Source organism: Lampetra planeri, chromosome 56 (genome assembly GCF_965212315.1).
Source record: "Lampetra planeri chromosome 56, kcLamPlan1.2.h2, whole genome shotgun sequence".
Classification (NCBI taxonomy): domain Eukaryota; kingdom Metazoa; phylum Chordata; class Hyperoartia; order Petromyzontiformes; family Petromyzontidae; genus Lampetra; species Lampetra planeri.
In genome coordinates, this window is record NC_136162.1 from 4,100,162 (window position 1) to 4,152,724 (window position 52,563).

General features: G+C 48.8%; 1 protein-coding gene across 1 annotated transcript; it reads right to left on the reverse strand.

Moving 5' to 3' along the window:
* Nucleotides 1-9,832: 9,832 nt before the first annotated feature.
* On the reverse strand, nt 9,833-47,478 carry LOC144735654 (G-protein coupled receptor 83-like). Its single transcript, XM_078618105.1, is given in 6 exon segments — nt 9,833-9,940; nt 15,189-15,383; nt 15,386-15,848; nt 36,192-36,325; nt 38,197-38,322; nt 47,061-47,478. Coding segments are annotated over 6 exon segments (1,428 nt in total). The 5' UTR covers nt 47,463-47,478.
* Between the last annotated feature and the right edge of the window lie 5,085 nt (nt 47,479-52,563).

Genomic DNA, 52,563 nt, shown 5'->3' on the forward strand with positions numbered 1-52,563 from the left:
ACACCGGGTGGGCTGAAAAAGTTACTAATTGTCGTTTTGTCAACGTGACACATTTTTTTACTGATTGGCCGTGTTGGGTGGTGGAGGATTGCGACACATTTATAAGTAACGTGATCTAACCCTAAAACCTTTCTCGTGGGATTGTTGCAAATTCTCAGAAGTGTAAAAAAAGAAAATGTAACCACCCTGTATAGTTATAGCTTACATAGTTCTAGATTTGCAGTTTTCGTGACTGCAAGAATCCATACTCTTTGGGTTTTTTCGGTAAAGTCACGTGGGTGAAAACAAAATAAAATAAAAATACAAATATTTTATTTTAGTTTTCACCTACGTGACTTTACCGAAAAAACCAAAGAGCTTACATAGTATTGTGTATACGCGGTTAGAAACGAAACATCTGTAGCTCATCCAGTTAAAGTGAGTGGGGAGAAAGGAGGGGGGGAGGGCACAGTCGGGTCTTGCATAGCCTCCCCCCCCCCCGTTGCCTGGGCGTGCATGGCAATGGACAATGTCCCAGGGGGGTACACTAGGCAATTCATAAATTGTGTGAAATTACATCGTGCGTGAGAGTCATCGGTGAATAATCACGCTGTATGATTCTGCCAATATGCAAATGACTGCGATAAAAATGTAGAGAGAAAAGTCCACACGCTAACCCGTGGACGATTTAAAATACCTTTCTAAACTCATTGGTCGCTGACAATACGAACGCGAACCACTTACATCAACGCATGCGGAGCGTCCTTTGAAAATGTTTTTTCTTTATTCGCTTGCAATTCACTAGCAGCCACTTTAGGTATAACCCACAAAATGTACAATTAGGTTAAGGTATCGATATTCACTGTTCGTACATTTATTTATTAGAACCATGTTGGGTCAGGCCAGTAACGGGTTATCGTAGTAGCAACAGTAGCTACATGTGTAGTAGCTACTACCACATGTGTAGTAGCTACTACCACATGTGTAGTAGCTACTACCACATGTGTAGTAGCTACTACCACATGTGTAGTAGCTACTACCACATGTGTAGTAGCTACTACCACATGTGTAGTAGCTACTACCACATGTGTAGTAGCTACTACCACATGTGTAGTAGCTACTACCACATGTGTAGTAGCTACTACCACATGTGTAGTAGCTACTACCACATGTGTAGTAGCTACTACCACATGTGTAGTAGCTACTACCACATGTGTAGTAGCTACTACCACATGTGTAGTAGCTACTACCACATGTGTAGTAGCTACTACCACATGTGTAGTAGCTACTACCACATGTGTAGTAGCTACTACTACATGTGGTCGCGGGTTCGATCCTTACCCTGACGCCTGCTGCTGTATATTTGGAGTTTGCGTGTCTCTATCTCTCTCATTATCATCACGGTGACTAGGAGATGTTAACTACCTTGCCTGGTATGCAGGAGGTTGTGGGTTCTATCCTGACCCTGACGCCTGCTGTATATTTGGAGTTTGCGTGTATCTCTCTCATTATCATCACGGTGGCTAAAAAATGTTCACTCCCTTGCCTGGTATGCAAGAGGTCGCGGGTTCGATCCTTACCCTGACGCCTGCTGCTGTATATTGGGAGTTTGCGTGTCTCTCTCTCATCATCATCATCACGGTGGCTAGGAGATGTTAACTACATCGCCTGGTGTGCAGGAGGTCGTGGGTTCGATCCTTACCCTGACGCTTGCTGCTGTATATTTGGAGTTTGCGTGTCTCTCTCTCATCATCATCATCACGGTGGCTAGGAGATGTTAACTACCTCGCCTGGTGTGCAGGAGGTCGTGGGTTCGATCCTTACCCTGACGCTTGCTGCTGGATATTTGGAGTTTGCGTGTCTCTCTCTCATCATCATCACGGTGGCTAGGAAATGTTAACTATCTCGCCTGGTATGCAGGAGGTCGTGGGTTCGATCCTTACCCTGATGCCTGCTGCTGTGTATTTGGAGTTTGCGTGTCTCTCTCTCTCTTCCTCTCCACGTGGTCGCGTGTGTTTTTTTCTCCGGGTCCTCCGCGGTTTCCCTCCACACTTAGAATCAACATTCACGCGTTCAGACTATTTGGCTGCTGTGCATTTCCACGCGACAAGCCACTCTGTTGAGCTGTCACTTGGGGCTAACTCGCTTCTGAACAAGAAGCTTCTAGCTCAGCGGGCTATACCTGGTAAAAGAAAAAAGTGGATTTTAAATTGTGTTAGTGATTTTATTACCGGGCACTCCTATCGTGTTTTCGTCATCGCTTTCTGACTCCTTGCCCCCCCTACTTGGGTATCACGGCGATTCACTCCCCCGCTGCTACCTGACACGGTTGTCTGAGCTTGACCACCTGGACGTGCAATTGTAGTCCCGTTGCTCTGCAACTACATCAGCCGCGACACGACAAGAAGACTTGGACTGGGCGACTCTGGGAAAGAGCTTCAGAGCTCATCGGATTTGTCCAGCCAGTATAAATGGACGTATTGGAGGTAGACCGGAGGCAGCACTACACACCGGCTCCTCTGAAAACAGTCATATCATCACAATTTGAACTGATATTCGTCTTCCGACTGCGAAACATTTTTATTTTATTTTTACAGACCGCGCATCGCCTGTGTACCCACACTCATCCCCGTCTCGACTCACTAGCTTGTCTCCGTGCTCTCAACTGCCTCTGCTACAATGCCTTCATATCCGCCTGCCCGCCGTACCTTTCTTCATTACTGACAACTTGCAGCTCAGCACACGCCAGATGCCTGCGCAGCGCGACTCACGACATCCTCTTGATACCAAGATCCAGGATGGTCATCGTGTCTATGCGCCGCTTCTCGGTGGCAGCCCCAACAGTCTGGAACGATATCCCTCTGCACATTCGCAGCATCACCTCAATCGCTTCCTTCAAGAGAGACTTACAAACTCACCTCTACAGCCACGTGCTTTCGAGCGACTCTGAGCTTGGCTCCGCGCCTCTGAGTTGCGGCCACTACGTCTGCAAATTTGCGCGCGTTACAAATTGAACTATTATTAATATTACCGCCAATACGTTCAAATAAAGATTCCAATTCCGCTCTCGCGAGCTTTTTGTTCATTTAAATAAACAGAAGCGCTCCCATTCGTCATTGTGTTTATATATAACTTTATTTTAAGACAATGTTTAAGAGCACACAACTATTGTACGCATGACTCATGTGGCTCCCTTGTTATTAAAAACAGGATATATTTAATATATAAATACGACGGGAGTTTATTTTTTTCCCCACTTGAAAAAACACAACGTCAAAGTCTCTGACAGCATTGTAAATCATATTCTGCATATAATCTACAAACATTAATAATGTCTCAAAAGCATGACCTTTCCATCTCTGGGAGAAATGAAAATGCTTAGAACGTACTGCGCTGTACATCACTGCAAAGGTAATATTGTACGTAATTCAAATCCAACATTTTCCGTCAATTCTGAGAAAATCCATCATCGCATGCGTTGCAGGCTGGAAAAACAAATAGGTTCGATGCCAGCCATAACGTGTTGCCGTTCACACACAGCTGGGAGACACCACTCAAATCCGCACGCTTTGCACGCTCGTCACGTGACCACCGCACTGTATGTACAGTAGCTCTCAGCCTTGTCGAGTCCACCAACTCAACAGCTCTTCGTGAACTGGTGGCCTCAACGACAGACACCCGGCCGCGCGTTCAGCTCTATCGAGTTGGTGGTCTCGACAAGGCTGGCACGCACGTGATGCGTGACGGGGAGGCGTGTGCTACTCCTCCTGATCGCGAGCACGGCTCTGAACGCCGCTCAATCAACACCCTAACACCGGACTACGGGAACGCACCAGCGCGGCTTGCGTGATTCAGGGTGATTAATGTCACCAGCGTATGACAATCAGAAGTCGTGAGCGTGGCCTCGTTCACTGGGCGGCGTCCAAATTGTTTGGACAAGGGGGGAGGGGAGAGACGCGTGAGTGACTGTAATATTGCTTTGCCATCACAGAGTCTAGTCCAGCAGTGGAGCGAGAGAGAATGTCGGAGATCGTGTTCCTTCCATTCCAGCGACGCGTCACCACCAGGATGGCCGGGGCACGCTGTGGAGCTTTCGACCCGGAGAGTTTCGCCGGTTCGATTCCGATCTCCTGGCGCGGCAGTTGACAACGCGTTTGGTGGGGGCATCATGGACCCCTCCCCCCTCCACTTCAGAGAGAGGCGACGACTCCTTTCCCGACAGGCAGTGGACACGCGCAGATTGGGGGGGGGGGCTCCACTTATTTAAAATATATATATTTATTTTATTATTTTTTTCTCTTCCCCCCACACACACACCCCCCCCCATTAGTTTCTCTTCCCACTACGAGGCTCATTTGAGGCGCAGCTTGGACCGCCCCCCCCCCCAACGCCCACCAGCACCTGGGGCAGGCACACTGAGAAAAATAAATTGGCAGGTTCATTGCGGCAGGCAATCCGACCGCAGGGTCACAAAATTGAAGGCAGAGGGTGCGGTGCGGTGCTGCTAAATCGGCGCGCGGTGCCGTGCAACGATCTGCCCCGCCCTCCCCCCCACCAAAGGCAAAGATGCCCCGTGTAGCCTTGCACAGACTGTCGGGGCAGGTGCAGCACCGGCGAAGGCTCGCAACGGCACGCGAGGGGGTGGGTGGCCAGCAACCACGTCCGGAGGATGTTGACACACCACACCTAGATACTCATTTGAGGCTGAGTCAACCTAGGGAAGGCCCAGGAACCGATCTGACAGCCACCAACACCACCGCCACAACAATAGGATATCTGACCATGGATGAGCTGGCAGCAGAGAGGGATCGTTTGGGGAGACGATCGATCGATCACACTTTATTTTAAGTGTCAACACAGCCCTCTATAAAGCAGGATCTGGCATCCCGCGCGCACACAACGCACACACAACGTCCGCTCCGGTGCGGTTGACTGCGGTGGGTGGGTGGGTGGATGGGTGGGTGGGTCGGTGGGTTGGTGGGTGGGTGGGTCGGTGGGTTGGTGGGGGCGTTGGTCGGTGGGTGGGTGGGTCGGTGGGTTGGTGGGTGGGTCGGTGGGTGGGTCGGTGGGTGGGTTGTTGGGTGGGTGGGTGGGTCGGTGGGTGAGTGGGTCGGTGGGGGAGTTGGACGGTGGGTCGGTGGGTGGGTGAGTGGGTCGGTGGGTCGTTGGGTCATTGGGTGGGTGGGTGGGTCAGTGGGTGGGTGGGTCGGTGGGTCGTTGGGTGGGTGGGTGGGTCGGTTGGTCGGTGGGTGGGTCGGTTGGTCGGTAGGTGGGTCGGTTGGTCGGTTTGGTTCGTTCGGTGGGTCGGTGGGTGGGTTGGTGGGTGGGTTAGTGGGTGGACATGCCGGCGTTCGTTCGCTCGCAGAACCTCCCGCTCGATGCGAAGGATCTTGGAGGGCATCATCGTGGCGGACCGCGGGGGGGATTGTTTATTTATTTATTTATATTTCTCGGTCGCATTTTCACCGCGCTCGCCAGCGTGGGTCGGGGGAAGGCGGGGGGAGCATAGATGTGAGAGTGCAGGAGTACAGTACAGTAATACCCCGATTTACGTTTCCCCACGTTTACGTCGTTCCGCAAACGACGTCGTCTCTTTGTTGTTGTCCCCACGCTCACGTCGCTGACGTCATCGTCCCTCCTTTCTCGTTATATGTCGCGTCTCAGCCTTCGCCTCCACCACCACCTACGACGACTACGACTACTGCTACCCTGTAAATCGCTTCGATGTAATACGTCGTTTCGATATTCGCCACCGCAACATTTCAGGAAAGCATTCCCTCACTTGATACAGCTATCGTGCTGTGACGGTTCCACCTGAAGACGGAAGCTTGTGTTGCCCCCGAAACGTCGTGATTTTTATTTTATTTTTATTTTACTTTTATTAATTTTAATTTTTTGCCTACGTGAGTTGACCGAAAAAACCCAAGAATATTCTCCCACGTATTACGGTACAATGGATATTGTTTTTTTTATTCTCTGGAGCGCCACGCAGCAGCCTGCAATGGAACGGTGTTATCATACGTGGTGATGTTCACCCCAAGCCAAGAGCCAGACAGCCTCAAAATCTTGCTTTGGGCTTCTTAGATCAGACGCCGATATTGGGCACATTCCGGCCCATTTGCTGGTAGGCACGTAGCAGATTCGAACATGAAAAAAACATCTATAGAGAGACTTGCAAACAAAATATTACACGGTTCAATTTGTGGAATTGTAAAATTGTCACCGAGAGATGAATTCAGATGGGATTTTACATAAGTCCATTGTTGGATTTGTGCGATGGTTTTTTTCACACCTCTTTTTCAAACCCTTGTGACCATCTCTGAAAATGCATTTATTATATTTATGTAAATAATATCCACTCTGGTTTCTTTTTATTCCAGTCCAAGCCGAAAAATCCAAGCATCCCCTGGAGTGCCGTGCATTAAAGTGAAAAACATATATAATCCAACATACATTTCAGATGATAGAAGCAGCAGCAGTTTCAATTTAAATATTGTGAGTTTATATCACAGCTGGAATTATCTCAGCCCCATCATCAACATCAGTAATCCATCATTGTCAATCATTGTTACCATCATCCATCAATGTTCCATCCATCAAATATAATTCACGCATCCATCACCCGTAATCCATCAGTCACCCATCAATCATCCCTCCACCATCCATTGATCAGTAGTAAAGATCCATCCATCAATGTAACACGTGGGCTTCGCGACCAATATCATCCACAATACAGGTTTTTGGGTTAGATCGACCACAATATCAATTTGTCGTGAAGCCCGTTTACTCTCCAACACGCCGTTGTGTGCTGAGCTAGTAACTAGTTGGCGCGTTCTGTTTACGCTGCAAACCTGACTAATTGGCTGTGTCGGGTGGTGGCGGGTTTAACGACACACATTTTAACTTACGCGACCTAACCTCGAAAAACCTATATTATGGCTCAATCCATCGGTCAAACATCGGAGCTGTAAGCATGACGCGTGGAAGTGGCACCACAAAGTGTTTGCCACACGGTGAGATTCACTGCCTGCCACAGGCCCCCTCGGAGATGACTCCGAAAGTGGCGGTGGAAACTCAGCGCTGCCCGGACATATTCGGGCATTGGGGATCTTTAACGCAGGAGTTCCTGCACGGTCCACCTCGTCACTGCATTAGAAGCAGGGCGACAAGCAAAATCCACGACACCTCTTGCCGACGGCGGTGACAACTCGTCATGTGCCCACTGCAAGTCTCAAGTCTACCAGTGACCCGGGGAAATATTTGGCGAGATATTAATCCCTGACTCGGCAACTGAATTAATGCCGTGTCACGTTAACGCAGAAGATAATACGTCAGGAGTTGTACACTCCAGTAATTGCTTAAAGAAGCGGTTAATGACTTTAACAATGATTATAATGCCCTTTAATCCAGCAAAAGCCTCGCCGAGTCTCGAGACTCGTTTTCAAGACAGCCCTGCCACGGGATTTGTTTGGCAAATACCGCGAACGAGCGATCGTCACGTGCCGGGAGACCAGAGGTCGCAAACGGGTTTTGATTCCTTACCCGTACCAGTACCCGGCCGCACCAGGGTCGCAAATGGGTACCCGTACCCGGCCGGGTACGGGTACCCGTACGCTACCCGTACCCGTACCCTACCCGAAATGAGTGACAAACGGTTACTCACCGGTGACTCACGGCCTACCCGTACCCGTACCCGGCCGCACCAGGGTCGCAAACGGGTACCCGTACCCTACCCGATACCCGGCTACCCGTACCCGGCCGGGTATCGGGTACCCGATTGCGACCTCTGGTCGTCCACTGCCGCCTCCAGGCCACCACCACCGCAGGCACCATCCATCACCAAGCAGCCAGCACCCCTCGCGACATCTCCCGAGTGCCCCAGGGCGATGCCCATCCAAGCGCGCGAACCGGCCGCAAACCCGCCTCGGATTCTGCCATCCGACGAGATGGGCGCACGCTCGGGCTAAAGGAAACATTTCACGCCGTGCGCGCGTCAACGATGGGCTGAATGTTCCCTTGGCGATTAAAAGGCGTAACACGGTTGTGTCATTATTTATTTCCTTACTTTAGAAGTGCACGAATTATTCCACACTCCCCCTCCCTCCTCCCCCGTGAGAGAAAATAAAAACCCCGTGTCATTTTGCGGCCCTTTGTCGATCCGCTGCTGGATGAAGGCCTCCTCCATCACATTGCCGCGTGGGTCACTGCGCTCGTTAGAACCTCGACCACGGCAAGGTCACGTGGGTGAACGGTGGAAAGCTCCCCCCCACCCCCCCCCCCCCCCACGGCGTTCGGCAAATCGTAGCGCCCTCGGCCTGGCGGCGGCGTGGCACGCGCGACCCTGTCGCAGAGGGTCGCGGTTGGAACCCACGGGGCCGCCCCGGTCAACGCTGCGCTGCAAACGCGTGTGTGTGTGTGTAACGGCGTACGGTGTTTTTTTCTGCAATATTTTGCTGTCTTTTCTTGGATTTTCTGTTTGCACTTAGTCACATATTCACTTTAAGATGTTTTTTGTTCAAGTTTTAGTTTTTTGTTTGTTGCGGTTGCACCCGATTCAAGAGCCGAATGGCTCACAGGGCTCTATACCTAAAAAATGAACTTGAACTTGAACGGCGACGCGACCGCGCCGTCCGCTTCGAAGTGGACGTCAACGGCGCTGGCGAGAGAGACTCGGTTGGTGGGTGGGGCCATTGAGCAGATTTGCCCAACTCGCAAAAAAAAAACTCTGCGAGCCGCAAACTCTCTTCGATTGCGACGGAACGCAACGGCAGCCATCGCATCGCCCGTCGTACCGGCCGGCAGGCAGGCGAGCAGACTGACGACCCAGGCCACCCTGGCAAACGAGAGCCCCGCGCGTGTCTGGCGAGTTGTTCACCTCGACGCCAGTGTTGTCCACCCTCAGGGAATTGAATCAATCGCTGCGTCATCTCTGCAACCACCCCCCCCTCCTCCACCACTTCCGCTACCCATTCACCACCACCAGCGAAATTTCCCGATTCTGTGTGGGTGAACTCACGTTTTTCCGACTCAAAACTGTCGTGACTGCAAGGAATTCATATTCTGCAGGAATTCATATTCTTTGATTTTGCCGAAAGAACCAAAGAATACTCATTTTTGTCGTGCGTTTAGTTTCGTTTCCTTTCCCCACGCACCTCCCGTCAGCACGGCTGGCAATGAACGCTGCGAAAATAAGTTCGATGTACACACGTACGCACGCTCGTTAATATTTATATATATATATACACACACACGAACGCACTTATCTAAGCGACAGTGACCTGCACACACGTATGCTTGCTCGCTAGCGCGTGCCCAATGTCGAGTCCGTGCAAGCGTTTCCGCGACGAGCGGAGGCAGCGGCGTTGCTGCCGGCTGCGTGTGCAGGCGGTGCAACTGCACCGGGGACTGCAGCTGGGCCCAGCGCTACGAGGAAGAGCGGCGCACGACGAAGCGTTTGTAGTCACAGGACGCCCGCCGGTACGCCTCGCAGGCCACAACGCGCCTTGAAGCATCGCAGCAACAACAGCAGCAGCAGCGACATCGTCATCGTCATCATCATCTCAGACGTTCCAGTGCCCTGCTGCAGTCTGAGCCAAGGCAGACCTCCCCCAGGGAGTCTGAGCCAAGGGGACCCCCTCCCCAGGGAATCTTAGCCAAGGGGACCCCCTCCCCAGGGAAGTCTTAGCCAAGGGGGATCCCCCCCCAGGGAGTCTGAGCCAAGGGACAACCCCCCCCCCTCCCCCAGGCAGTTAGACCATGGTGAACGCAGCTGCCCTCCAGGGGGCATTTGTCTGCCAGTAGGGGGTCGGTGGTGTCCGGGAGAGCAAGACGAGGGGGGGGGGGGGCGGCTCCTTCACAGCGTCATGAGGTCCTCTTCCACCTTGACGGCCTCGCCCTCCTTCTGGAAGTGCACGGGGTGGAGCATGTCCCGGGCTCTCCTCAGGATGTTCCTGCTCTGCCTCTACAGCGGCGAGGGGGCACGGGGAGAGAGGGGGGAGGGGGGAGGAGAGAGGAGTCGGCACGAGGTGCGAAGGGATCACGACGACAGACCGCGATGGTCGATCCGGCCAGGTGGCTCCGCAAGCTCCGTTTAGCGCGGTGGGCGACGTGCGGTGCGAAAGAAGTTCAACGTGCATACTCACACAGAGAACCATAGACTCACACAGTGACACATAGAGACCCATAGACTCACACAGAGAACCATAGACTCACACAGTGACACATAGAGACCCATAGACTCACACAGAGAACCATAGACTCACACAGAGAACCATAGACTCACACAGTGACACATAGAGACCCATAGACTCACACAGAGAACCATAGACTCACACAGAGAACCATAGACTCACACAGTGACACATAGAGACCCATAGACTCACACAGAGAACCATAGACTCACACAGAGACCCATAGACTCACACAGAGAACAATAGACTCACACAGAGAACCATAGACTCACACAGAGAACCATAGACTCACACAGAGAACCATAGACTCACACAGAGAACAATAGACTCACACAGAGACCCATGGACTCACACAGAGAACCATAGACTCACACAGAGAACCATAGACTCACACAGAGAACAATAGACTCACACAGAGAACCATAGACTCACGCAGAGAACCATAGACTCACACAGAGACCCATGGACTCACACAGAGAACCATAGACTCACACAGAGAACCATAGACTCACACAGAGAACAATAGACTCACACAGAGAACCATAGACTCACACAGAGAACCATAGACTCACACAGAGAACCATAGACTCACACAGTGACACATAGAGACCCATAGACTCACACAGATAACCATAGACTCACACAGAGAACCATAGACTCACACAGAGAACCATAGACTCACATTAACACCCGTAGACTCACATTAACACCCGTAGACTCACACAGAGACCCATAGACTCACACAGAGACCCATAGACTCACATAGACACCCGTAGACTCACACAGAGACTCACACAGAGACCCATAGTTTGTCGACCTTTCCACGCACCTCCGATTAGCACGGTTGTCCACGTGCAATGTCCAAGAAGTTCAACATACAAACATACAAACATACAAACATACAAACATACATATGTACACACATACAAACATACAAACATACAAACATACAAACATACAAACATACATATGTACACACATACAAACATACAAACATACAAACATACAAACGTACACACATACAAACATACAAACATACATATGTACACACATACAAACATACAAACGTACACACATACAAACATACAAACATACAAACGTACACACATACAAACATACAAACATACATATGTACACACATACAAACATACAAACATACATATGTACACACATACAAACATACATACAAACATACAAACGTACACACATACAAACATACAAACATACAAACGTACACACATACAAACATACAAACATACATATGTACACACATACAAACATACAAACATACAAACGTACACACATACAAACATACAAACATACAAACGTACACACATACAAACATACAAACATACAAACGTACACACATACACACAAGGTTGCAAATTCGAATCCTGGTTGGTGGTGTTTGACTCTGGCCACCATCGGCTCTGCGGCTATTAAATGAGAACCACTTCGAGGGGGACGTCAACAGCGGTCGTCTCGTAGACTGACTCGGCCACGCACCATAGAAAGGTGGAATTTTCACCGCTGGCGTCAGGGATGTAGGTGGGAGATTTTTTGTGAATGCCTCAAAGCTCATCTGAGCAACACATCACGCTAAAAAATAAATCATGGTCCAATACTGGCGCCGTGGTGGCTAGGGAATGTTCGATCCCGACCCTGACGCCTGCTGCTGTATATTTGGAGTTTGCGTGTCTCTCTCATCATCATCACCGTGGCTATGAGATGTTATCTTCCTCACTTGACATACAGGAGGTCGTGGGTTCGACGCCTGCTGTATATTTGGAGTATGCGTGTCTCTCTCTCATCATGATCACGGTGGCTAAGAGATGTTAACTCCCTCGCCTGACATACAGGAGATCGTGGGTTCGATCCCGACCCTGACGCCTGCTGCTGCTGTATATTTGGAGTCTGCGTGTCTCTCTCTTTCCCCTTGGTCGCGTGGATTTTTTTCTCCGGGCCCTCCGGTTTCTCCCTCCACATTTAGAATCAACATCACGGATTTAGAGCATTTGGCTGCTATAATTCCCCACGTGATGATGATAAGCCACTTTCGTTGCGCTGTCATTTGCGATAGCCAGGTGGCTTCTGAAAAAGAGCTACACAGCTCAGTGGGGGCCTTATCTGTTCAAAATGATAATTAGTTTAGCAGTCGTATTGCTCGTGAAAGCCTACGGGGGGTTAAATGCGATCGCTGGTCCGACTGTGTGCGTTTCCGCGGTGTCAAGATCGGCCTCTGTGGTAGGAGGCTCGTGAAGGACGCTACTGGGAAGTTGGAGGCAGTCGCCCTCCAACAACAACGGACGGCGGAGGAGCGACGCTCACAACAACGAGCGGTGCGCCGGGTGGCTAAAGCACAGCAAGTTGGTACAGTAGGGGGCACAGGTGGTGCATCAGCCAGTCATCTCGGTCATCTCGGTCAGTCGACCCGTGGCACCTGGGTCTGCCCCGTGACCTCCTGCCAGCGGGCGTTCGACACTTCACGTGGCCTCAAGGTGCACTTGGCCTGGCACAAGCGTCGTGGTGACGTCACCGCCACTTAGTGGCGAATGGCGGTTGTTGTTGTTGTTTCCGTGGCGGCGCTGCACGGCTCGGTGATTTTCGGGTCGTACCGCGGCGTTGCTTGGGCATGATGTCCGACGTTTCGGACCGTGCACTCCAAGCCTCTCGAGGCACCAGCGACGTTTAGATTCACCTTTTTTTCGACGCAAAAAAACTAACCCGCAGGCTTCAGACTGACGACGCCTCCGAAGAGAAATTATAGCAACTCTTATATTCTTGGTTCTTTCGGTAAAGTCACATAGAAGAGAAAAAAAAGATATATATATAAAACAATAAAATAACATTTTCTTGCTGTGGATTTCACACCTGATGAGGATTGCTTGTGTTGCAGTCAACACGTCGTGAGAATTTAATTGTTTAATATATATTTTATTATTATTATTTTATTATTTCCCTTCTACGTGACTTGACCGACAGAACCAAGAATATGAATCCCTGCAGTCACGAAAGCTTCAAATCAAAATGTATAACAACTCTTGTTATTCTTTTGTTGGAATGAAATATATATACTCCAAAAAATATATTTTTTTGTTCAACCAATGCGTGCAGGCGAAGGTCCCTCTCCGGAGTTCATCATTAACATTCTCGCTGCGATGCTGTGTGATCTCTCATCACAGATTAAGGACATTGGCAGCTCCCTCCGCTGATGTGTTTTTGATTTGCCCCCCCCCCAAATCGCACAAGAAAATAATAATTCACACGCGTGCCTTTGTAAAAAAAAAACCCTTTAACCCTGAGGGGGCGGGGGGTGGGGGGCATCGATATAATGAGAAAGGGTTCTCATTACTGCTCGTAATTAACTGATTGCAATCGCGGCGATAACGGTGACGGTTAAGAGATGAAAAATAACAGCGGTTTATGGGCGACATTTTTTTCATAATTTCATGTTTTTTATCTTTTACGACCGCGTAGGTTGTCTTTATGTTTTCCGATCGGCACGATGTTCGACGTTTTGCTCCAAGTGCTCGCTGGGGGGGGGGGGGGGGGGGAGCTTCTTCAGGGTCCGAATACAGCTTTATTTAACATCTCAATAGCCGGTGGATTCCGTCAACGGGTGTCTGTTCCCTGTCCAAGCGACTGCTGGAAGTGGAGTAGAAATTACCAACAAAATTCAGTTCCTGAAGACGTAGCTCCCAGTGCGATGGAGCGGAACGTCGGACATCGCGCGGACCAACTGACAGCGGCACCGCCCGAAAACAACAACAACAACAATAAGAACAACACATCTCGCGGGAGTAGGTGTGGAGTTTCATCTATTTTTTTTGAAAGAGAGGGACGATAATGTATTCGTTGGACATCGATGACAACTCGACGTCAGAAAATATACTCGGCTTGATTAGTTTCCCGATGTGATCACAGCTCTTCAGTCCTCGATGTTTACAGGTGTTATCGGCCAATCCTTTCCCGTTCCGATGACGTACAAGTACGTCATCAGCAGTTCTTCTCATTCCATTTTGATGACGTACGTACGTGGCAAAAATAGCAAGAGTACGTAGGTGTACGTCAAAGGAACGGAATCGAAAAGTTAAATGGCCGTGCGGGAGTGTGTGTGGCACAGTTTTTGCGCCAGCTATCAGAGCGTGTTCGCGTCACTACGGTTCCTTGCGGTGAGTAAGAGTGTCTTTAAAAACAACGCCTCGACTTACGCCTCTCTGAGTAAAATAACCGCTGAAACGCCTGCGCGTGCCGAGATTCAGCGGTGAATAGAACAGCATACTTCTTGGTTCTTTCGGTAAAGTCACGTAGAAGGGAAATAATAAAATAATAAAAATAAAACATAATAAAATACAATTCTCACGACGTTTCGGCCACAACGCAAGTAGCCGTCCTTAGGTGAAGAACAGGTCTGTCGGAAAAACAGTGTCTGAATGAGCACCACCAATCTTGGCAGCGTATATTTAAGCTGGGTTAGAGGGGGAAGGACGCCTTGACAAAGGAATTTGCATATCGCTGCCAAGCTTGGTGGTGCTCATTCAGACGCTTTCTTTCCGACAGACCTGTTCTTCACCTGAGGACGGCTGCTTGCGTTGTGGCCGAAACGTCGTGAGAATTGTATTTTATTATGTTTATTTTTATTATTTTATTATTTCCCTTCTACGTGACTTTACCGAAAGAACCAAGAAGATGAATCCCTGCAGTCACGAAAGTTTTAAATCGAAATTTTTTTACTTGCTTTTACTTTTATAGTGTTTTTTTTATATGCCTTCGCTAGCTAATTTATTATAATGCGATTTTGTTTTGTATGGCAATTGCTTTGATTGTTCTTGCGATGTAGTATTTTAACAATGTTTGGTTTTCCCTGTAAAGCATTTAGAATTGCATCTTTTGCACGAAATAGTGCTTTCGAAAAACAATGACTTGATCGGCTGATACGAACAAATCACATTTCCCAAAAATGTCCACGTTACAAAACGATCACCATCGCCATGTCGGGATGCCACCTCTCCCACTCACCGTGTCCACCAGATCGGACGATGCCTCCTTCGTCTTCTCCTCCCCCTCGCCCCCCTCCGGTGCCACCACCGCCGGGTTGGACGTCAGCCGGCTCTCCACCATGCGCGCCCCACGGCGGTAGCTCCTACGCTCGGCCCACGCCTGGCGCGACGCGCGGGGGATCACGCCCAGCGGGTTACCGCCGGCCTCCCCCCCCCGCCGCCCCCCCCCCGCGGGGTGCAGATGGTCACGAGGGCCTTGAGCTCGGAGCGGAAGCTCTCGTTGAGCCAGCAGTAGATGAAGGGGTTGTAGCAGGTGCTGCTCATGGCCAGCCAGTGGAAGGCGAAGTAGATGCCGTTGTTGGTCTGGATGGCCTGGCTGGAGAGCAGCACCACGTAGCAGTTGAGCGGGAACCAGCAGACGGCGAAGACCACCACCACGAGCATGAGCATCTTGATGGTCTTCTTCTTCTTGCGCCGGTGGGCCACGTACTGCTCGGTGGTGACGTCGCCGATGGCGTTGCGCAGCCACAGCTTCTTGGCGACGGTCACGTAGGCCACGGAGACGATGAGCAGCGGCAGCACGTAGAGCAGTACGAAGGTCGCCTGGTCCAGGGCCTTCCACACCACGTCGGCCGGCTCCGGGAACGACAGCACGCAGAGGCTCCTGAAGTTGCCCTTGCTGGGAGAGAACGCGCGCACGCTCGGTTTGTCACTCGTTCGCTCGCTCGCTCAATTTCGTTGCGAACTCGTTCGCTCGTCCGCCTGTTTGGCGAGCGGCCAGTCGAATTTTGGGGTCGCCGCCAGGTTCGGAGCGCGGGCCGCTAACCCGCCGGGCTACCGCTCCGTCCGCTGCGGCTTATTGTACACAACAACAACAACAGCCGCAATTCGCAACCACGGTGCCTGTGCCAGGCCAGGTGCACGTTGAGGCTACCACGTGAAGTGTCGAAGGCTCGCTGGCAAGAGGTCACGGGGCAGACCCAGCAGGTGCCACGGGTTTGCAATAAAGCTCGTTGAGACGACTTCTGGAATCCGTCTTTTATTCAACTTGTTTACAGCTTTTCCTTCACGCTGCTGACAGGCAGCGTGAGAGGGACAGATAGCGAGAGAGACACACTGCCACGTGGCAACCCGGAACCCCGCTCCCGCGTGGCCCCTTTCCTCTGTTCGTTCCCGTTCTGACCACGTGTCATTCGTCTCCACCCCTATTTATTACCCGGGTCACGTGGTACGTTTCCCCCAATCCTGGCTAGCCTCCATGGAATATTCTAGGCCCCCTCGTAAGCTGCCGGGACCACGCCCCTGACTCATCTCCCCATTGGCTGTGGCCAAAGCCAGCAGAACCAATCCCCTACTTCCAGCTGTCACCTTTCCATTACGTCAGGGCCACGCCCCTAGGCTTCCCCCCATTGGCTATAGACCAGGACCGGCAGAGCCAATCATCATGACAAGTTGTGATACGTCATTGAGCCTGATATATCCACACATTACAGGTTGACTGACTGAGATGGCTGGCAGATGCACCAGCTGTGCCCTACACAGGTATAGGCAAACATCAACCCCATATAGCAGTAACAGACTGTTGGGGCAAGTGGCGATGATTAACATCGCACCAGGTACTCATTTAAGGCTGAGTTGACCTAGCGTGGGCCCAGTTCTGGTTCGGTATGTCACTGGTGCTGGTGGCTGTGAGCGGCTTCCGAGCTTGGTGCATGAACTGCTACACTCCCGATCCCCATTATTATTATAATACACAACACACAGCGTTGCACAAACAGATACATAATTCATCACATCGCCATGTATTTTCTTTAAGTGTATATTGAAGGCGATTGAGTATTAGAGAGAGAAAGCAAAACACAATTTCTTGCCTTTTAAAAGGAAAAAAAACGAACATCAATAAGCAGCCGCTATCGAGGAATAAAAAAAATAAATTGCTCTTTCCATTTCATGAAAATGATATGACAATGAAAAAAAAACGTTAATCTCACGCACAGCGCTGAGGCGAAAGGCAAAAAAGTTTCCCTGCGTTTCTCTGAAATCCGCTGAGAGTCAATCGGTCCCCAAGGCGAAAGTCTACGCCGCGATTCACGAAGCTGCCAGACCCGAGATCGATTCCCCCGCACGCGACCAATAACAGGGGGCGATATATTGGAACTGATCTTGCGCCTCCCCTAGATCGACTCAGCCTTAAATCAGTACCGCACCTGGAGCGGTGTGTTGGGGGAGACAAAGCCGGCCGGGCGTGGTGTTGGGTCACCCACCCGCTCATTTTGCTGTCGGCCTTCGTAGGTGCTACTTGCTACCAGCACTTGCCCCAACGGTCGGGTAAAGTCTACACGGGGAATTTGTACCTTTGCTATATACGTACAGCAATACCCCAATTGACGTCTCCGCCTTTGACGTCGTTTCTCAAACTACGTCGTCGCTTTAATGATGAACACCGCCGCTGCACGACTCGCTCTCACGTCGCTCACAGCCTCGTCCCCTTCTTCCTCGTTATCCATCGCCTCTCAGCCTCCACCACCACCCAGAGGTCGCAAACGGGTTTTGATTCCTTACCCGTACCCGGCCGCACCAGGGTCGCAAACGGGTACCCGTACCCGGCCGGGTACGGGTACCCGTACGCTACCCGTACCCTACCCGAAATGAGTGACAAACGGTTACCCACCGGTGACTCACGGCCTACCCGTACCCGTACCCGGCCGCACCAGGGTCGCAAACGGGTACCCGTATTGAAGGCGATTGGGGTATCGGGTAGGGTACGGGTATCGGGTACCCGGTTGCGACCTCTGCCACCACCACCACCTCGACCGCTACCCTGAAAATCGCTTCGATTCACTTCGTTTCGATTATTCGTCGTAACGCCTTCCAGGAACGCATCCCTCGACGTAAACCGGGGAGAGGAGGGGCATTGCCGTTTATGCAGTTGTCAGGATGTGTAAATATAAGTGTTCGAATTTCTGTGCTTGAACAGAGAAGGGGTTATCCATAATATAGTTTTTTTGGGTTAGATCGTGTAAATATAAACGTGTCGTTAAACCCCTCCACCACCCGACACAGCCGAGTAGTAAGGGTTGACACGTAAACAGAACGTGGCCAATTCGTCACTAGTACAGCACTAACCGGTGTGTTGGAGAGCAAATCCACAACATTTACCGTTGTGCTGTACGAGTAACGAGTTGCCACGTTCTGTTTACGTGACAGACCTTAATAATTGGCTGTGTCGGGTGGTGGCGGGTTAAACGACACATTTATATATTTACGCGATCTAACCCAAAGACCTCTATTATGGATAATATTTAGTCGCGAAAGTTTGCTACTCCCTGTTAAACAGAAGGGGTTTATGTTGTTTTTTAGTTTTTTGAGCCGCCTCTCTCGAGCAATCGAGTTGGATATTTTATTTAGCCCTCGTTGAGGCAGCCCTTTCATTGCGAGGTCAACCCACTCAGCGTGTTCATGCAAAATCAGCGCTTGCGGAATTGCAGCCCCCTCCGACAAAGAGCGGCCACTTAAGAAAACACGAGTCACACAGAACGTGGAAGGATACACACCACGTGGGCACTACTGCGGAAAGACCAAAGTATAGTTCTAGATTTGAAGCTTTCGTGACTGCAAGGATTCATAATCTTAGGTTTTTTCGGTAAAGTCACGTAGGTAAAAAATTAATAAAAGTAAAATATAAATAATATAAAAATCACGACGTTTCGGAGGCAACACAAGCTTCCGTCTTCAGGTGGAACCGTCACAGCACGCTTGCTGTATCTTACTTGATACAGCAATCGTGCTGTGACGGTGAATGAACCGAAACAGTCAGTCTGCTGGACCCGAGTCACCAACATGGGTGGAGGAATCAATGAGGCCCGTTCACAGGAACAGCAACCATAGTAGCAGCGATATCAGAGTGGATCTTCAGGGGCTGGTCAACGTGCTCGTCGGCTACGCCAAGCTCGCCATTCACAGGGCGAGGAAGGTGGCCCTGGAGGGGAAACGTCCGGCCAGCAGCCTGGGCATCTTCCGCGCTCTGGTCGGAGCCAGGGTGTGTGGGCTGGAGTTCCGCCATGCGCGGCTGACCCACGCCGTGCCGGCCTTCAAGGAGCAGTGGGCGATGGAGGAGGCCGTGGGCTCGGTGGCAGATGACGGGGAGCTCTGCATGCTGATATGAGCTACCCGTCGGAGGCCGTCGGACTGCGAGAAGGGCTGCGTGCAGAGCGAGAGAGAGCGAGAGAGTGAGCGAGGGGGTGAGCGAGAGAGTGAGCGAGAGAGTGAGCGAAAGAGTGAGCGAGAGTGTGAGCGAGAGAGTGAGCGAGAGAGTGAGCGAGAGAGTGAGCGAGAGGTGGGGGTTTACATAAAGCAAAGTTATAAAAAAAAATTACGAAATGATGAACGAAGCAAAGTGCCGAATACACCGAGCATCTTCTTGTTTCCACTGATCGTGAAAAAGAAAAGAGACGGACTGACCATCGTTGAGTAAGTGAATCGAATGCGGTTTCCAGGGTTGGGCGATTCAGGGCATGCGGTGGCTGGGAGACCGCAGGCTGCGTCACGCTTCCTCGCCTCTGCGGAAGAGGCCACTTCGTGCAGTCCGCAGCGCAGAACCTTTCTAAGCAATCCGCGTGCTCACGCCATTCACCCCGGATATAAGACCCTGGCGGGCCGGCTTGAATTTACAAGCAGCCAGTGGCCTAATTTGGAAGAAACTCCCAACGGCCCGCACGCCCGCACGCCCGCACCTACAACGTAGCAACGTTGCTTCCGACCGCACACATTCGCAGGCCGATGCTGCATTTCAGAATGTTCAATTAGGCTGCAGGAAGGAGGAATCCGATAAACTGCGAAGATCTCTTCTCACAGATGTCCAGTATGGGGTGAGTTACAACAACAACAACAGCAACACAGGACAAACATCGAAAACGATAGGAGTGCACGAAAGAGGAAAAGGGTAAGCCAGTCATTAAAGACGAATACACAATATGCGCATTGTACAAGTCTCATTTATCAAGCGTGTGCAAGGCAGCAAAGGAGCGGTCCATAAATGACGTCACGCGATTTTGGACCCCCCCCCCCCTCGTCACACAGCGTCACAAGAAGTCAGACCCCCTCACAAAGCTCTGCCCCCCCCCCCAAAACCATATTTCCATTTTGAAAATAAAACATGCTTCAAATCGCTTTAAACTATTGTCATTGTCGTGCGTATTTAACGTGGCACTGCACTCTGATGTTGTAGGAGTGTTGTTATAACAAGTAGTGTTGTTATAACAATTCTATATTTATTTAAAGCTGCGCATTTTGATGTGAAGTCACATTTCTCAACCCCCCCCCCTCGTCACACATCGTCACAAATGTCTGACCCCCCCCCCCCTAGGTGCGTGACGTCATTTATGGACAGCCTCAAAGACAAGAACAAAGCATATTCTTAGGTTTTTTTCGGTAAAGTCACGTAGGTAAAACATCAAAATTAATGAAAATAAAATAAAACAAAAATCACGACGTTTCGGAGGCAACACAAGTCTCCGTCATCAGGTGGGACCGTCACAGCCGAATTAGCTGCATCAAGTAAGGCAATGATTCAAGATGTAATCCCTTATAAGCAAGTTGAAGAGGGATTACATCTTGAATCATTGCCTCACTTGATGCAGCTAATTCGGCTGTGACGGTCCCACCTGATGACGGAGACTTGTGTTGCCTCCGAAACGTCGTGATTTTTGTTTTATTTTATTTTCATTAATTTTGATGTTTTACCTACGTGATTTTACCGAAAAAAACCTAAGAATATGAATCCTTGCAGTCACGAAAGCTTCAAATCTAGAATTAAGAACAAAGCAGCCCCCCAGACCACGCCGAGATACTACCACGCATGAGCAGTCCCTCGACAAAATGGTGCGTTCACATTGAGCTATCGATAATAGCCACAGGTAATCATCCAAATTACTAATCACATTTGCAAATGTGACTGCTCGCCGCATCCAGCACCGATCTTCTGCCGCGCGATGTGTTTTTGCAGGAAGATTTACAACATTACGGGAGGAAACACTCCGTAGCGTTGGAGGTGCTGAATGTGTCTTGAGATGCATCAGGACAGTTGCCACAGGGGGGGGGGGGGGGGTCTCCTTGGCTTGGACTGCCATAGGGCCACGCAGTGCGTTGAGAGGAGGCGTTGGGTGCTTTTGAGCTACAGGCACCCTATGAATGCAAAACCTTTCATCCCAATACTCTTTGGTTCTTTCGGTAAAGTCACGTAGGTATAAAACAAAATAAATCACGACGTTTCGGGCGCAACACAAGCGTCCGTCATCAGGTGATTTATTTTATTTTTCTACCCACGTGACTTTACCGAAAGAACCAAAGAGTATGGATTCCTGCGGTCACGAAAGCTTCAAATCAAGACTTTCATCCCAATGTCGGCGTTTCTCCAAGACGCTGTCTTCCCGACAGACCTGTTCTTCACCTGAGGACGGCTGCTTGCGTTGTGGCCGAAACGTCGTGAGAATTATTTTATGATGTTTTATTTTTATTAATTTATTATTTCCCTTCTACGTGACTTTACCGAAAGAACCAAGAAGAGGTTTCTTCTCCAAGTAGTTCGATGTTTCGCGAGCGCAAACAGACGGAGGCAATAAAAGCACGCCTTTGACTTGCCGGGAAATGACGGATGATAAAACGCCTTGCAGGAATGATGCTGCAAGAGTCGAGGGCCTCGAGACAAAATGAGCAAAACAAAAGTGGCGAGCCAACAAGTTGACGAACGGGCCAATGCGCACCGCATCTCCCTCGCGAACAGTTGGGCTACGTTACGGTGCAAAGGAAGTTCAACAAACACGCATACAATGGGCCGTGAAATACGCAAGCCAAAGTGGGGCCTTGTGGCCGACAATGACATGAGAGAAGCCTCGTTCATCCAGCAGTAGATTGAGACGGGGCTGTAAATTAACGTCAACACGGTTTAGTGATTTATATTTTAAACTACGAACACGTGTCAGACCCTCTGAATTGTAATCCATTTAAGTGGTTTCAAAAGTGGGCAGTCACTTTGTCCAGAAAATTATAAACACGGAGTAAATATTCCAGTGGATCGTGGTATGAAAGCAGATGCATAATTAAATCTGTTGTTTTGTTTCTGTTTTCATATGGAAAGTTTCTCACGCGCGATTTGCATGTGTGATGCAACGTACTTTTATGCCCGCCGGTCGCCCGCCTTTATCGCTCACAATTTCCACGACAAAAGCCCCACGAAGGGTTACATTTCATGAACCGTGAACAACGCACTTTGAAACCCCCCTCTCTTTCATCTCGCACAATAGAAAAGCTCTTCGAGCATGGCGTCTGTTAATTTGCCCCGATGTTCATTCGCGAAAGGCGCACGGGCAGGTAGTGGCAAAGGTGCTGCTCTGCAAACGCTCGCTGCCGCCACTGCTGTTATTGAAGGGGGCCTCGACTAGAGGGAGCTGTGTATTTTGGCCTACTCTTCCACGTTCGTCAAACCTGCGTCTGCCATCCAGAATATTCACTGTAAAACCATCTGCAGTGTACACACACACACACCTGCTGCGAACGATGTTGTGGAGGGAGACCATTTTTATTTTCTCATCAGCTTAGCCAAAAATAATTTGATCATCGATTTTTTCGTTTCAGAGTCTTGTAAAATACATCGTGGAAAACAAGGAAAACATCCATGTTGTGATGTTGTCTGAGGCTGAGTTGACCTAGGGGAGGCCCGGCACCAACACATCGATGCTACTGCTGTTTCGACATCTGTGGAAAAGAGCTTCACCGCTCATCGGATTCCTCCTCCAGTATAAAAAAAGGAATTCTGATTCTGATCATTTTGACCCCTCCCTGAAAGTTTTTTCAACGTATTATTGTTCTGAATATATTTGAAGCTATGTATTTTGGCCGAGAAATCAATCAATAAAAATGTATATATATATGCAGTTGCAAGGACCTGTTCAGATATCGCCCATCACCTAGGCCAGGCATAGCAACCGGAATCGAATTTTGGTTGCTGGGTTCCTTAGCGCTTAGCGCCAAACAACTGCCCCGCTGTCTCACACGATATCCCACTCATCAGTCGAGGGAATTTGACCGCGTATGCACGTGCATCGCTGTGATATCTTAGAAAACCCCCCCCACAAAAACCAAACGGCTCTATTACAAATGCAATTATCACCTGGCGTACCATGTCCGTATCTCGCGAATTACCCTTCAATTAAATTAAACGTGTGTAAACACACACCCACATGCCTCGGAGATGAGGTGGAAAGCCTCGGATTTTTTTTGCGCGAACGGGTGCAATTGTTTTGTATAGAGTAGACAATTAAAACCTCGCGTTCGCGCATTTTGGAAGCGCTCTTCAATACGCAGAGAGGATGATCGAAAACCCCACGACCGGATTTAAAGGAGGTTGGTCCTATACATGAGTCACGGGCATTAAAATTCAACTCACGCGAGAAAAGAAATCCATTCCTGCTCTGATAGGTGAGTAACAATCCTTCAGCAGACGTCATTGGGTTATGAAAAGCAGAGACAAATGTCTTATTGTGACACGTATACATTTGTCCAGAAGACGAATGGCTATCCAAAACATAGGGCAAAGTGTCCCTGGAATGCTCTATTTACGAACAATCCTATTCATTTTATTTTGCCATGTGCCTGCTACCTGGTTGAAAACTCGTTTCTTTAAGGACTGCTTTTTGTGTGTCTAGTTTGTTGTTCTTCCCCCGTATCTCCCACGAGCACGCTTTGAGTGACGTACGTCTGCGAAAAAAGTTCAACGCACGTACGCACGTGTTCGCATCGTTCAGAAACACGGTCACGAACGAGATAAATACATGGGAGTTAAAAACATTGTTTGAACAAAAACTTAAAAGTGCGCCAAAGCAGCACAGAGAGACGCGCGGCTTTCAATTACACGTGGATTGGCAGAACGATGATCAGAGTTTTAGAGATCGCACGCTGACCCCCGGGGTTCAAGGAGGCGTTCAAACGTCTCGGCAGACTCGGGAAGGACGCGAATTGCTGGCCGGGCCGATGGTCACGTGGAGCGATAGAGCGATTATGAGTGATGGTGGAGTGATGGTGGAGTGATGGTGGAGTGATGGAGGAGTGATGGTGGAGTGATGGTGGAGTGATGGTGGAGTGATGGTGGAGTGATGGAGGAGTGATGGAGGAGTGATGGTGGAGTGATGGAGGAGTGATGGTGGAGTGATGGTGGAGTGATGGTGGAGTGATGGAGGAGTGATGGTGGAGTGATGGTGGAGTGATGGTGGAGTGATGGAGGAGTGATGGTGGAGTGATGGTGGAGTGATGGTGGAGTGATGGTGGAGTGATGGAGGAGCGATGTCCCCTCATCTACTTTCTCCCTCCCTCAATGTATATATGTTATATGTATGTTATATGTATGTTGCATGCAGTGGCGGCTCCTGCAAAATCTCTCAGGGGGGCAAATATCTGGATGATTGATAAGGATAAGGTCCACCCATGCAATGGATAAATTAACAGCTTAAGCATGTAAAGGCAACTTCACTTCTTTAATATTAATGAAAAATAAAGTGACTCTTACAATACATCTTGTTTGTTTCTCTACTCACTATTAAAACAAACCACTCAAGTTTATTTTATTAAAGATTCCACTAGGTGGCAACAAATTATATTGTTGGATGAAACGTGCTTACGTATGATGACGTAAGCACGTATGATGACGTAAGCACGTTAGTGCGAGCCCTCCCGGAAGCCATAGAGAATGCATTGCAGCGCCCCCCGTTCGAAAAAAATCATCTTTGAATGTAAGTCTATGGGGCCACTCTTGGCGATTCTCAGCCGGAGTGAAATCGCCCAAAAAGAGGCGGTACTCCACAGAACGTGACATGACGCTGATTGGACTATATCCAGAGGCACAGTGACGGCTAGCGTGACTCTGTGGTTGAATGACATTGGTGGTGCGTCGCCCAATCGCCCTAATGAAGAAACCGCCCCTGGTTGCATGTTTGTTGCACTTCTTTCGCACCACACATAGCCAGGCTCTATTCTCTGCGCGGCATCTCACCCACTTCTCTCCCGGTGTCTCTCTCCCCGTGTCTCTCTCCCCGTGTCTCTCCTCCCGTGTCTCTCCGTGTCTCTCTCCCCGTGTCTCTCCCCCCGTGTCTCTCTCCCCGTGTCTCTCCCCCCGTGTCTCTCTCCCCGTGTCTCTCTCCCCACCCTCTCTCTGCGTGTCTCTCTCCCCGTGTCTCTCTCCCCCCGTGTCTCTCTCCCCGTGTCTCTCTCCCCGTGTCTCTTTCCCCAACCTCTCTCTGCGTGTCTCTCTCCCCGTGTCTCTCTCCCCGTGTCTCTCTCCCCACCCTCTCTCTCCCCGTGTCTCACTCCCCGTGTCTCTCTCCCACCTTTAACCCCGCGCTCTCCTTATCCCAGCCTCTCCCTTTCCCGTTTAAATCTCCCTCGCGTCTCCCGAATCCTCCCCCCACCCCACCCCCATTGTTTGTCGCTCTCTGTCGCTCGATCTCTTTCCTCTCCGTTTCACGCCCTCTCTTCACCCTCTCCTCTCCGTTCCTCCCCGCCTCTCCCTCCCTCCCTCATCTATCTCCCTCCCTTCCTCCGATCAGAGGAAACAAGAAGATGCTCGGTGTAGTCGGCACTTTGCTTCGTTCATCATTTCGTTTTTTTTCCAATGCTTTGCTTCATGTGCTCCCCCTCTTTAAATGAAATATTTCTCGAAATATTTCAATCTCTGCTCCTTCTTCCTACCCCTTCCCTCTCTCTCTACCCCCTCTCTCTCTACCCCCTCTCTCTACCCCCCTCTCTCTCTCTACCCCCTCTCTCTCTACCCTATCTCTCTCTACCCCCTCTCTCTCTACCCCCTCTCTCTACCCCCTGTCTCTCTACCCCCTCTCTCTACCCCCTCTCTCTCTACCCCCTCTCTCTCTACCCCCTCTCTCTCTACCCTCTCTCTCTCTACCCCCTCTCTCCCTACTCTATGTCTATGTTCTCCCTGTTTTCTATGTACATATTTTTTTCTCTCTCTCACCATATCCCCCCATCTCCCTCCTGTATCTCCCTCCCTCACCTCCCTCTCCTACCTTTCTCCTCCACCTCCCTCTATCCCCCGTACTCCCTGGCTCACCTCCACCCTCTGTCTCCTAACAAATAAACATGTACGTGTGTGTGTGTGTATCCATGCGCGCGTGTGTGTGTGTATCCATGCGCGTGTGTGTGTGCCGTGCGGGACTTTACAGGCGCTTGCTTAACAGAACCTTCGCCTCCACAGTCTGATACAGATACACGGGGGAGGGGGGAGGGCTTTGTCTCTGTCCCCGATGGATGTGTAATGTAGTAACTCGGCGGGAGACGACTTCACGGGTAACACACTCTTTATTTTACCAAACTCGTTCACAGGTGACTAACACCTACTTTGTATCTCGGGTGACAAACACCCACTTAGTATCTCGGGTGACAAACACCCACTTAGTATCTCGGGTGACAAACACCCACTTAGCTATTCTGGCGACTAACGCCCACTGAGCTATTCTGGCGACTAACGCCCACTGAGCTATTCGGGTGACAAACACCCTCTTAGCTACCCTGGCGACTAACGCCCTCTTAGCTACCCTGGCGACTAACGCCCACTGAGCTATTCTGGCGACTAACGCCCACTGAGCTATTCGGGTGACAAACACCCACTTAGCTATTCTGGCGACTAACGCCCACTGAGCTATTCTGGCGACTAACGCCCACTGAGCTATTCGGGTGACAAACACCCTCTTAGCTACCCTGGCGACTAACGCCCTCTTAGCTACCCTGGCGACTAACGCCCACTGAGCTATTCTGGCGACTAACGCCCACTGAGCTATTCGGGTGACAACCACCCTCTTAGCTACCCTGGCGACTAACGCCCTCTTAGCTACCCTGGCGACTAACGCCCAATGAGCTATTCGGGACACTCCCTGCGCGGGGTGTCCGTCTTGACTGTGGGTCCCCAGCCCGACCCACGTGGGCGTCGGACCCCGGGTCCCACAGTCTCGCCTCCGAGCCACACAGGGCCCCGGTCCCCACAAGGACGGCGGGACTAGGGGTCTCGGGGCACTAGGTCTTCAGCTCCGTCTTCTGGTCTTCAACTGGGTAACTCTCCCCGAGTGCTCTCGCGCGTCCCCCTTTATACCCCACCTGCGGACGTCGCTGCGAGCACCCATCCTATTCGACCAATCACTGGGCGCTGGCTACGATCCTGTTTTCCCACATCTCAGCGTGCCTCAGCACCCACGCCGCGCCGCCCCGTCATCTGTCACTCCCGGCGCGCGCGTCCACACCACGCCCACAACGCGTGCCCAACCCCGCACCTCGCGCCGCCCCGTGATCCATCACTGTCACAGTCGGCGCACGTCAACACCACCACTACAGATGCAACGAGTCACCACCATTGGCCTCTTCTCCGCTAAACAATCAAAACAATAGTTAGCACAACAACACCTGAAATGATATATCACTATGTAACACAAATTTTTATCCTGGGTAGTAAGTGTTATTTCGTAATTTCGTATGTCTAAAAAGTATTTAAAAAACGGCTGTTATTCACCACAAACTTTGCTTTTGTGACCAGGACACTCATATTTCGAAATGTAGCTATTTTCAATGATAAAACGGGCGAACTTGTGTCTTTTCGTTCACATAAAGTCAGAAAAACCCCAACATATTCATCAAAATTAACGTATCTATACACAAAAGTAATACAAAAATGACTAGTTTCGTTACACAGTGTATTTATCGCAGGAATTTTACCAATCGCGTAATTTGTTTTAAATAACAAAGGACCCCCCCCCCCCCGCCCCACAAAAATGATTGCGATGAAGGCCATAATATTTACACGAGGTTAATGATTGCTAGGTTTAAATTAAAATTCTCCCCACAATTACGAACATAATGGGATTCCTTAATCCAGCACCGCAAATGCTTAATTCAATACGGCCCTTGTGTATGTGTGTGTGTATATATAATTTCGTTACAAATACCCAATGACTCATTGGATCACGATTCAATGCGTCACGTGCAAGGCACACCGACTAATCCACTGCTGGATGAAGGGGAGCACGCCACATGCAACGTTCGTGTCATGCGGGACTCATTTGACCATACTTCACCACGCCGGTCAGTGCGGGATTGTGCAGGCTGAGAGTACCAGACGTGGGGAGCATGGAAGTACGCTCCAACAATGGAGATCGCGACACTGCCCTCTGTTGCCCACCACATAGGGGCCGTACCATAAATGACGTCACGCGATTTTGGACGATTTTTGACCCCTTCGTCCCACGGCGTCACAAATATCTGACCCACCCCCCCCCTAGGTGCGTGACGTCATTTATGGACGACCCCACAGAAGCAGTCAATGCCCTCCGCATCAACGGTGGGACGTCCGTCCTATGACATAACGATGAGTCTGCGGATCGTAAATAATATAAATATAACACAGATAATTATATAAAGAATATAACATTAATATAATGGTACTAAATTTATATTCTTAGGTTTTTCGGTAAAGTCACGTAGGTCAAAAAATCAAATTAAAATAACAAAAGTAAAATAAAAATAAAATAAGTGATTTTTTAATTTTTTTATTTTACTTTTATGAATTTTAATTTCAATTTTTTACCTACGTGACTTTACCGAAAAAAACTAAGAATATGAATCCTTGCAGTCACGAAAGCTTCAAATCTAGAATGGTACAATAATCTAAATAATGATATAAACCATACAAGTTTTTTTTTAATGTCATCAATAATTTAGGTCTTTATAAAACGGATACAATTGCAACACCACCACGCTGTACTGTACTGTTTTCATTGTAAATTACGTTCACTGCAAAAGTCATTAAGATTTGCACTTACAGTACACATGCATCTAAATGCATTCAAAGTATTATAAACGACGAGCATCGTAAATATGTCATGAGTCTCGAAAATAACACTGGTCAACAAAAAAAAAAACATTTTTTTCTGGCCTGGACTTTTGCAGCTGTTTTAGACTAATTTCAGGGTGCTGATTCCAAATCTCAGATTTGCTCTATTACATCTCATTTTTATGCTATCGGCATACTCCATTTTCATTGATTTTATCCGAAATGAACTCTGTCACTTATGATTGCAAGTTGTTGCGAGTCAGTGACTGCTTTAGTGTTATAATATGGTGCTGTATTTTTAGGATAGTGTGTTTATAATATAATTTAATGTAGATATCCACATTTATTTAATATTTTTCTTCTGCAGTTTTTATTGAAAATGCAATATTTCATATCTCAAAAACCTAATGTGATAGACAAAAACTGATACCAGATTTGGAATCAGCACCCCAAAATTACATGAAAACCGTTGGAATACCTTGTGCCAGAAAAAGTGTGTTGACCAGTGTAATTACGTTCTGAGAGCGAACGCTTCGGATAAGGTCTTGATTTCGGCTGTGGCCAGCAAGTGACAGGAGGTTGAGCGGTGCCACGCATCACGGCAAAACCAAACTTTTATGTCGTGGTAGCCTCCACCACCCGACACAGCCAACCAAGTTCGCGGGACGGAGGGTCGGGAGGCAGGCAACCGAGGACCAAGGAGGCCATCGCCACGGCAAGATTAGACGTGGAGCCGGATTCCGGAAGGGTGCGAAAGATTTAAAAGAAAAAATGCTCTTTGAGGTCGCCTCTTGTGTTTTTATTTTTTTTTCAACTAGCTTTACTACCCGGGACTTGGATTCACCACGCCTGGCCACCTTTGTCTCCCCAGTGGCGATGTTCACACATAACACCAGTTACTCGTTTGAGGCTGAGTCAACCTAGGGGAGGCCCAGGATCGGTTAAAATAATCGTCACCGGTGGTGGCCGTGAGCGGGAATCGAACTCGGGTCGCCGGGTTCGTAGCGCAGCGCGTTAACCACTACACTACCGCTCCCCCCACACACACACACACGCGCGTCCATAGGTACACATACACGCGCTTGCTGCAGACACACGCAACTTTCAGGGTGCGTACGGCAGTAAATGACTAAAATAATAAAGCAACGCTGCGCGCAGAACGCCTTAGACCTGCAACACATTTGTATTTCACTTTACTCCGTACGCTTCCACATGCGCGGGTTACGTGACAGATTTGACGTCACAGCTCACTTGCCGTGCAAAAAAATATGCATTATTGAGCCCCCCCTCCCCCCCAAAAATACAAAAGTGTAATTGTATAATGTTTGCATGGTGTACAGTCTGGAAAGTACCCACATGGCAAATTTCAAGTTTGTTGCATGTCGGGAAGTATGCTAAACATTTTGAACAGACACACATTCACAAATGTCCCTTATATATAGAGAGATGTCAGGCGTGCTTTGGTTACATCCCCCTCTCCTCTTGTCATCCCTTCCCCATTATTATTATTATAACAATATCAAAAAGTTGCACTTTCACCATTCGGTAGGGCCCATCTTGTCTGCTTTGGGGCAGTGAGCCTGCTTCACTCATCTTTCTACACCCCACCGCAGCTTTTCATCACGGGTTTGGCTTCATGTTGACGGTGTGTGTGCGTGTGCGTGCGTCACGGCGTGATGTATCGGGCCCGCACATTTGCCTGAATAAAAATAAATATTTGAAAAAAATGTGTCACGCCCGGTACAAGCGCACAGCAACAAAAACAACAACGCGCCAATTATGATTATTTCAGCTCGCCCGGCGGTAAAGTTGAAGAAACAATTCTCGCAAACGAATTTAGCGATGAAGACACGGGACCAAGAAGTCAGAAGATTCGCCCTGACGGTGCTGGACGCAGTTGCAAGCAAAGTGCCGCGTGTCTCGCCGCTAAATTCGCTCGCGCGAGAATTTCTCTTCGACCTTCCGGCGAGCGAGCTTCAACAAAATCACAATTGTGTGCGTTGTCAAACGATTGCGATCCGATTGCGATCCGTGTGACAGTTTCATCCGTCTGGCTGGCTCGGCCGGTGGACGGGCTACACGGCTATCGCTTAGCCAGACGGCCTGAAAACAAAAGTCTATTACGAATCATAATATTGGTCTGTGAAAACCTGTACGCCTTGAAATGCAATACACTTTGACCGAACGAAGCTCTTAGATCTGAATCCAAATGGAAATTTAATTATTTAATACCATTTTTTTAATATATATAGAGGGCCCTTGAGCTCCGTAATTTCTCACCGGTGGCGAGTGTGCGAGCGAGCGTCGTTCACCCGAAATGTTCCGTGCGCAATTTTAGCGTCGAGCGGACGATGAAATCGTATGCGAGCCGTGGGCGAGGAAGCGATGTGTGCAGTTCTAATAACTACCGTGCCACGCTCCCAATCGAGGCATGGAGCCACGCTCAATTTCACGTCTTTGCTAATGCTTCACTTGATATCTCTCTCCTTTGTTGCAAATTATAGCGATGACAGCTCACGAGACGTCTCTCTTCCTTGCTATATATACGCATGTATATATATGTATGATTAAAAAAATATATATTCAAGCCGCAGACCTCGTAATGTTCCTCCTTGAGGGGTTGGTGAATGCACCAAGACGATCGCAGCGGATAACACAAGTCGGGTCACGCCTGCCCAACAACCGCCCACACGCCGTGTGGGGAGAACATTCATCCAGCAGCGGATTGGCAAAGGTAGTCGCGGGGCCTTTATTGATGTGTCCATCACGCTGCCACAGCGGAGCAGCGCACCGGACCTGCGATCCAGCGGGCGCCGGTTTGACTCCATCTCGGGGTGGGTGGTCGCGGTCTCAAACACATCGGCCCATCCAGACGCGGCAATGAAGTCACCGCAGCGAGTCACAACGTGGGGAGTTGGCGAAATACGCTCAAGTCGATGCAGCAGCAGTAGCAGCAGCTGCTCTCGAGCGCAGGTGCCCTTTCCTGCAGCAGTGGCGTCTGCAAGCAATTGCAGGGGCTGCGCCTTTAGTTTGACGCTTTCGCGACCAAATGTCATCCATAACAGAGGTTGTTTTTGGGTGAGATCGCGTAAGTATAAATGTGCCGTTAAAGCCGCCACCACCCGACACAGCCAATTAGTAAGGGTTCATATTCTTAGGTTTTTTCGGTAAAGTCACGTAGGTAAAAAAATTTAAATTAAAGTTAATAAAAGTAAAATAAAAATTAAATAAAAATCACGACGTTTAGCTGTATCAGCTATCGTGCTGTGACGGTTCCACCTGAAGACGGAGGCGTGTGTTGCCTCCGAAACGTCGTGATTTTTATTTTATTTTTATTTTACTTTTATTAATTTTAATTTTAATTTTTTTACCTACGTGACTTTACCGAAAAAACCTAAGAATATGAATCCTTGCAGTCACGAAAGCTTCAAATCTAGAATTAGTGAGGGATTTGTCACGTAAACATAAACGCCAATTAGTTACTACTTCAGCCCAGCGGTGTGTTGGAGAGTAAATCCACAACATTCACAATTTGAGTAGTACGACGTTTCGCTGGTAATTACATCAGCCAGCATCATCGGGCAATTTCCAGAATAGGGTTACGACACATTTATACTTAGGCGATCTAACCCAAAAAACCTTTATTATGAATACTATTGCACGCAAAAGCCTACGTGTTAAAACCTATCTATCCTGTATATCTCCATGCAGTATAGGTGTACATTTCAGCTGTGAAAAAAATGCTTTATAGCTCATCGCATCCCTCCAGGAAAATATAAATTCCGATTCGGATATTTATCTAGGGCAAATAAAGACGTCAGAGAGAGAGAGAAATCAGAATGGATTGCTGTTGACAAATGGAACTTGATTTTGAAAAGTAAGATAGCAATGTGCCCCGAAGAAGATACTGCTGTTCATGAATTGCACATCCCACTGTCATCGTACGAATCACAAAACACCGCCTCTGGAAAATCGCACGGAACAAAAGGCCGACACGTTGGAGGAATCCGATGAGCTATTAAGCTCTTTTCACGTATGTCCGGTCGGTGCGGGTCAGAACGTTTCTACAACAAACAATTACACAATCTTGATAGAAGTGTAAAGTACAAGGAAGATAAATAATCACACAAACAAATGAAACTAAACCATCCCAATCCTAGCAGGCAATGCCCACTGAGGTATGAATTTACATTACAGAAGCGACCTGGCCACAAATGATAGCTCAACAAAGCGGCCCATCATTTGGACGTTTAAAGCAGGCAAAATAATCTAAATTAAATCTCAATGCACGTTTCTAAATGCGGAGGGAAAAACTGGAGGACCCGGGGAGAAAAAATCCACGCGACCACGGGGAGAGAGACAAGCAAACTCCAAACATACAGCAGGCGTCAGGGTCGAGATCGAACCCACGACCTCCTGCATACCGGGCGAGGTAGTTAACATCTACTGGCCATCGTGATGATGGTGAGAGATAGAGAGACACGCAAACTCCAAACATACAGCATGCGCCAGGATCGGGATCGAACCCACGACCTCCTGCAGACCGGGCGAGGTAGTTAACATCTACTGGCCATCCTGATGATGATGAGAGAGAGAGACACGCAAACTCCAAACAAATAGCAGGCGCCAGGTTCGGAATCGAACCCACGACCTCCTGCATACCGGGCGAGGTAGTTAACATCTACTGGCCATCGTGATGATGATGAGAGAGAGAGACACGCAAACTCCAAACATACAGCAGCAGCAGGCGTCAGGGTCGGGATCGAACCCACGACCTCCTGCATACCGGGCGAGGTAGTTAACATCACGCCACGTCTGGAGGGATGCACGACACTGAGAGACAGTACAAAAAGGCGTACGTGGGTGGGAGAGCTGTACATGAGAAATCCCATATCTGAGAGGTTTTGGCACGACCTGGGCGTAATTTGACAGATTCCACTTCGCTGATCTGTTCGTGCTGCGCGTGCATTTCAGTTCACGAGGAAAAAAGCGAGACTCGACTTGGAAGGGAAAAAATAAACCTGGCACTCTAGCGACGTTAAACTCTGGCCCGTTGACAGGCTTTCTTGACTATCACGCGCCTCCGATGAGCACGGTTGGCTACGTACGGTGCGAAAGAAGTTCAGCGTACGTACGCTCACGTGCGTCGACCGGCAGAGGGATGCTGCTGCCACGGTGGTGTGACAAGGGAGGTCGCAGTTGAAACAGTGGCATTAACCACACGGCCGCGTCCGGTGAGGTCAAGTGTGCACGCTCCCAATTAATAATTTGTAAAGGTCTCGAACTGCCGCAGCATCACGTGGGTTGTCTGGCGTCGCCCCCCCCCCCCATCGACGTGGAACTCTCTCCAATCCATCTTCTTGGTTCTTTCGGTAAAGTCACGTAGAATGGAAATAATAAAATAATAAAAATAAAACATAATAAAATAATTCTCACGACGTTTCGGCCACAACGCAAGCAGCCGTCCTCAGGTGAAGAACAGGTCTGTCGATACGTTCTTCACCTGAGGACGGCTGCTTGCGTTGTGGCCGAAACGTCGTGAGAATTATTTTATTATGTTTTATTTTTATTATTTTATTATTTCCATTCTACGTGACTTTACCGAAAGAACCAAGAAGATCATCATTATTATTATTATTATTATACCAGGATGTTAATGATGGTGGAGGTATGCCGAACAGCCCTCTGGAGGGAAAGCGGCTGTCTAGAGCTCACTCTAGTTGAGTGAGAGGCCTTGTCGCCAGCAGTGGCATTCGTTGGCAATGGTGGGGCTACCCCATTGCCTTCAATAACACAGCAGACTCCCGATAATTCACGCCGCAGATAAGTCAAAATCACGGGTAATAAAAAAAATATTTCCGCGGAATACTAACGATCGGTGCGCGTGCTCAGTGATAACAGTAACAATTCTTTTTCCCTGGGTAGTAAGTGTTATTTCCGAATTGCTTATGCCTCAAAGGTACAGAAAATGGCTATTATTCCCCGCAAACTTTGCTTTTGTGACCAAGACAGTGATATTTTGAAATTTGCCGATTTTCTAGAACATTCCAGATAGATTCAGTGCTGAGTAAACATGGAGTAACTTCTAGAACATTCTAGAACTTTCCAGTAAGCAAAATAGTAGTATAAATACAGGGCCTTAAACCCACCAATTCAGTTTAGTTCCAGCTGTCTAAGTGGATACATATCTGCATTTTTCTGAAATGGTATCAAGAGGCTGCAAGCATCTGGCAGACGCATTTTGCTATGTCTGCGGCCAATTTATCAAGACAAGAGCGAAAAAGTATTCTGTGGAAGCATCTGCTAAGATGTGTGAGGCCTACAAGGTATATTTCGGCTGTCTGAGGCAAAGGTCAAAGCCGGTGTCTTCGTCGGACCACAGATAAAGAAAATCAAAATATCAGGTGTGTGGTTAATCCGCAAATCGGAACAACCGACTAACTGAGAGTCAACTGTAACGATTATCATAACACCACATGTCATCAATTATTTACGTGTCCGGGTAAGCCACGCCCATGAGCGCATGCGGCTGGTAGACACCATCCCGATATCTCCGCACAGTTTAACACGTAGGCTTTCGCGACCAATATTATTCATAATCAACGTTTTTGGGTTTAGATCGCGTTATTTATAAATGTGTCGTAACCCTCCACCACCCGACACGGCCAATCAGTAATGAGTTAATGATGACGTCACCCTGCTGCTGCTCTATATAAGAACTGGAGACACAGCAGAGCCTCACCATTCTGGCGAATTGCCCGATGATGCTGGATGCAATTACCAGCGAAACGTCGTACTACTCAAATTGTAAATGTTGTGGTTTCGCGCTTCAACACACCGGTGGGCTAAAGCAGTGAACTAATTTGTCTTTTTTCAACGTGACACTTTTTTACTGATTGGCCGTGTCGGGTGGTGGAGGGTTACGACACATTTATAAATAACGCGATCTAAACCCAAAAACATTGATTATGAATCTCCGCACAGATGGAAGCTGATGGCACCGCTCTTTTACCTGGCGAGCGGGGAGTAACGGCAACTCGTGCAGGGAGTTTCCCGATATCCGTGCGGTGATCCGCCAACACCCCCCCCCCCTCCTCCCTAACCCCCCCTAACCCCCCCCCCCCCCCACCTTCCCCCCAGTACCTGTATTGGAAGCGGAATATCTTTTGGAAAACGGCGTGCGGCAGAGAGAAGACGGTGGCCAGCACCCAGATGATGGCGACGCACAGGATGCCGTTGAGTATGGACATCCTCTGCTTGAGCGGATGCATTATGACCTGGGAGGAACAACAAGGCCCCCGTCACGTGGTAACCACACGCGCCTCGCAGCGAGCGGCACCTGTGGGGGTTCGATTCCTTGTGTTGAGGAGTGAAGTGCTGATGTCATTGTCACACTCGCCTCGGGAGAATGCCGTCAGGATAAAGTGACGTCATGCCCCCCGGGGGTATTTGAGGGGAGACCCTTGACGTGGACGGGGTCTTCGCCAAGAGTCAGAGGAGTGAGTGGTTAGGAAGTAGGGGGCTCCGGGATAGAGGGTAGAGAGCCAGGCTAAGGGGGGCTACTTTACCCGGCTGGCCGACTTGGATGAACCCTCGGTCAGTTGCTGTGGGAAGAGCCCGGTAGCCTGGTGGGGTGTAGGGAACTCCCAGTACCCTTCCCCTGGGGAGCTTAGTTACTAACTCTGTGTTAACCCCTTCCCCTGGGGAGATTAGTTAATAACCGTTGTGTTAACCCCTTCCCCTGGGGAGATTAGTTACTAACTGTGTTAACCCCTTCCCCTGGGGAGATTAGTTAATAACTCTTGTGTTAACCCCTTCCCCTGGGAAAGATTAGTTAATAACCGTTGTGTTAACCCCTTCCCTGGGGAGCTTAGTTAATAACCGTTGTGTTAACCCCTTCCCCTGGGGAGCTTAGTTAAGAACCGTTGTGTTAACCCCTTCCCCCGAGTTAGGCGTGAGCCCTGAATAAACGGTTTGGCGTCAGCCCCCACACGACCGGCTTCAGCGTCCTTTTCTACCACGCAACACTTGCATGGGCTTCGCTTTTGCGTGGGGTTTGGCGTGTTCTCTCCCCCCTGCTCTGCACGGGTTTCCTCTGGAATCTCGGGTTTCCTACCCATAAAACAAACACAATACAAGCGGAATTGACCGAAATATCTCAGTGCTGAAAGATGACTTGCAATTCATTCAATTTTAGCACCGCGGTGGCTAGGAGATGTTAACTACCTCGCCTGGTATGCAGGAGGTTGTGGGTTCGATCCCGACCCTGACATCTATATAATTGGATTTTGCGTGTCTCTCTCTCTCATCATCATCACGCTGGCTAGGAGATGTTAACTACCTCGCCTGGTATGCAGGAGATCGTGGGTTCGATCCCGACCCTGATGCCGGTATATTTGGAGTTTGCGTGTCTCTGTCTCCGCGGTCGCGTGAATTTTTCTCCGTGTCCTCCAGTTTTTCCCCTCCGCATTTAGAATCAACATCACCACGCGTCTTGAGTATTTGGCTGCTTGTAAAGCTCCGCACAACGATGACAAGCCACTTCGTTGGGCTATCATTTGTGGCCAGGTCGCTTCTGAAAAAGAGCTGCATCGCTCAATGGGGCCTCGCCTGGTAGAATAACATATAAATTGGAACCTCATTTGCCAGTACAAAATATGATAATTGTTTTTTTACCCTTCTATCTGGCAACAAAACTGACACCTTTTTTACAAAGAGTCATGTTTGCATAGACCACAATACCTGCAGTCATAATGCAAACAAAAAACATAAAAAAAACACAACTCTGATAATGTATGCACTGTCCTTGAAGTTGATTGGTCCACACCCGAGACAGCTTTCCTTAGAACCTAGTCTCACATGGGTTGGCGTCATCTGGTCCAATACCAACCAGCACTTGCCCCAATAGTCTGTGAAGGCTATACGTGGGGTATGTCTTTGTGTAGTGTGTGCTGCTCAACCAGCACTTGGCGCAAGTCTGTGAAGGCTATACGGGGGATCTTTGTCTTTGTGTAGTGTGTGCTGCTCAACCGGCACTTGCCCCAATAGTCTGTGAAGGCCATACGGGGGATCTTTGTCTTTGTGTAGTGTGTGCAAGGTGGGGGGTGCATTGCCACTGTTCTCCCGGTTGCTCAAGCGCCGTTGTTACCTGGTATCGATCGAGCGCGATGGCCGTGAGCGTGAGTGTGGACACGTGGAGCGAGCAGTACTGAGCGAAGCGGCTCACGTGACACATGGTCTTGCCGAACACCCAGTTGTTGTTCACGAATCGCACCTGAAATTAAAGGATGAACGGGTCACTCCCCCCGCTCCCCACCACCGCGTTCAAGTGAAACGGTCACACACATATTCGACGGCGAATATTGCAGACGCTAATCTCTCGTGAAACCTCCGATTAGCGCGGTTGGCTATGTGCGGTGCGAAAGAAGTTCACCATTCATAGAATCACACAGAGACCCGTAGACTCACACAGAGACCCATAGACGCAGACAGAGACCCATAGACTCACACAGAGACCCATAGACTCACACAGAGACCCGTAGACTCACACAGAGACCCATAGACGCAGACAGAGACCCATAGACTTACACAGAGGCACGTAGACTCACATAGAGACCCATAGACTCACACAGAGACCCACAGACTCACACAGAGACCCAAAGACTCACACAGAGACCCATAGACTCACACAGAGACCCATAGACTTACACAGAGACCCATAGACTCACAGAGACCCACAGACTCACACAGAGACCCACAGACTCACACATAGACCCATAGACTCACACAGAGACCCACAGACTCACACAGATACCCACAGACTCACACAGAGACCCACAGACTCACACATAGACCCATAGTTTGTTGTCTTTCCCTCGCACCTCCGATTAACACGGTTGGCTACGTACGGTGTGAAAGAAGTTCAACATACATATGTGCACACGATTTGGAATGACAAATCATTGGATAACGCAAAACTAAATGAAGGGAAGATTTCGTCGTGAGCAGAGCCAAGAGGGCCACACAGAGGAGGTTGGTGATGATGATGATTGATGATGATGATGTGCAATTCACAAATTGTAGCAGCCTTGACAAGAGATGATTGTAAGCATAGAATGCATTAAATAAAATAAATTGTGTCAATATGTTTTCGTAAAATAAATAAAGCATTGCGCATGCATGCGTATATGTTATCAAGGTTACACATTATGTTTATTTATCAGTGCAAAAAAAAAAGACAAACATATTCTTTGGTTCTTTCGGTAAAGTCACGTAGAGACAAAAAGATTGTTGTGAAAAATAAATTGTGTCAATATTTTTTCGTAAAATACATAAAACATTGCGCATGCATGCGTATGTGTTATCAAGGTTACACATTACGTTTATTTATCAGTGCAAAAAAATAAATAAAGACAAACATATTCTTTGGTTCTTTCGGTAAAGTCACGTAGAGAGAAACAGATTTTTATAAAAAATAAAGTGAATAAAAATATCACGACGTTTCACTTTTATTCACTTTCTTTATTATTTATTATTATTTTCTATCCACGTGACTTTACCGAAAGAACCAACGACTATGAATTCTTGCAGTCACGAACGTTTTTTAAGTCGAAACTGAAGACAAACACCCCCCGTATATCTGTACAGACACACCGTGAAAGCGGGCACCGCACCAAAGTGCCGTTTGGTATTGTCCAGCCCCACGCCCGGCCGCCTTTGTCTTCCCAGTGCCAACTCTTATACACACCGCACCGGTGACTCATTTCAAGGCTGAGTCAACGCAAGGCGCAGGGTTCAGGACCGACGATTCAGACATTCGACACTTCACATGCCCACACACACACACGCAAGCGAGCGAGCGAGTCATCGGTCTGGCAAGTGTGGCTTCAGTCGACCCATTTGTTACATTGTTTATTTTATTTTCAGTTGAGCCTTCAAGTGCCTCGTCCCACGTTGTGCTGGCTCGTGACTCACCCTTTCATTTTATACCACTATATATATTTACACCCACCCCCGTCCACGTCGCTGCAAAAAGCAAAAAAGTAAATTGGCATTGGGGCAGAAGTTGATTGTCGTGACAACGCAACAGCGGCGTAGCACACATACATACATCACACACACACAAATAAATCACACACACGCACACAAATCACACGCACACACAAATAAATCACACACACACACGCACACAAATCACACGCACACACAAATAAATCACACACACACACGCACACAAATCACACACACGCACACACACAAATAAATCACACACACACACACAAATAAATCACGTGGCTTTACCGAAAGAACCATAGAATATTTATTCGAATCTCAACTCCCAGTGCGTTGCAGATAATAACTGGCGGTTGTTTTGTTGTTGTTGATCGTCTGCAGCAGAGTCCCAGGTGACACCCCTCCGTGCACCCCCACCCTCGCTCCCCCCCCCCCCCCCATGTGCCCCCCGCTCCCTCCCTCGTGCAGCCCCCCCCCCCTCGCCCCCCCCCCCATGTATCCCCCGCCCTCTCCCCCCGTGCACCCCCCCCCCCCTCGCTCCACGCCCCCCCCCCCCATGTGCCCCCCCCTCTCCCCCCGTGCACCCCCACCCTCGCCCTACACCCCCTCCCATGTGCCCCCCCTCTCCCCCCGTGCAGCCCCCCCCCTCGCTCCCCCCCATGTATCCCTCGCCCTCTCCCCCCGTGCACCCCCACCCACATCCCCCCCATGTGCCCCCCACCCTCTCCCCCCGTGCACCCCACCCTCGCCCCACACCCCCCCCCCCCATGTGCCCCCACCCCCTCCCCCCGTGCACCCCACCCTCGCCCCACTCCCCTCTGCCACTAAGCGCGTGTTCTGACCGGCTGATTGACGGTCACGTCGGTCCGAACACCAGCCAGCCGAGGGTGGCGGGAGGGCATGGGGAGATTGTGCTCAGCAGAGCGGCCGGGCTCCAGGGAATTCAGGTCTGTGGCACTTTAAAAGTTACTTAAACTATTTTTTTATTTACCAGGCAAGGCTTCGCTTGAGCCACGTATATCTTTTTTTTTCCGGAAGCGACCTGGTTATCACAAATTACAAGCTTAACCAAGTGTCTGATATAATCATCACGTGGAAATGTCTAGCGGTAGCCAACTACTCTGAACGCGTGATGTTGATTTTTTAATGTGGAGGGGGAAAAACCGGAGGACCTGGAGAAAAATCCACGCGACCACGGGGGGACAGAGAGACGCAAACTGCGAATATGCAGCAGCAGGTGTCAGGGTCGGGATCGAACCCACGAACTCCTGTATACCAGGCGAGGTAGTTAACATCTCCTAGTCACCGTGATGATGCGAGAGACGCAAACTCCAAATACAGCATCAGGCGTCAGGGTCGAACCCACGTCCTCCTGTACACCAGGCGAGATAGTTAACATCTCCAAGCCACCGTGATGAGAGATGAGAGAGAGAGACGCAAACTCCAAATACAGCAGCAGGCGTCAGGGTCGAACCCACGACCTCCTGTACACCAGGCGAGGTAGTTAACATCTCCTAGCCACCGTGGCAACTTGGTGGTAGTTGATTGATTTGTTTTTGGTTCGGTGTGCCGCCAAGATCGGAGCAGGCTCGACATTGCCCACCCGCCCGTGCCTTGGAATGACGAGGTGGGAGAAGCGCCACGGGTCGAGATTGAAGGGTGATCGGAAACCCTTTGGGACCCGCGCACCGTTACCAATAACCCAGCGGGTTTGAGCAGCTGAGATACCGCGCGTGACTTTTACTCTCGAAACTTCGCCAAGCGTCTTCAGACAAATCCAGAGCAGAATAAAAAAAATCCGCGAAGTCAACATGGTGATGACAGAATGTGAATCGTTTATTTGGACTGCGGGAGGAATCCGATGATTTGCGAAACTGTTTTTCACAGACGTTCAGTACGTCGTCCAACCAAAAAAAAATCATTAATTACGAATCATAATATTGGTTGCGAACATCGACCTACACGATCTAATTGCAAATCCATGCGCGTCTTATTTCACCCCAAATTATTTTCATTCTCCAGATCGATCAGCATCACTTAGGTGGAGCGTCCAATCACAGACCTCGCAAACCAGTGCTAAGAGACTGGATGCCATAGAACTACTTGCAAGATCCCTTCAAGTGATGTACATATGGATATATATATCGATCCACGCACGAGGGAGCACGTGTTTCCACACACTGCGCGTGACGTGCGTGTGTGTTCGTCACATTGCGGTTAAAGATCTTCATGCTCCATAAGAATCGATATTGATTGACGAATCTGTGCATCGTTTCACCCCCTTTGAAAAGGCATCTATGGCCAGAGCCAAACTACAGTGTTCTGGCTCGATATGAAGTGCCGATTGTCACGTGTTTGACATGCGATATTATACAAAGTAAACACAGATGCCTCACGGGCCGAATGTCACGATCAACACGTCTGTAATGACTCAGTCGAGTGACTCAGGGAGCTCACGAGGTAAATACCAGAACGCCAAAGCCAGCTGTGATTAAACCACGTGCTCATTTAAACAAACGCACTTTTTTTAAATTCTGATAGCCAAATTGAGACCAAATTTTGAACGACTTTTTTTTCGGTAAAGTCACGTAGGTAAAAAAACTAAATAAAATTAAAATGAAAACAACTAAATTAAAACAAATCACTGTGATTTTTTTTATTTAGTGGTTTTCATTGTAATTAAAATGATTTAGTTATTTTCATTTTAATTAAAATGAAAACTTTTTAATTAAAATGAAAACTAAATAAAAACAAATCACAGTGATTTTTTTAAATTTATTTAGTTTTAATTTTAAAAACTTCAAATCTACGACTTTGTGTTTGTTTGGTGTTGCTGTGTGCGCTGTCATTGGTGACCGTTGCTCGTCAAGTTTCAAGTTTGTTTTTGTTTATCCCAGGCGGTGATGAACCCACTCGAACAGCTTCGAGTCTCATTTGCAAGAGTGACCTTGGTCACGTAAACATTGACACCCATTGACGTCGTGAGAATTGTATTTTATTATGTTTTATTTTTATTATTTTATTATTTCCCTTCTACGTGACTTTACCGAAAGAACCAAGAAGATTGATAGCCACCTTGCATTTATGATGCCCGCGTGATGAAACAAAACACGCGCCTTCAAATGCGCTTCTACGGCCGTCTGGAACGCTCTCCTTTCCGATATTAGGAAGCCACTGGGCGTCATGCACTTTTAAACCCTCGAGATTCACAAACTCGTTTCTTTAGAACTACTTTTTGTCTGTTTAGTTTGTTGTGCCACAGCGGGAACAATGCTAGGAAGAAGAGTTTGTTGTCCTTCCCCCAGCACCGCCGATGAGCACGGTTTGGCTACGTACGGCGTGAAAGAAGTTCAACACACCGCACATACCATGCGAGGTGGAGCATTGGTGCACGCAGCGCTATCAACCTGACCACACGAGTTTTGATTCCTGGCCACGGCTAATATCAGTGCCGAGTGGTAAACGCTCCTGATCTCCCTCCCCCCACCGCCACACTGCACCACCCGACCTTAATCAGCGTGGTGAAGTATGGTATTTTATGTATATATGTATAAACAAAAACACTACAATGGCCAACATGGCATGGGGGAGGCATTCATCATCCATTGGTGGATTGAGAATGGCTGAGATGCGTTGTGTGTGTTTACATATTTACCCTTCAACATGGCACTTCCCGTGTATAAGGATGATTTCAATTAAAATTATTATTATTATTAAAACACCGAATGAATATCTGAACAAAAACAAAAACGCCGCTGCACTTTTGAGACAGCCGTGGCTTCATCGGTGGGAGGTGGTGGGGGGGAGGCTTAAATCCACGATTGCAAACCAGGATACCCAGAGGTTCCGACTCAGAGTTCTGAGCCCTGAGCCCCCTCCCCTTAATCTAAGTTGTCTTGTGGTTGTTGTTGTTGTTTGACTTGCATGCAACTGGGATTTTTGCACACAGCGTTGGTGTACGGTGTTTTGTCTGCAATATTTTGCTGTCTTCTCTTGGATTTTCTGTTTGCACTTAGTCACATAGTCACTTTAAGATGTTTTCTTGTTCATGTTTTTTGTTTGTTGCGGTTGCACCCGATTCAAGAGCCGAATGACTCACAGGGCTATACCGAATGAATGAACTTGAACCCAGCCACCGTTTAAAATCCGCCTGCATGCTCAGCGATGCAGCGTCGGATTTATTTGGAGATGGCGAATGTCTGGGATTTTAAAAAAACCAGCTCCCAAAAGAAGTGTTATCACCATCGGAGCCCCCTCTCGCCGAGAGCCACCTTGCATTTGAGTTAAATGTGTTTTGGGAATAAAGCGTCGCCACCGGAGAAAGCCTCCTTCGAAACTCTTCATGGGGCTACGTTGTAACCGGTGTCCCCGTATTAAAGTATAAAATTATCACAGGAGCGTCTAACGAAAGTGCATTGAGTTACGCCTGTTCGCGCAAATACAACTCCACAAGACAGTTAGGGGGTTTGTATATTTGTATTTGTTTTACACTATGAGACCTCCTTTACCAGTGGCAAAATATAGTAGTAGGTTTTTACCCTTTAAACTGGTACAAAACGGACACCTTTATACAAGGCATCATGTTTGCAATAACCACAACGCAAGCAGTTAAAATGCAAGCAAAAATAAGCAACTCTGATAATGATATGCACTGTCTTCTAGATTTGAAGCTTTCGTGACTGCAATGATTCATATTCTCAGGTTTTTTCGGTAAAGTCACGTAGGTAAAAACATTAAAATTAATGAAAGTAAAATAAAACAAAACAAAATAAAATTCACGACGTTTCGGAGGCAACACAAGTCTCCGTCATCAGGTGGGACCGTCACAGCCGGATTAGCTGCATCAAGTGATGCAGCTAATCCGGCTGTGACGGTTTTGTTTTATTTTACTTTCATTAATTTTAATGTTTTTACCTACGTGACTTTACCGAAAAAACCTGAGAATATGCACTGTCCTTGAAGTTGATTGGTCCACACCCGAGACAGCTTTCCTTAGAGCCTAGTCTCCATTGGTGTTGGACCAGATGACGCCAAAAGGCGTACAACTCAAAAACAGCGCACTATCAGAGTATTGAGAGCTCGGGGTAAGCATTTACACTAAATCATCTGGTCCAACACCAATGGAGACTAGGCTCTAAGGAAATCTGTCTCGGGTGTGGACCAATCAACTTCAACGACAGTGCATATCATTACCATTATCAGAGTTGTTTCTTTTTGTTTGCATTTTGACTGCTTGTGTTGGTGGTTATTGCAAACATGATACCTTGTATAAAGGTGTCAGTTTTGTACCAGTTTAAAGGGTAAAAACCTACTACTGTATTTGTTTTGTTTGCGGAGCGGTAGAGCGAAAAATGGTTACTCAGCTACATCATGGGTCATCCTTTGCCAATACCAAAATATGCGAATAGGTTTTCCCTTTTTTTTCTGGCAACAAAACAGGCGTTAAGATGTTAAAACACCAAACTGAAACCTTTCACAAGGAATCATGTCTGCATTAACCTCAATGCTTTATTTTATTTCTACCTACGTGACTTTACCGAAAGAGCCAAAGAGTATGGATTCCTGCAGTCACGAAAGCTTCACATCGAGGTAGTTGATGATTTTTATTTCGATTTAAAGCTTTCGTGACTGCAGGGATTCATCTTCTTGGTTCTTTCGGTAACGTCACATAGAATGGAAATAAGAAAGTAATAAATAAAAAACAAAATAATATTTTATTATGTTGAATTTTTATTATTTTATTATTTCCATAATAATATTTTATCATATTTTATTTTATTATTTCCATTCTACGTGACTTTACCGAAAGAACCAAGAAGGGTAGTTGATGTTAAGCCACTTCGACGAGCCATCATCGTGTGGGGCTAGATCGCCTCTGAATAAGAGCTCATAGCTCAGTGGGCTTTACCTGGTCAATAAAATGAGTGTTCATACACGTGGCAGGAACGCGTCGCGCCCGGAGGGTATTTCACGCGTGCGAAGGGGCAACACGCTATTCCTATACGGACGCAAAAGGTGGGGTCGGCATTTCTGCTGCACCGCCGTCTCCTGGCGAACCAGGGGTACGACGCCTCCTGAACGCCCACGGGAATGGAGTTTCCTACCATCTGTGTGTGATCCACCAACCTTCGGTGCAGCTGCTACCCCCACAGTGCTGGACCACAGTTCGGTTAAATATCAATTTTATATTACGGTATTGTTTATGTGTGTTTTTTTTATCGTAATATATATTAATCAAAACTGGTAATGCTTCAACGTCTGGTTTCAAATCATGGGTGGCTGGAACCCCTGGGGTTGTTTTCATAGCTTAGGAGGTGATGATGCCAGCCAAGTCAAATATATAATAGGCGATGTTTCGGGCAATGGCTCTTCTTCACAGCACATAGAAGCAGAAGATACAAAGTGGATAATTGTAATAAGAGTTAATAATGACCTAGGGGAGGGCCCGGGACCGGTTCAGATAATCGTCACTGGGTGTTGGCCGTGAGCGAGAATCGAACCCGTATCGCCGGATTCATAGCGCAGCGCGCTAACCGCTACACCACCGCTCCCCCCCAAACACACTGACACACACACTGACACACACACTGACAAAGATCCCCCATATAGCCTTAACAGACTGTAGGGGCAAGTGCTGTTAGCGAGCACCTATGAAGGCCGCAACGGTACACAAGGGGGTGGGTGGCCAGCACCACGCCCGACCGCCTTTGTCTCCCTAGTGGCAATGATTACACACCGCACCAGGTACTCATTTGAGGCCGAGTTGACCTAGGGGAGGGCCCGGGACCGGTTCAGATAATCGTCACTGGTGTTGGCCGTGAGCGGGAATCGAACCCGTGTCCATAGCGCAGCGCGCTAACCGCTACACCACCGCCCCTCCTCCAAGCACACACACAGACAGACACACTGACAAACACCATCGACTCAGCTGACGCGCAAGAGTGCACGAACGAGGGAACGCCGCAATCCGCGTGCACGCGCGTTGCTCGCCTCGCTCACCAGCGTGAAGGGCGTGTTGAGGGTGGTGATCATGATGTCGGCGATTGCGAGGTTCACGATGAACATGCTGGTCGCCGACTGCATCCGCTTGTTCTTGATCACCACGTGGCACACGAGCGCGTTGCCGAACAGCGAGATGACGATGATCACCGAGTAGGCGACGATGAGCAGCGACTGAACGGTGAAGTTTTGCGCCTCGGCTCCGTGTCGCAGCGATCCGGTCATGTTGTCGAACGAGAAGACCAGCGTGCTGTTCACGAAGGCTCGATGCGACTCGTTGAACATCATCATGCCGATGTCGAGTGGCGCTTTGGCGCTCCTGTTGGCGCGCGCCGTCGTGAAGTCCACTCTCTGAAGCATCTTGAGAAAGTATGGGACGGTGTTCCGCATGTACTCGGTCATCGTCGATCTGATGATGCTGCTGCTACTGCTGCTGCTGATGTCGTGTTGAATATAAGCGCGCGTATTTGTTGTGTGTGCGCGCGTTTTGTAGCTCGTCGCGAATGGGTTTATGGACGGGGTTGTTTTGTATTGATGTGTGTGATGTGTGTACAGCACTTGTTCGCTAACGGCACTTGCCCCAACAGTTTGTTACGGCTGTACGGGAGATATTTGTAGCTAACGCGGCGTGTACTGGGTTGTGTGTGTTGGTGTGTGCGTGTTGGTGTATGTAGCTTCTGTAATGCAATATATATACGGTGTGTGTGTATGTCAGTGCGAGTGTGTGTGTCTGTGCAGTTTGCAGCCAATGCGATGTGTGCGATGGATCTTAGTGTGTGTGTGTGTTTGCGTGTGCATCCGTGTTGGGCTGTGTGTTGTTGTGTGTGTGTGTATTTTGTGTTTTGGTGCGTGTGTTGGAGTGGTGGTGCGTGTGTGTGATTGGATTGGGGCGTCTGCAGTGTGTATGCTGTGTGTGTGTGTGCAAAACAAAGTAACGTCCTTATTCGAAAGCCTCCAGAATTACCAACGTAGTCTTTAAATTATGCTTTTTAAAATTACAGCGATTATACATTCGTCTATGAAAGCTAATTTCTTCAGTGAGAATTTTTTATGATAATTACAGAACCATATAATTCACAATATCCAATTAATTTTCAGTGAAAGTAAAACATTCTACATCATATTTGCCGCACACGGCATAATTGTTGGTAATCTGTTTCGCGATATAGGTAAACAAACCGTGTATATGTTACAGAGCATTACAAAACACTGCCATTTACAATTTTACACTTATTCCCGCCAGCAAGCCTACACTGCGAACTGGCATTAAAAAGCCGCTGCTGCTGATGCTCATTCAGCCGCTACTGCTGATGAAGGTTATTCTTTTTAAAACTCTAAAGCACTCCGTAGCAGGCCATTTAAACGGAGCCTCCGCCCGTTATAACGCTGCTCTAAGATACGGTGACGAGCCGTGAGTGGAGGCTCGGGAAGCATTGCCCTGACATTTAAATACAAGATTCTGGCTGGGGAAGGGGGGGGGGGAAATGCACAGGAATAAGCACGAGGAGGAGGAGGGGGGGGTCTCACTGAGCAGGACAGAATGTCATTGGACAGAGATGAGCAGCAGCAGCAGCGAGTGTGCCCAAACATCGGCACCCACACAACCCGTCCGATCTCCCCCCGCCTTCCTCGCCGCATCTCTCGCCAGGGTCGCTTCCTGCCCAGTACTTAACGCGGCGGCCGGTGGCTTTGTGCGGCGTGTTTGTCGTCGTTTCTCTCTCTTTTTTTTTACTTTCTTTTCTCGTTAATTGTTATTTTTTTTTATTTCTCATGTTTCTATTGTTTTTCTCTTTTTTTCTTTCCTCTTCCTTTTTTTAGGCACTTCTCTGTCTCGCTGCGTCTTTGCTCTCCGTGCGGCTGTCATCTCGAGCGATCGTGCTCGCAGCGCAGCGCAACACACCGCCGTGTTGCCATTTGTTCGGTCTCGCTGATGTTTTCGGGGTTGTTGTTGTTGCTGCTGCTGTTGTTGTTGTTGTTGCTGGTTCTGCAATAGACTGCTGGCGTGTCTCTCTCTCTCTCTGTGTGTGTACAATAACCGCAGATGTGTCTATTACGGTGGCGTGTCCCCTGCACTGCCGTCCCGTCCAGCTGCGTGTACGTTGAACTTCCTTTGCACCGCACGTAGTCAATCGTGCTGATCGGAAGATGCGGGGGCAGGACCACAGAGCTAAACGCAACGTGGCTCACACCGGAGTTAGTCTCTCATCGGCTGATAGGTCACGCGTGGTGGGGTAAAGTGTGGGTAAGGGGCCGTCCATAAATGACGTCACGCACCTAGGGGGGGGGGTCAGACATTTGGGACGATGTGTGACGAGGTGGGGGGGGGTGTTGAGAAATGTGACGTCACATCAAAATGCGCAACCTTTAAATCAATATACACAACACGTTCTACTTAATTAAATAGACTTTTTAATAAATGTTTTCTCCTACAACATCAGAGTGCAGCGCCACATTAAATACGCACTACAATGACAATTGTTTAAAGCGATTTGAAGCATGTTTATTTGGGGGGTGGGCAGAGCTTTGTGTTATTTGAGAGGGGGGGTCTGACTTTTTGTGACGCCGTGTGACAAAGGGGGGAGGGGGGGAGGTCAAAAATTGTCCAAAATCGTGTGACGTCATTTATGGACGGCCCCTAACGCCCGCCTCTTCCAAGACCTCTGGCCAGCGTGGACGAGTAGGCCAAATACCCTGGACAGTGGAGGCCCTTCGGCCTGCGGAGACGTGAGCGCGGTATTAATCTCCGATGGTTTATCGCGGCAGCTGAGTAAATATGCGTACGGTACTTGAATGTTGTGATGTCTGTGGGCCATTGATCATCAGCGTGAGTTTTAGTTCACAGGTTGGCCCTTCTTAAGGCTTCATGATGAAATGCAGTCCGAGAGCGAACTGAGATCTAGAGGGTGTGACTGCGGGAATTCATCGATCTTCTTGCGTTCCGTATCGTTTTAGGGTATTCAGATCCTTCCCACAGTCACACCCTCTAGATCTCAGTGGCATCATCCACACGCTGTACGAGCCGGCGACCGCTGGATTGAGAGTCGCATCATTATATCATCGAGGTGATTTTGCCGCTCTAAGAAACCGGAGGACCTGGAGAAAAATCCACACGACCACTGCGAGAGAGAGACGCAAACTCCAAATATACAGTAGCAGGCGTCAGGGTCGGGATCGAACCCACGACTTCCTCCATACCAAGCGAGGTAGTTAACATCTCCTAGCTACCGTGATGATGATGAGAGAGAGACACGCAAACTCCAAATATACAGCAGCAGGCGTCAGGCTCGGGATCGAACCCACGACCTCCTGTAGACCAGGCGAGGTAGTTAACATCTCCTAGCCACCGTGATGATGATGAGAGAGAGAGACACGCAAACTCCAAATACACAGCAGCAGGCGTCAGGGTCGGGATCGAACCCACGACCTCCTGTATACCAGGCGAGGTAGTTAACATCTCCTAGCTACCGTGATGATGATGAGAGAGAGACACGCAAACTCCAAATATACAGCAGCAGGCGTCAGGCTCGGGATCGAACCCACGACCTCCTGTATACCAGGCGAGGTAGTTAACATCTCCTAGCCACCGTGATGATGATGAGAGAGAGACACGCAAACTCCAAATACACAGCAGCAGGCGTCAGGGTCGGGATCGAACCCACGACCTCCTGTATACCAGGCGAGGTAGTTAACATCTCCTAGCCACCGTGATGATGATGAGAGAGAGAGACACGCAAACTACAAATACACAGCAGCAGGCGATAGGGTTGGGATCGAACCCACGACCTCCTGTAGACCAGGCAAGGTAGTTAACATCTCCTATCCACCGTGATGATGATGAGAGAGAGACACGCAAACTACAAATACACAGCAGCAGGCGATAGGGTCGGGATCGAACCCACGACCTCCTGTACACCAGGCGAGGTAGTTAACATCTTCTGGCCTCACTTGTTGGGGGGTGGTCGCAGTCCCCAAACCCTCCCCACGTCCACCTTCATCACCCACCCATCGGTCTCTCCGCCCACCCCCTCGCGACCTCTCATCCCACCGAGATATAATAAACATTACATTCCACAATTCCACGGCCCCTCGCATCAAAGGGGACGCGATTTTCTTCGTACGTACGCACGTAAGGAAGTATGTTGAAGCTTTACACTCCGCCTCCGTGGTCCACAATCCAGTGGATATCTGAGCGAGCCCCAAGCGTGGTTGATAATAAAAAAGGAGGAGTGTCGGGCAGAGGTCGCAACCGGGTACCCGATACCCGTACCCTACCCGATACCCGGCTACCCGTACCCGGCCGGGCACCCGTTTGCGACCCTGGTGCGGCCGGGTACTGGTACGGGTAAGGAATCAAAACCCGTTTGCGACCTCTGGTGTCGGGGCGAAAGGGTTGGTGATAACTAAAAGACGAAAAGGAATCCAACGCGCGTGACGGACCACAGAGGAGGAGGAGGAAGAAAAGAAAGAAGAAAGATACCGGCTCGGATGTCTCCTCGGGGTCAACGAGTTCCTCGTGGCCCGATCGAGTAACGGGGGGTGTTTAATCTTGATTTGAAGATTTCGTGACTGCAGGAATCCATACTCTTTGGTTCTTTCGGTTAAAGTCACGTAGGTAGAAAAAATAAAATTAAAATAAAATATCACGACGTTTTGATCGCAACACAAGCGGTCGGGTACGGGTACCCGTTTGCGACCCTGGTGCGGCCGGGTACGGGTACGGGTAGGCCGTGAGTCACTGGTGAGTAAGCGTTTATCACTCATTTCGGGTAGGTTACGGGTACGGGTAGGGAACGGGTACCCGTACCCGGCCGGGTACGAGTACCAATTTGCGACCCTGGTGCGGCCGGGTACGAGTAAGGAATCAAAACCCGTTTGCGGCCTCTGGCGGGTGGGGGGTACCCCACGCTTCGCCCCACCTGCCCATCGACTCTGTTGCCCCCTGCTCTTGTGCTGCTGGGTCACGGGTCGGAAATTTGCGGCGCTGAACCTCTTTGGTGACTAGATTTGAAGTTGTCTTGTGGTTGTTGTTGTTGTTTGACTTGCATCCCATTGGGATTTTTGCACATTTTTGTGTACGGTGCTTTTTCTGCAATATTTTCTTGGATTTTCTGTTTGCACTCAGTCACATATTCACTTTAAGATGTTTTTTGTTCATGTTTTTGTTTTTTGCTTGTTGCGGTTGCACCCGATTCAAGAGCCGAATGGCTCACAGGGCTATACCTAATAAATGAACTTGAAAACTTGAAATGAAGCTTTCGTGACTGCAAGGATTCATACTCTCAGGTTTTTTAGGTAAAGTCACGTAGGTAAAAAATAAAATTAAAATTAATGAAAGTAATAATAGAAATAAAATAATAAATCACGACGTTTCGGAGGCAACACAAGTCTCCGTCATCAGGTGGGACCGTCACAGCTAGACTTGATACAGTAAATCTAGCTGTGACCCTCTTTGGTGACGTTCATTTATCGATGACCAGCTCCGTCTGTCTCATACTCGCATTGC